Below are 71,687 nucleotides of genomic sequence, written 5' to 3'. Positions count from 1 at the left end.
CCTAGAACCTACCCAACTAAACTATAACTCTAAAATGTCCCAAAAGCCTTTGCTCAACTCTACCGGTGAGCCGTGCAGAGGAGCGCAGGGTCGGTCAGACGCCCATGATTCATGAATCCTTATTCCCCATTCTCAGAGTCTCGGAACAGGAATCGTTCCGTCAACCTTCATCGATCAACGCTTTTTTCCCCAAAGCTTTCAGACGCACAGTCGTTGATGATTCTAGACTTGACCGACAGACTAAATTACAAATTTAACTAAAATGTGAAAAGCTACCCGACTGATTGGGTCCACCCCTCCGTAGAACAGTGCCGTCGGGGCAGTATTCTCCCACTTTCCACCCCACACTCACCCATCAATTTTGTTAACTAATTACTACCACACTGTTCACACTTACAAACAAGGTTCCTTTAATTATTTCCTGGACAGTTGTTCTTTATATCAGCCCTTCAACTGGAATACAATGATCAATCCAGACTAACAAACAGTCCTATTATTAAAACCACTTATAACTATAATTCATATCAACAATCCATAAATGGATCCTTTGCACGCGATGTTATCTCGGCAGGGTCTAACCGGGCCCTCCGCACGCGGGGCCTTTCAATCAAAAAATAGATCCTCTGCACGCGGTGTTATCTGGGCAGAATCTAACAAGATCCTCCGCACGCGATGTTATCTGGGCGGGATCTTTCAAGGTCCTCTGCACGCGATGTTATCTGGGCGAGGCCTTACTCTGCCAAGGACCTCCAGTACGCGATGTTATCTGGGCGAGGCCTTACTCTGCCAAGGACCTCCAGTACGCGATGTTATCTGGGCGGAGTCTTGGACTTAATACACCGTGAGAAGGTCTAGAATCTAACATCCAACCACTACTGCTACCTGCTAGTAGGGCGGATACAATCACGGGACCCCCACACCTCCATTATTGGCGACAGGGAATTTAACACTCATAGCCCCTTCTAAGTTTCCCTGCCCCTAGCAAGGTTGTGGTCACTCATGATAGGCATACATGGGCACCATCGATCTCCGTTGCCTAAGAAAAACCGACAGCTCATCCACTCATCTAGTGGGAAAGGAACACACCGACAGCGTATGGGTTTCAACTCCGGGGTTCAAATACTAGCCCGTATTAGCAACCAATTCCTTTGGGCTTTAATAACTGGCCCTTGTTCTTGGGCTCCTCAAAAACTGCGCCTCAATAGGCATCCAAGATCGTCAGTCCGCGACCGACGGTCCGCGAACGATCAACGCCCCTCTGGACGATTCCAATATCCAGTTCTTCTTGTGTGAACATATCTTAATAAAAGATAGTATATACTTTGCCAAACAAATATGAAATCCATGAGAGGCTATAGTAGCTCCCTCCTGCATGTGTAGATCAAAGAATGAGATCATAAGTGCAATCTTAGAGTTCTTAGAGCGGGGTGACGGGTCCAAAAAGGGTATCCAAGGTGATCCATGCTTGAGAAGCAGACTGTATGTCGGAGATGTGATGAATGTAATCATCTCCAAGACCGAGCAAGATGATAGCATAGGCTTTGTCATTCTTGGCAGTGGGAACATAGGTGACAACTTGCTCAATGTCGGAATCTTCGGGAGTAGCATGGTGAACAACGTCCCAAAGACCTTCTTTCATAAGATGGCACTTGATTTTGATTTGCTAAGTATGAAAGTTGGACCCATTGAATTTGTCGATAGACATGAGAGATTGAGTAGAAGAACCCATGTGGGAAGGTCTTACTCTTGCTAAGATGCAAGGGCAGTGTCTATTCCCTTACAAGTTTGCAGAAATGAATGAAGGAAGAGATCCAAGCCGGCAAACTGAAGGAGACAATGCACAGTACCTTGTAGAATCTTCAAGAGGAAGCGAAGGTAGCCTGAAGCAGGGTAGCACCAACACGGGCAGGAGCTGAGTGGCACAAATATGATTGCTGCAACAGTTGTCGCTGAAGGAGACTGAAGTGGCGCAGCTATGGTACCACTGGCTGTAGATAAAGAGGGTGGCAGCAGCTGATGCTAAGCGGCCTGCTAAGTAGGGCTACCCGAGCTGTGGGGCAGAGGCAGATAAGAGCGGGCAGTTCTGAACAGGAACGGCAGAAAATGGCAGGCAGTTCTGTTGGAGGAGGTGAGCGCAGAAATGGCGGGCAGTAACTTGGAGCGGTCTCCTCTTCAAGATGTCGTTTCTCCACGTAGGTAGTAGAGGTCCTCAAGAGGAGAGAGAGCATACTCTCTTGCACTTAGAGAAAGAGAGAGAGGGCATGGCTTCTCTTTCTGGCCTCCCTCTCCTCAATCTCTAGGAGCAAAGGGCAGTGGCTCTGATACCATGTAGAAATATGGAAGCAAGAGCTAGAAACTAGAAAACTTGAAATGAGATAATAACAAGATTGAAAGACAAAGGGTTACCTTGAGATGAGTGTAGACAAGACACAAGCTAGATGTTTTGCAATGATGTGACCCTTGAATAAATAGGGCCAAGTACAAGACCATGAGCAAGAGTGCTTATGGGATAAATGTAGAAGTGCCACATGGCACACACTCAAGACTCAAGACAAAAACTAAGACTAGACAAAATGTAGACTAGAGAAATAGTACACCTAGTGTGCACTTATTTCCAACAGCTTGTTGTTGGTGTCGCCATGGTGCTGTGTGTGCAGAAAGATTTGAAGTGGGAGAAGAGGATGACCAAAGAAAAAAGAACGTGCTTAATTATTGAAAGTGTGTGTACAGCTATTGAAGGGTGTGTGGGCCCATAACCTATGATGGAAGAAAAAAACGCAGAGACTCAAAAAATGCCTACACAGAGATGAAGATGGCGACTACAGCATGCAGGAAGACATGACGCGTGGAGGCTCTCAATATGACACATATATTAGTCGTTTGTCAATTGTCTTTAAATAGACAATTGTGTTTACATCAAGAAAAGTGTCTAATGTAAAGAACCGCTTTTCTAGGACTTTTCTGGTATTGCTCGTTATTCTAACTGACTGCCAGCTTAGTGCCACACATGGCTGGACGCTGACGTGTCAGAAACAGCTTCCTCCCAAAAGCCTTTGCTAAGGTCTGCCACGAGAAGCATGGCACGGGCAGCCTCAACCAGGGTTCTATTTTTATGTTTGATTGATATGCCCGAATGGGCATATATGTACAGATGCGCGCCCTTGGTCATGTCTTTTTGAGTTTTCATATTTCAGACTTCTAATGTCCGGCCTAATGTATTGTGTGTACATTAATTAAAGTTGACTTTGTTCAACCTTTAAACACCTTTGGGAATTTCGTGGGGAGGAGGGGGAGGAGGAGCGCCGACTAAGATTGCATGGTCGCTGTTGTCATCTAGTAGCCTTTATTTGCATGTTGTTTCCGCTTTTATCAATGGCTTGCAAGGTTGCCATTTCAGGCCTCAAGGGTTTTTTGAAGCAAGAGCTTGTGAATGTGAGATGTGCAGTTGCAGAGCAGGCTCACCTCTACAGTGGCCAGCTATGGAGCCTCCTGCATTGTTGCCTTCCGAAGGCAATTGTGCCTGTTTCTAATCATGCCTGTGTCTACATCTGACCCATTCTGGTCGGATTTCCATTGTTCTTGGATACTGTTATGTGCCATGGTACCCTCCAGGGAAATCTGGTGTCCACTCTCTTTGATGGAGGTAGCTCCCTCCTTGATCTTCTTCCTTTTCTTTTTTTCATGTTGCACATGCCATGCCTACTCTATATCTCTTAATGCATGAACCCTAGTAGTTTGTTTGGATGCATCCTTCTACTATTGCCCCTTGAGATGTCTCTACTAGATCAACTCTATTTATCAAGAGTTACAATGTGGATTACTTTACTCTTTTTTAAAAGTTGATATTAAGTTTGCTAATAGCTTCTCTTCTAAAATGCAATTAAATATTAAGAAGACGTAAGATTTATAACAAAAATTATCCTTACTAACACTTGGATTTTGTTGGGATCATTACAACACGGCACCCCAGCTTAGCAAGTAGAGGTCCAATAGCATTGCTATAGTTCAAAAGTTACCTATTTGTAAACCCCCTTTGGCTTTGCAAGATGAAGTGCTAGCCCATAAAATGAACAACCTCGGGCTTTCTCACTTCATGAACTTATGGGATGGTCCTACTTTGGGATGTAGAGATTGCGACCAACTAATGGTCATGTACAAGATCCCAAGGTCATGCAAGACTTTCTTGGAGGAGGTCATGGCTTAGGTACAATAGATGTAGGTGTCAATGGCTTGTAACAAGTGCTAAAGGATTGGGTTTGGGTGGACTCCACACCATTACTATCACCGAGTACTAAAGGCATCTATGCACACTTGGTGGAATCCCAGATCAACATCACTCATGTTAATAAAGTATGGGTGGTGGAATCCCAGATCAACATCACTCATGTTAATAAAGTATGGAAGCTGCAGTGGGCTGCCAAAACTTGGCAGTCAAGATGACAAGACTTATGGAACCTAAAGGTTCCTCCTAAACAAAAGACCTTTCTTTGGAAGGCTATGATGAATGCCCTTCCTACTGGAAGGAATTTAAATACCAAAAATATTGCTTCAGATAAGTGCCCCAGACGTAAAACTTGCCTGTGGGAGGTCTGGTCATTCGAGAATTCTCGCCTTTTTGGTGACACTAACACTCAAAGTATAGATATTACTCACGCCAAGGCAAAGTGTAAAACTAATTATCAACTTTTGGTTGATGTTAATTGTACTCGAGGTGGAGGGGTATCGCGGCCCCTGTTTGTGGATGCCTTTTGGACCTGCTTCTTCAAGCCTTCGGAGATGGCACCTCATTCTACTAATGCCTTGCTACTTGATCTGTGTGAGTTTGATATTCTCACCTGTGATGCTATTCTAGATTTTTGAGGTCAGGGTGGGGATCTTTAGATGACTGGTTAGCTTGACAGTTGGTTATATATTGAGAATATGTATATGTTTGCTTTTTTGTTGTTCTCTTGGTAGTGGGATCAGGCGGACAGTTCAGTTGTATTTTGGGTTCTCTTGCCGTGTGTTGGAGCACGGGCGCCAGGTCACCAAAGATTGCATATATTGTGGACTACTTATTAATTAATATATAAAAATTTCACGAGAGAAATGAAATGAAATGAAATGTTATATTAACGTCTTCAAAAGGCCATAATGACCTATGAGAGAGATAGAGAGAGAGAGAGAAATGATGAAATGAAATGAAATGATATATTAACGTCTTCAAAAGGCCAAAATGACCTATGAGACCAAAAAGGTTACAATAATTGGTGGATCTGATACAATGTCTGTGTAAGGAAAGCTAAAAACAACTAAACAACTAACTGAAACTGAAATTGAAACAACTATGAGGAAAAGTACGGTACCAGGAACTCCTAATGGATAACATCTACGAGGAAAACTCCAGCAACAAAGGTAAGCATCATACACATCACTATCCAAAGATGTCTCTCATCGGTCGATGCCCGACCCTTCTCGGATCGCCCGACCCTTCTCGGATCGCCCGACCTTTCTTGGATCGCCCGATCCTTGACGGATCGTCCGTTCTTTCACAGGGTGCCAGGCAGGGATCGACGGCTAGGATTTCAGTTTTCCGATAGTGTGGAAAGCTTGTGTGGTTCTTTTGGATTGTCTGAATGGGGGTAGTGGATGGGTACTAGTCTGGTGGCAAGAATGTATATATGTTCATATATATTTGAAATGCAATCCAACTTTTAAAAAAAAAAAAAGAGAGAGAGAGAGAGAGGGGTGTGTGTGTGTGTGATGCCTAACATAACTACGGCTGGAATATTTTCAGAACCCGTATCACTTAACTTTGTCATTGAAACTTTAAAACTACAAAAAGGACTAGAATGTCCTGAACACTTGTAGTAGCAAAGTACGTTTATTATGAATTGTATAACAAGTGTCATAAAATGTGTAAACAACTAGTTAGCGGCATGTATAGAAGGAGGTAGTGTGTTCCCATCTACCCTTTCTAACCCTTCAAGATACCACATATAAACACCCTGCTAAAATAATATCAGTGCAAACTTGCAAAGGAGTGGTGACTCAGAGCTCCATAACGTCCCATACCAGACAGTCAGAATAGGCAACTGACTTGTATGCATATTCACAATAGAGAAACGACCGCCAAAATAGGCTATTGCATTATCGGAATAGTTGCAACAGAGAAATGGCCGCCAGACCGGATGGGGGGAATACGTGTGAGCCATGTGGACTCGTCATGGGAGTACTTCCACTCCTATTCATAATGAAAGCGCATTAAAGAGCTTGTAGCCACATAGTCAAATAAGAGGTTAAATCTTGTCAAGATTTAGATTCTTTTTTTTTTCCAAAAAGAGATCTTTTATTAGTTATAAAGAAAAAACCCAGCCATGAGGTTGTATACAACGCCGCAAAGAGCGGTCAAAACTGTAGATCAAACAAGAGGGATCTCCCTCTGTGGGCTGGCCGCTCTATCGGAGGGAGACTACATGGGGGGCAGGGGTGGAAAAAGCCACACTGGGGGCCTATAATGCCATACAACCCTGCCATTCTCTCTGGATAGGAAGGGTCCGGGGGTCCAGGCACGGTAGAAGGTCGCACGTCGCTCCCGCATGCGCTCCGACTCGCCTGCCAAGTGCTCCAAGCGACCCCGGAGAGTGTGAATGAGATCCACCCAGATGGTGTGAATGGTCTCAGCTGGGGGGTGAGAAGGCCATCAATGGCCTCACTACATCGGGCACACCAAATGTGCCAGGCTGCCAAGCTGCTGATGATCTCCCATCTCTGGCTGGAGTGCATCTCTGGGGACTAGGGCTTGATGGGAGCGTCCGCCGCCGTCGAGTGCGAGATGTGCAAGTGGGAGAGGCTAAGAGCAATGCCTCATCCATCATCCTCGCACAAGAGATCCTCGCCGCACTCAGCCCCCCAGGTGACTTTGCGGGCAGTACTCGGCTCCGAAGTGGAGAGTCGCAGGATGCGCTGCCAGACTTGCTGCGCCTTGGGGCAATCCCAAAGGCAATGTCGATGGCTCTCCTCGAGGTAGTCGCACCTGCATCATCGTGCGGGTCGGCCCCAACCAAGAGCCAACGGCCAAGCTCCCCAGCCATAAGAAATATGAGATCTTCTTGGGTCGGAAGCTGCTCCACAAGCGCTGCCAGAAGGTGGCGAGACCCCTTGAATCTGCCAGTGCTACTGAGCGACTGGAGTGCCATCGATGCCCTGCAGCAGGATCCATCAACCCAGTCGCACCATGTACTCAAAAAAGGGGATGTCCTCCACCGGGTTAGGAGGCTGCGGGGCCCTGGGGTCTAGCCACCGCCACTCGCTGGGGTCCCACTCCATGTGTGCCAATGGATGGTTCTCCCAAAGCCAGAGGCACCAGGATGCGACACCTCGGACGTTGAGAGGGGGCGGATCAATGGTCCACTTCCGACCCCTGTGGCCCACCACTCGGACCTGCTGGGGGGGGAGGGGAGGGCATCGCGGATCTGCCACTCGGATGTAACCAGGAGTCCGTCAGGCCCCACCTCAAAAACATAGACGAGGTGGCCCCTAGAGTAGCCGAAGATCACTAGCGGAACGCCAATGCGGGTGAAAATTGCCATCCAAGGTGCGTCAGGGGGCTTGGGACGAGGAAAATGCCAGCCTGGGGGAATGGTTGCATTGATGTCAGTGACCATGGTCCGAGCTCCCCTCAGCGAGTGGAGGCGGGCTTGCTGCATCTGCTCTGATCCTCCTCCAAGTACCAAGCGTCTGTGCGGGGCCCTCACAGAGGCAGCTCCAGGAGTAGTGGGCCAGAGGGTAGGCGAAAGTGTGGGTTCCAGACTAGAGGCTGCCTCTCTTGCTGTGCCGGGCTGCTCGGGTGTATATGTATGAGTGAAGGGCGGAGGCTCTGCCAGGTGTGGAAGAGGCTTGCAGCAAACCGGTCCTTGAAGCTAGTACCAAAATCTCGAAGGGCAGCCTCCGTGAAGATCCACCTGACCCCGGAGTCCAGTGACCGCCGTGAGTGGGGAGTCGGGAGGAGATGTGGCTAATCAAAAAGTCCTTCCAGGGCTCACTCCCTGGCTGAAGTCCCCAAACAATCAACTTGCCCAGGAGGGCTCTACTCTGAATCATGGGGTCTATCAAGTCAAGTCCCCCCTGGTCTTGTGGCTGAATCAAGACCCCCCAAGCCACCTTCGCATCCATATTCTTACAAGTAGAATAGATTCTCCCATTGTACCTGTAGGCATCTGTTGGAATTAAGGGGGGAATGAGAATGAGCCATTCATGGTGAAAAGCACTTGATTGCATTAATATAGAAATGGTGAAACTACATGAGCTTATATAGCCCTTCAAGGTACATCCATTGTGACTCGATACATTTGGCATTTACATCATTGCTTATGTCACTGATTCATACCAACCCTAAGAGGGGATTCACACACACAAGGTACACAAGGAGGGCTTATTTCTAACACCCCCCTTAAGCCAAACTTGTGGACATTGACTTAAGCTACCAACAACAACTATACCCGACAACTAGGCTTGACCTAACAAGAGGGTATGCACACATGGTAGAGCCACATTTTTGACAAAGCTCTCCAGACAACAAGTGCTTCTCGACAACAAGGTTTGGGCCAACAAGGGTGGACAAGGTAGACAAAATTTAGGGACAATGGGTAGGTCTTACCTACGGGATAGTAATTCCAGGGCAGTGTCAAAAAGAAATATCACTCACACAAATAGGTTTTTCCTAAATATAATCCTCCTTGAAACAATGAGATAGAGCCCCCCCTTAACCATATCAAAAGGGTGTGTGTACTCTTCTCATACAACATCAAGGTATGGATCGACAAAGTGGGTATGCACAACAAATGGTTGGACCACATTTTTGACGAGGTCCACCAAACAACAAGTGTTCCCACACAAAGAAGGCTATAACCTAAAACAAAGAGTGAACAACAGTTTTTAGAGTAAATGAAAATCATTTTTAAAATGACTCAGATCTTTGCTGGTCTTTGAGTCGATGTAGAACTTGATTTTCTTCATTTTGTTGGTGTAGATCTGCTCTTGAAGCTTCTTTGCATTATACTTGTTGAAGCCTTTGGTGACTTTGGTAACAGAGATGATGGAGAGAGAGATACTCATAATAACCAGGATTATGAAGAACATTGATGAAAATACTCCAACTGAAGAGATTGTTACCATTGCAGCTTGATGTAGCCTTTGAACTGATTTGTTGAAGTCCTTGAAATGTTGATGAAGTCCTTGAAGTGTTGATGAAGTCCTTGAAAACTGATGGAGCCTTTGATGGAATCTCCTTTGTGAAATATTGAGCGAAAACGGGGTAGATTAAGTGAAAAAATCACTTTTTAAAAGCTTGGAAGCTCTTGGCTATGGAGAAGGCTTTTAGGGTTTTTTTAATGAAGAGAAATGATGAACAAACTGATGAAAAACTCAGAAAAAGAACAAATGCATAAGAAATTCACCAACTTATGATTTAATTAGTGAAATTAATCACCAATTAAGCCTTTTTGAAGCTTTTGGATATGGCTTGAGAAGCAGGGCTTGGTCTTTTGCTTGGTGCAGGAGCTATGATGGACCATTTGCAAATCCCTTTGGTAGGCAGCTGTAGCACATAGGGGCGCTTCTTCACGTAAGAGGATGGAGGTCAATTTTGCTCCGGCGTGGCGTGCGGGCTGTACGACCAGAGTGCTGTGCTGAATACAGTCGAAAAGGGGGAGATGACAATGGCGCGCCGCGTGGGAGATGAATCAGACAATTGATGGTGCAGGGATCTTAGCCCTGAGTTGCTCTATGCTTCTCTAGAAGAAATCACGACTTGATTTGGCATAGAACTCGTGATTGAAGCCCTCCAATGGAGGCGGGTAGAGAAAAAAACTCAGATCCACTAGGCTTGATTTTTGGCTTTTTCTAAAAATTCAAAATGGCTAGGATTCCTACTTGCTCTTGATACCATGTTGGAATTAAGGGGGGAATGAGAATGAGCCATTCATGGTGAAAAGCACTTAATTTGGCATTTACATCATTGCTTATGTCACTGATTCACACCAACCCTAAGAGGGGATTCACACACACAAGGTACACAAGGAGGGCCTATATCTAACAACATCACATAAAATCTACCTTCCATGAGATTATTTCCAATAGTTGCAATCAAATTAAAGGATTCGAGACTTATCATTTTAGTTCCTGCTATAGATTTTACATGTGCTTGCATGGCATGCAAGTGTGGTTGCTCAAGTGTTGTCTAAGTTTCCCATGATACGAGATTATGGTTGACTCCTGTGTATATTAGTGCCTTGATTAGTTCTTGCATGGGAAGAAATTGATCTTTCTTATGTAGTTCAAGTCATACTCTTACTTACAATGATAGGTTCATCGTAAGTAAGTCTTCTTCTTCAGAGCTTGCGTGGCATATAAGTGTGGCTCCCGACCAAAGAAAGTTCCGGATCAAACGCTCGACCTGCCCAAGGCAGGTCCAACGTGGCTCCCAACCAAAGAAAGTTCCGGATCAGACGCTGGACCTACCCAATGCAGGTCCAATGAAACGCCCAGCATGGGTTGATGTACCACATGGTGGCAAGAAGAACCTGGTTAGCCACCACCGCACGGCCAGCGAGGGAAAGCCGTGCAGAACTCCAGTGAAGAAGCCTCCTCCGAATGCTCAGGAGGAGAGGGGCAATCTGCTGTTCAACGGAAATGTCGATGCCCATCTGGCATCCAAGGTAACGGACGGGTGTGCCATGGGGGATCCACTGGAACTTCTCAATTGGTCACCAAGTCAGGCTGGGAGTGCTGCTAACCCAAAAGCCACACGACTTGTGCCAGTTGATCCGCGCCCCTGCTGCCAGGCAGAACTCCTCTACCACGGCCGCAAATTGGTGAAGGTTTCCTTCCGAGGAGGAAAGATATGCAGCGATATCATCAGCGAACTCTGCATCCAAGAGCTCCTCCATGGTGCGAATGGGGAGCCGCAAGCCCTGAAGGCCCGTGTCCTGAGCCCGAAGGAATGAGCTCATGGCCTCCGCCACAAACAAGAAGAGGAAGGAGGCAGCCGTGGCGCACGGATCTCGAGATGGCAAAACGATCCCCTCGCCCTCCTTGGAGAAGGACTTGGCTGTGGGCTCCAGTGTAAAGGGCAGCAACTCCGCGAATCCACATGGGGGAAAATCCAAGGCGCAGCATCGTGCCTTCCAAGAAGGTCGAATCCACCCTGTCATACGCCTTCTCAAAGTCGAGAAGTAGAACTGCCAGGTCCTCCCCCTGAGCGTGGCGGTAGCTGTCGCTTCCGAGAAGGTGAAGATGTTATCCAGGATGCTGCGGTCCTGGATGAAGCCGGGGTCTGAGTAGTGTGGATCAAGTCAGGAAGATCCGGCTGGAGGCGCAGACCGATGGCCTTGGCTAGTATCTTATATGCAGTCCTAAGAGGGTGATCGGCCTCCATTGGTGGATCTCAAGGCGATCGGTGCCCTCCTTCAGGATAAGACATATAAGGCCCTCGGGAAGGGAACCTGTCTTCATGATCTCATTGAAGGCGGCCGAGAATCCATCTCCCATGAGGTCCCAAAAGCGGAGGAAGAGGGAGACCGGAAGACCATCCTCCCTCGGGCACTTCCGTTGAGGGAGGGCATGAAGTGCTACTGCGAGCTCCATATCCGAGAAAGGGGAGTCCAGGTGAACCCTGAGGGGCTCTGAAACGCGGGGCTGAACATAACTCCAAACTCGATGGCGAGCCGCCTCTCGCTCAGGGGAATCTAGATCAACGGTGAGTAGGGAGCTGTAGAAAGAGGAAGCTACCTCCCGGACCTGGAGGCGACGGATCCATCGGGTCGGCGAAGGGCTTTGATTCCCTCACGTCAAAAGCGAGGTCCTCAGGCTACAAAGAACTCCCGAGAAACTTTGTCCCCCGCCTGGGTCCAGAAGGAGGCTCGAGCGTGGTATCTGTGCTCAATCCGCTGCTCCTCGATGCTCTCAAGGGAAGTGCGGGCCGCCTCAAGGGCTCTCTGGGGTCTGCTCCTGAAGCCACTGGAGGGAGGCAAGGCTGCGTCAGAGGCTCCTCCCCTGCTCTCTGAATGCCCTCACATGCTCCTATGCAGAGGTCTGAAGAAAGGTGCTGGTCTCGTGGGGGGCGAGTGGTACAGCACCACACACACTCGCAAGGGTGTCCGAGTCTCCTCAAACTCAGCAGCCGTCTCCTTCGGAAGACGTCGAAAGAGGGCATAGTCGACCGGGTAGCCCAGCACGAAAGGAGGGCCACCAGGGGAGGACGCCGGAAACTCTGTCACTGGCGAGGATAACATCCGGCTTCAAGAAGCTTTGGAAAGACCACCATCTGGTGGAGTGGCTCGGGGTAGCCGACCCTCAAGGCGGAGAGCTAGGGGGACTGGGAGAGGGATGTGGGGCGGAAGAGGGAGGTGGGGGTGGAAGAGAAGTAGGAGAAGAGGACTCTCTTGGGGGGGGGGGCGCCTGCCTCGAGGGGGGGTCCATCGGAGGTGGGGCCTCTGGGGGTGCCGCAGGAGGTGGAGGGGAAGAGGGGTCCGCAGAGGGTCTACTAGGTGGATGGTCCTGTCGCCACCTCTGAAAGTAAAGTCTCATAACGGTTCCTAGTGGGGACCATTACCTCGAAAGCCAGGCCGCCAACTGGGGGAGGGGGCTGGGGGGAGGCCCCCCCAGCCCCCTCCCCCAGTGGGGACCATCACCTCAAAAGTCGAGCGCCAGCTGGGGGAGGGGGCTGGGGGGAGGCCCCCCCTCCTCTCGTGGGGTGGGCGACACCTGTGGCTTCTCCCTCTCTTGCTCGTGCCGAGGGTTATGGCGACTCAACCGCTCACACCGAGGGGAATTGGAGGGCAGTGCCGGGTCCTCCTCCATGGGCTATGGAGTGGAGCCATCGGGGGGCTTGCGTCTCCTCTGCCACTGGGGTGGGGGAGGGGGGGCAGGGTGTTGAGAGGGGGGCAAGCTCAGGGGGGATCTCGCGTCAGGAGCCGTGGTCCCCTGTGGAGGAGGTGCCCGTGAGGCCGTGCCCCACCGGCCTCACATCAAGAGCCGTGGTCCTCTATGGAGGAGGTGCCCGTGTTTGCCCACCGGCGCGGGCCAGGTGTCCCATCTGTTGGCAGATGTAGCACTAGCTAGGGAGATCAGAGTACTCTACCCAGTGAACGAAGGAGGACTGGTCCATCAAAGGGATGTCGATCGCCGAAGGGAGCGTGTCCGGTGCTGTCACAATGATGCAAAGCGTCGGAATGCCGGCTGCGCGAGTGACTGCTGTAGCTGCTGTAGGGGGGTCTCTACGACCTGTCTAAGGAGCCTGCCAATCTGTGGAAGTACAGACAAGTACTCCTTGGGGAGCTCGGGGAAACAAACCGAAATCAGAAAACCTACCGCCTGGGCCACAGGGTCTGACTCGGGTGAAAATCCATGGTGCCAACTTGCCAAAAAGAGCTGTGCCTCCCAAACTCGTAACGGGCTCCGCTCTAGGATGCTCGCGGCAAGGGTCGACGAGTGGAACTCAATCCTAAGATAACGCTTGCCCATGAACTGTATGTCAGTATTCTGGCCCTGGTTGCCGACCAAGGCTGCCTGAAGGAGGTCCCTGACCTGCGGGCCGAGCGACTGCCGAGACGAGGGTCGAGGCCTCCAGGGTGGCAATGGATGATGCCAAGATTTGAAAATCTTCTTCTAAGAAAGTACATCTGCGCGGAATGTTGGCCGGGGTAGATGGAGCGGCTACCATGGAGTCCTCCAAAGTAAACACTCGTAAGCACATGAAGAGGGAGTAGGACTGCGCGGGGGGCTCAAGGGGAAAGGATGGAGGGGGGCGGGGAGGCAGGGAGAAGAAAACCGAAAGAAAGGTGGGGGGAATAGAAAAGAGGCACGGGGGGAGAGGAAGGGGGGGAAAGCGGAAAGGCAACAAAGGGGGGGGGGACGGATGGAGGAGAGGCAAAAAGGGGGGGGGGGGGGGCAGTGCGATGAAGGGGGAGAGGGCAACGGGCAAGAGGGATAGCAGAGAGGCGAGAGGGGGAGGACGGGGGGCGATGGCGAACAAAGAACGCGAAGCAGGGGGGGCATCACATGCACGCTGCGATAAATATTGCTTCAGAGCTCCGATTTAGATTTACACCTTAGGGTATTACATTGCACCTTGGGTTTAGAAAAGTCCCATACTTCCATGTAAAATTTCAGTATGGTTGATAAAGCACACTCTAAGCACAATGTGTAGAAGATATTCATATGCTAAAGAAGTCAATTTTCATTGCATGATTACCAATTCAGAGTATCAAGGAATAGAGACTGTTCATGCATCTAGGTGTCTACCAAGAGTCCTCCATAAAGGATGCACCACCACACTAGTATGTATGTGTGTGTGCCCACCCGTTCTGAGATGTACCGAAATTTTTGACGGGAAAATTTTTAATCAAGTATTTTAATTTTCAAGGCAAGCGGAATTTTAATTTCATTCAATAGTCTCTGTATTATTGAAGAGCTTGTTCCGAGCTTTCTCCCGTATTTTTTCCCGCTCAATTTGAGTACCGGACACGTTTTTAGGGTAAAATCTCGTTATTTTAACGTCCCGGGGATATTAAAGTACCAATTATTTGATGTGAATTGAAGGCCGGACGTGAAAAGCACACCAGTTGGAGCGGGCAAGCACTGTTCAGACCATTTTTGGGGCACCCATCTTGAAATAGAGCCGGGGGATGCTTTTTTTGGGGTTGAGGAGGTTAGAAGGTGCTAGAAACAGCTAAAAAAGCATGAATTTGGCGCCTCCTTGCTTTCTCTCTCCCTGCTTTTTTTGCTTTTCTCTCTCCTATCCCCCACCTATAAAAGAAGGGCCTTGGGTGCTCCTCAACTCATTATTCCTATCTCGTGCAAGGACCAAGGGCTGATATAACATCGTGTGCAGAGGATCTTTTTATGGATTATTGATGTGATTTATTGTTATTTAAAAGTGGTTTTAATAACAGGAATGTTTGTAGCCCTGATTGAGCAATGTATTCCAGTTGAAGGGCTGATATAACGAACCGAACAACTGTTCATGGAATAATTAAAGGAACCTTGTTTGTATATGTGAACACTGTGGTAGTAATTGGATAACAAAATCGACGTGTGAGTGCGGGGTGGAAAGTGGGAGAATATTGCCCCCCGACGGCACTGTTCTACGGACAGGTGGACCCGATCAGTCGGGTAACTTTCAAACATTTTAGTTAAAGTGTAATGTAGTCTGTCGGTCAAGTCCAGATTCATCAACGGATGTGCCTCTGGATGTGCCTCTGGAAGCTAAGGTGAAAAAAGCATTGATTGATGAAGGATGACGGAACGATTCATGTCACCAAGCCTCTGAAAGCTAGGGGGAATAAGGATTCATGAATCATGGGCGTCTAACCGACCCTGCGCTCCTCTACATGGCTCGCCTGTAGAGTTGAGCAAAGGCTTTGGGACATTTTAGAGTTATGGTTTAGATGGTAGGTTCTAGGCTAGGCGCCGACGGCTTGTATTCCTATGCTTCAGGCGAGAGTGGGATGTCGTCCGTTGTATTACCAGTATTAGCTAGCTATCTACCGATGGGCGATTTGACTAGAGGGTCGCGTTGTCCGGTGTCGAACAGTCCCAGAGGGGAGGTCTGTCACACAGGTGGTATCAGAGCGCAGTTGATTTTGGATTGGACAGCGTGTTTGGATTGATTGGACTTATGTGATTGAAATGGTTGAATTATTCTGACGGACAAACTGGATCAACAGTTTGGAGGATTGTTTTGGATTGATTGTCTTTTGATGGTATGAAACCTCTGTTGTAGGAATACAACAAGTTTCTCATGTTTCGGATTATGTACACTACAGCTTGTGAGTCCTCCAGCTTCCTATTCCGTTTGAAAGTGATGAAGATCCTGGAAAGAATGTGTGAGCCCCACAGGTCCAGAGTTTGGCGTGGATGGCTATGGTCGGGAATGCACTTTCGCATTGATGCCCAGAAGACCGGAAATTTATATATGGATCTCAGAAGGATCAAATGGTATGAGGAATTGAGGCTTGCAAGACTTTATGTATTTGACCCAACGAGGCGGTTGGATTCTACAGTTACGGTTGATGGTCAAGTGATGACCCAGAATCAGTGGATTTATCGTGAGGTCAGGAAAGTTCTTCCTGCTGACCGGATTGTAGTATGGGATTGTTTCAACAGTCGATTGAATAATACGCCTTTTGGACTGCCGGCTTTGCCAGATTACTATAGAATTCTAGAGAATCGTGAGAAACCTCCAAGGTTCAGAGTTGTATTGGCTTCTGATCTTCATAAAGGATCATATATTGATGATGATTTTTGATGGATATATATTTTCTCTTGGACCTTTGTGAGTATTTTCTTTGAGTATGAGTATGACTTGTCTCGAATGACTTGACTCAGATATCCCGTGCGGATCCATACGTGAGATGCCTTGTGTTCAGGATGATTTTTGATACGGCTTGCAAGTCTGAGAACTTTTGAGTTCCGATCGATTATGCAGGATGTTATTGAGAAGTTGTTTAACCCCGTTCTTAATATTGGATGCCACGGAAAGAAAAGCCATGATCACTGGGTGATGTTACCAGCTCGAAATGTAATTAATGCTGACTTATTGGGATATTTTGAGATAAATCTTAAGAGGATCAGATTACTTGAGAGATTACGCGCGGTCAGGCTGTTTTCATTCTCAGGGACAGTAGATCGCAAGGCCTATGTGACCGTTGACGGCGAAAGAGTTCTGTAAAGCAGATGGGTATATGAGCAGGCGATTCAGGCTATCCCAGTCGATAGACTTTTCATCCATAGTATGTATAGAGAAGGACTTCCTGCTATACCGGAAGATTTTTGTTTGCTAGAAACTTTGGTGGATCCACCATATTTTAAGAGTTATAATACTCATTTGTGTCTTCCTGAGGGTCGCCATTTTTGTAAAAATTGAATGACGAATATATGAATTGAGTTTTGCATCTACTCTTCTCTCCTGAGTATTTAAAGTTGATTAAAATTATGTAAGTGAGTGACGCTAGAGAAGTGAGTCTAACTCCCTGAGGGGAAAACTTCTCTTGATCAGAAATTGCCAATGGGAAATCTTTATACGGAAGTTCAAGAAAGGAAGTTACTGTCGAAGCAAGTACAGCCTCCAACTTTCAGAGGAGAAGGCACGAATATAGAGAGAAGTGCGGCGGAGGTATGGATTGAGCAGATGGATGACTACTTTACTGCAGCAGCCGGAACGTCATCAGCAAATCAAGCAATGCTCGCAATGTTCAGATTCAGAGGCGATGCGAAGCTTTGGTGGAAGCAACATTGCAGAGACAGTGGAGTCGAAGAGAACTCCTAGACTTGGAAACAGATAAAGCAAGCTGTTAAAGAAAGATATTTGCCACCAGCACATGAAGCTATTAAGTTGAATGAGTTTTTTGGTCTGAGACAGTTCGCCCTTACTCTCAAAGAATACTACTCTAAGTTTGTAACCTTGCAAAGATATGCACTGAGGATGCCAAGTGAGTAGCAGGTTGCTAGATTCTGCCAAGGGTTGAATAGTCCCTTGAGTACTCGGCTTGAAGCAATGAGGCCGACTTTGATTCAAGATGCTCTAATTCAAGCCAGACCATTGACGAAAGAGACAAGACAAGGAAAGCACCTAAAGAGGAAAGATCAAGGATACCCAAGGTGGAAGGAAGGACAGTACAAGAAGAATTTTCAACCTTCCGAATTTCAGTCAAGACCGAAGGTATATGCAGCCAGCTCAGCAGAGAGGTACTTAGCAAACATCGGATGTTTTGAATGTAATGAGACGGGTCACTACCGTTCTCAGTGTCCCAGACTTGGAAATCGAGTCGTAGCGACTGTTGGTGGAAGTCCCCAAGGAAATTTCTACCTTGAGAGGCAGCAACGTTTCCAGAGCAGAGGCAGAGGACGCGGAAGAACCGCTCATGCCAGAGGACGCGGTGGAAGAGCGTATGCTACCTGGAGTGAGCCGACACTCGGTGATGAAGCTTGTGAAAGAGCGACACTTCATGTGGCAGTTGACGAGGCAGGAACTTTGAAGCAATATGCAGTTAATCAGACACCTGCAACCCGTCAAGGTGTGACTTTTAACTTGCTCATTGATTGTGTCAGTACGCATTCATTTCTTTCACCGAAGTGTCTGAGAAAGTTAGAGTTGAGCTAGTATCCGACTAGTGCAATGATTATTGAAGTGGCCAACGGACGAGAAGTAATATCTCGTCATGCAGTGGGTACCCTAGATTTTGAAATAGGGGGAAAACCTACGCTAGCATTTTACAGGACTTTACCTGTAGGGGGTTATGATGGAAGTTTAGGAATGGATTGGCTAATAGCGAATCAGGCCAGCATCCATTGTGCTCAAGGCACGTTTTCGTTCAAGGATGGCAAAGGTCAGGATGTGTTTGTGCATGGTACAAATGGTAGACCGAAGGCACAGTTGTCTAAGGCAAAGCGACTGCAGAAGGGACTTCGTTCAGGACAGCGTATATTCGTGGTCAAGCTGAATAAAGTAGGAGACCCAGGGAACTCTTCAGAACCTCGATGGCTTTGAGATTTCTCAGATGTATTCCCAGAAGATCTCACTGATCTTCCTCTGTCTAAAGAGATAGACCATGAGCCGGAAGTGAGTCTATGTCTAAGGCACCCTATAAGATGTCACTTCTCGAAGCGATTGAATTGAAGGAGCAACTCAGGCAGTTACTGGAGGAAGGCTTTATTCATCCCAGTAATTCACCGCGGGGAGCACCTGTATTATTTCAGAAGAAAGATGGAACTTTATGTTTGTGCAATTACTACCGAGGATTGAATCAGGTCACTGTCAAGAATAAGTACCCTATTCCCCGAATTGATGAACTGTTAGACAGATTGCATGGAGCAAAGGTCTTTACAAAGATCGATTTATGATCAAGGTATTATCAGATTAGGGTCAAGGATTCAGATATTCTGAAGACAGCTTTTAATACTCGGTATGGTCATTACGAATTCACGGTAATGTCTTTTGGATTGACTAATGCACCAACAACCTTTAATCGGCTGATGCAAGATATTTTTAGACCTTACTTAGATGACTTCGTTCTTGTTTTCTTTGATGACATCCTAGTCTATTCTAAGAGTGAGGAGGAACATGAGAATCAGGTACGGCTAGTTCTTCAACTCCTGCGGAAGAACAAGCTGTATGCGAAGAAGAGTAAGTGCAAGTTCTTTGCACCGCAGATTTAATATCTTGGGTTTATTGTATCATCTGAAGGAATTTCAGTGGACCCGTTGTTGAGTGGCCGGAACCCATGACAGTTAGTGAAGTGCGTGGTTTCTTGGGAATCACAGGTTGGTACCGGATTTTTATCCAAGGATATGCCAATATTGCAGCACCACTCACTAAGCTTTTGAAGAAGGGAGTAAAGATTGATTGGACGCCAGACGTACAGAAGAGTTTTGATGAACTGAAGAGGATTGTTACTTCAGCGCTGTGTCTTAAGTTTCCAAATTTCTCAGCAGAGTTTGAAGTTGTGATCGATGCAAGCGGTCTAGCAATTGGAGGTGTTTTAGTTCAAGAAGGAAGGCCAGTAGCATTTACATCACGAAAGTTGAAGCCTTATGAGGCCAACTATGCTACACATGACTTGGAATTGTTGGCCGTTGTTCACGCATTGAAGGTTTGGAGACACTATCTTCTCGGTTGGAGATTCAAGCTGATTACCAATCATAAGAGTTTGAAATGGATTTTCACTCAGGCGAATCTCAAAATGCGGCAACGCAGATGGATGGAGTTACTACAAGAATATGATTTTGATATTGTCTATCGCCCAGGGAAGGAGATTGTTGTAGCTGACGCCCTGAGCAGGAAAGTATTTCTTGGAGCAGTTTCAGTGCCAGATAATCCTATCATTAAGAGAGTCAAAGCAATCAGATTAATGTTTAAATCAAGAAAAATAGTCTTAGTGTAAAAGACTTGCTTTTCTAAACTGAGTTTCTTAACTCTTGTGCTTTCAATGCTAGTAATATCTAGTGGATATAGCTCAGATAGATGTTCTTCAAAATATGAGTTGTTAATAGAGAGAAGGGGGATGTTATTTGGCGAGCAATTTCTCATGAGCACTTTTTGGAAATCCGATGAGTGGATTCCAAAAAGATTCCTTTTTGCGGGCATGAAGTTGAGGGTCACAACTATTGTATGCTCTCTCTCTCTCTCTCTCTCTCTCTCTCTCTCTCTCTCTCTCTCTCTCTCTTTTTCCTTCATGTGCACCTTCCTCCTCCTATTATTCCTCATCTCTAACCCCCATCTCCATTGTTTCTTTTTTCTTCCTATGCAGCTCTTCATCCGCACCTTCCTCCTCCTATTATTCATGATCTCTCTATATTTCTTTTTCAAACAAGTCACCATCTTTGTTTTTTCAATGTCCTCATCTCCATCGTCTCTTTTTTCTTCCCGCATATCTTGTTTCTTCTATGACTAATAATATCTCTATTTTTGTTTTCAACAGCCTACTTTTACATGGTGATTCATGAAAACAAGAATGAAAAAGAAGATGGCACTTTGTTTGGTTGAAAATATTGGAAATAAGAATAGCAATGAACACACCAATTCACTAACCCTCTATGTGCAATGTGCATTCACTTTGTGGTAGCTAGCCAAATTAGGTACATTCTAGAATGTAGATTTTATAATGAATTATAAATCATGGTAGATATGATAGTAGCTTATAGAAACTAGAATTGAGAAATTAGAATCTTAACTTACAAGTGAATTGAGAGATTAGAATCTCAACTTACAAGATCCGACTACCCACTTACAAGTTACAATGTACAAAGTTACAACCTACATCCTACATCTTACACACACATATACACACATTTCCAAATTCTCATAGAAGGAAAAATTTATGTATGACCCTTCTTTTGAAAAATTTATGTATGACCCTTCTTTTGAAAATTTGAAAAACTCCTTACCCTTCAAAGTTGAAGGGTAATCTTATCTTTGATGTTTCTTTTGAAGGCCACTTGTGAAAAAACCCTTCATGTGAAGGGTAAAACCCCTTTGGAAGGGTACTGCAACCTTCAGATTCTAGCCCTGTGGGTAGGTGTCTAAATAGAAGGGACACGTGTTGAATGGTGTCTTTTCTTTTTCATGTGCCTAAGATGTGAAACGTAAAGGTTTAAACCTAAATGAAATGACAGCCTGGATTTACATATCTTATCGAAATTGAAACTTTAATATAACCAAATGGACGGTCGAGATTGGGGAAGGAGATGGATCGACGGTGCAGAGGCAGCCGCAAAAGGGGAGACAAAGCGAACGGTTCAGAAACGGTTTGTTGTAAGCAGCGAAGGCTTAAAAGGGAGGGTTAAGAGAGGCGGAGATCTTTTTGCGAACTGTTTATGCGAGGGTGGAAGGTGGCCGGCTTTCTGTTGACAAGGTGAGCCTTCGGGCTTAGTCTCCTCTGTTCATTTTTGGAGGCGAGAGACAGAAGGCTCTGCTCTCAGAGTCTCTGTGCGCTCTCGCAGATCGGCTAGGGTTTCGTCTTCTCTCACCAGATCATTGCCGTTCCGATATGTAAAGGAGAGCGCCTTGCACACTTTGCCTTTCTCCTTTACATATATTATTATTAGGGAGAGATAATGCAGGTTGTAAATCCTCGGCGCCGGAAATTAGCTTCTCTGTAGTGCATACCGTGTTCCGATTGAAGAATGCATCCAACGAACAAAAACAATTGTTCAGCGGTGGCGCCAATTTGATCCAGCTTTTTACAACCACAATAAGTTTCGCGATAATTGTCGCTACGATGGCTTTTTGTTTAGTCTCTGCGGTGCTTCACAGTATCCGTTTCTGCTACACGAAATAGAAAAAAATGGCAGCTGCTTCAAGGTGGGTAATAGATGTGCTTGCAACAAGAACGTTACAGAGGAGGAGCAAAATCCTTTGCCTTCAATAAAAGCAGGCAAAAACAAGAAGGTTGCTGAGCGATTGCGGAGATAGAGAATAGGATCGAAGCATTGAGGATCAATTCGACATTTGGGACGTCGGTAGTGAATCTCGATCTCCTCGTGGAGCTCCGCGATTATGCGATCTCGCACAGGATGTAACAACCTCTCCACGGTGGCCGTGATTAGCATGTTCTCAACGTCCAGCATAACTTGGGATGTGGGTGACGAGCCGTTGTCCTTGCTCGTGGAGTCTTTGTTTCCCTCGTTCTCGCCTCACTAACTTAGAATAACGACCTTCTCTGCGGCAATTGCACCCAATACCAACCACCAGAACTAATCACTTCATTGCAAAGTGCCGAAATCGCCAAGAAACCTTCCGCGCATGATTTTTACTAACCCTTTCTTGTGTCTCTTCATCGTATAAATCATGCAATATCTGAAAAAAATGATCCAGCAACAAAGCATCGTATTCTATAAGCTTGTCATCTTCGGACACTTTGCCAGGCGCAAGTTTTCTCATTTGTTCGTCCATGGATGTCACAATTCGCAGCAATGGACATTTCCCACCATTGTCGACCCTGTGTCCATTGCCCGTCCATGCCAGCGGCCCAACACCTCTATACTGCACACTTCCGATGTGAAAAAGAAATAGCTACGGATGATATAGACGCAGCTCTTCGATCAATTTGATGGTAAACACTTCCTTAATAAACTGGGGAAACGCAGCCGCCGACGATCTCGATGGAGCCGGGTGAAGCCACACAGAAAATCTCTTGATTGCAAAGCTCGGTCTCTCTCTTGCGACTCCTCGGATGCACAACCGTCCAAATCCGTTGACGCTAAATTCTCAGCTCTGCTTGCAGATCGATATGCACATCGAGATACACATGCAAGCTGACAATGCTTCCTCAAATTCCCAGAACGTGATCAAGGCGGCGGGCCTCGCCCGCCGCGACGGCGTGTGCGTCTTGTATCGATACGGAAGGTCCCGAACCCGTGTGCCTTAGACGGTGAGCCGAGCCGCCGGTGTACGGGCTATGCCCCCGTCGGTGCGAGCAAGGCGCGTTGTGCCCCCGACGAGGCTTTGCTCGGTGCGAGACGTAGCAGCCGCCGGCGGACGACGGCGGCCTCCGTTTCTCCACCCGGCCCGACCCCGGGATGTTACATGTGAGACGACGAGGACGGTGCCGGAATCGTCACGGCCTTGCCGACCCGTGTTACAGGCAAGCAAGGGCGCATCCGCGGGAGGTGAGCCGACCGGCAGTCGCCGCGTAATGGCCCATCCTGCTGGTGCCCGGCCCTTCTGCATTTTGGTGAGTAGCCGTGCGATCGCATAACGTGGATGACGCGAGTGCCTCATGCCTGACCTGGCGGCGACCCCGTTTCGATGGCCCCGCGACGGCCGTTTGGTCGGCTCGGGCCGCTCGCATCCGCGTCGTGAAGTGCATGGAATGAATCGGAAGCACCCGGCTCCGGTGATTCGGGCCGCTCGTGTGACCGAGGATAGCTACATGGTTGATCCTACCAGTAGTCATATGCTTGTCTCAAAGATTAAGCCATGCATGTGTAAGTATAAACTCTTTTGTACTGTGAAACTGCGAATGGCTCATTAAATCAGGTATAGTTTCTTTGATGGTACCTGCTACTTGGATAACTGTAGTAATTCTAGAGCTAATACGTGCACCAAATTTCGACTTCTGGAAGCGACGCATTTATTAGATAAAAGGCTGATGCGGGCTTGCCCGGTTATGCGGTGAATCATGATAACTTCCCGAATTGCACAGCCTTGGTGCCGGCGATGCTTCATTCAAATTTCTGCCCTATCAACTTTCGATGGTAGGATAGAGGCCTACCATGGTGGGGACGGGTGACGGAGAATTAGGGTTCGATTCCGGAGAGGGAGCCTGAGAAACGGCTACCACATCCAAGGAAGGTAGCAAGCATGCAAATTAACCAATCTCGACACGGGGAGGTAGTGACAATAAATAACAATAGTGGGCTTTTTCAAGTCTGGTAATTGGAATGAGTACAATCTAAATCCCTTAACGAGGATCCATTGGAGGGCAAGTCTGGTGCCAGCAGCCGTGGTAATTCCAGCTCCAATAGCGTATGTTTAAGTTGTTGCAGTTAAAAAGCTTGTAGTTGGATCTCGAGGCGGGGCAAGGCGAGCGGTCCGCCTCTTTTGGTGTGCACTGGTCGCTCGGCCCTTTCTGTCGGGGACGCGCTCCTCACCTTAATTGGCTGGGACGCGGATTCGGCGATGTTACTTTGAAAAAATTAGAGTGCTCAAAGCAAGCCTATGCTCTGAATACATTAGCATGGAATAATGCGATAGGACTCTGGTCCTATTGTGCTTCAAGACCGGAGTAATGATTATGGTTGGGGGCATTCGTATTTCATTGTCAGAGGTGAAATTCTTGGATTTATGAAAGAGGAACTACTGTGAAAGCATTTGCCAAGGATGTTTTCATTAATCAAGAACGAAAGTTGGGGGCTCGAGGACGATCAGATACCGTCCTAGTCTCAACCATAAACGATGCCGACTAGGGATTGGCGGATGTTACTTTGATGACTCCGCCAGCGCCTTATGAGAAATCAAAGTTTTTGGGTTCCGGGGGGAGTATGGTCGTGTTAACCCGCTTCGCACCTCCGGTTAGCAGGATCGTCCGCTCGCCTTTTCACACTAACACCCTAACGCGCGGATGCGCTTGTAATATAACCTTTTTGTGAAAACCGCGCTAAGCGCTGGATATTTTGTAAATGCGGGCCGAGCCTACAACATGTGTAGAGCCGGCTGTACTCATGAAAGCCAGTAGCTTAGGGATTTTGAAGAAGACGGCCGCCGGACATCTCATGGGCGGCTGGGCACTCTAACTTATGGGAGAGGTATATAAGTCAGTTTTGCTAATGAGAAAGGGCCAATCCCATTATTCACTTTTGAAGTCTTGAGTTTTCTAGCTCTTGCCTTTTGTGCTATGGTGAAGCATGCATGTTTCTTTCTTCTTGCTATTGCATGCTTTTGGATTGGTATGTGTGTGTGTTTAGTGTTGTTGCTAGATTGCTAATCTCTCTCTCTCCTCTTCTCTTCTCTTCTCCGATCCACCGCAAGCCAAAAGCTGTAAGTCCTCAAGCCCACAAGAGAGTCCACAAGTCCACAAATCTTGTGGGTGTGTGGGCTTGTGGACTTGCGGGCAAGCCGCAAGCTACAAGTCTATAAGCTGCAAGCCACAAAGCCGCTACCAACAAGTCTCAATTCTACAAACCAACAAGTCTCAAGTCTCAAGTCTCAACAAAAAGAGACTTGAGACAACAAGTTTCAAGTCTCAAGTCTCTCGTCTGCTACCAACAAGTCTCAAGTCTCAAAAAGAGAGCAAGGGTCAAAGAGATGACCTACAACATGTTGAAAGGAGGCCAGATCTTTGGGCACGCACAAGGCCTAATGGCAAGTTGCTACTACCAAAAGCACCTTGGGTGTTGAGCAAGACAGAACAACAACAGGTAAAAAGATCCATTTATGGATTTTGCACTCCAACAAGATTCATGCATTCTTTGAAGGGGGCATTTACAAAAGATGATGAGCTATGTGGCCTCAAGTCGCATGATTGGCACAAATTCTTGCAATTTGTGCTACCCATAGCAATAAAAGATTGTCTCACCGAGGAGTTACGAGCCACCATCTACAAAATTAGCTCCTTGGTGCGCTGGATCTCTGCGAAAGAAATACGGAGAGATACACTAGAGGTAGCTCGCCTAAACGCCATTGAGGCAGTTTGCATGGTTGAGAAATTAATGCCAACAAGAAAATACAAGTTTCGTGAATTTCTTAGAAGGCCCTCCGAATGAGCTCAAAATTCTCCTAATGTGCACCATACAATTTGGTCATAGAATTATGACCAAATGGGATGAACAAGATAAAGAAAGAAAGAACTACATTATTGAAGCAATCAAAAGTGAGTATAGGCCAGCTGATCCAAGGGAAAGAAAGAACTACAAGATAAAGAAAGAAAGAACTACATTATTGAAGCAATCAAAAGTGAGTATAGGCCAGCTGATCCAAGGGAAACAGTAAGCAATTATTGGATCAAAGAGGTTTGCAAGCAGTGCATGTCCCATCGTAGGTCAGAGGCGAGGGACGCTTTCCGAGATGGTAGACCCAAGCCAACTTGGCTTGATGCAGAGGAGTGGGAGATCATAGCACACGAGCCCAGGGATACGCCAAACAAATTCAGGCAGCAGAGAGAGGCCGCAGCCACACGACTGGAGAGTGTGGGTTCATCGCATCTTGGGAGCGGTGGATACGAGTCGATGCGCCCAGTCTTTGTAAGTATTTTCATAATTGTTGTTTGTGATTTTTTCATACACATGAGACTTAATTTAAGTGATTTGTACATATAGGAGCGCTGTGTGGGTCGTGAGCCAACGGCTGAGGAGGAAAGATATGCATACAAACATGGGACGCTGGATTTGTTAGAAGAAATTGCAACGAGTGAGACAGTTGATTGGTCCAAGTTCACATATTGACCTGGCAAGTATTCTAAACTTAGTGCATTTTTATTTCTAGCATCATAACACGTACAACACTTTCTAATTTTTCTTTGCATTTTCGTGTTTGCTTGTTTGTGCAGGTTATATGTCACTTTTTGGGTTTTGAGTAGTGCATATTTATTGCTTTTTATGATGTATCATGGACATTTAGGCCAATTTTTGGATTTCAAGAACATTTTTTAGATCCTTATGATGTAATCACTTGAGCTAATTTTCTTTAGCATTTCATGATGTATTTTCAAATTGATGTCAATTTTTGGATTTAGAGAAGATTTGTTTAGCTCTCATTATGATGTAATCAATTCTATCCTGCACATATTTATTGACCTCTTGTTGGTCTTTTTATCGTTATGGTTATGGTTCTTCGTTATGGTTATGGTTATTGGCCTATTGTTGGTCTTTTAACGTTATGGTTATTGGTCTCTTGTTGTTATTTTTAACGTTATCGTTATTGGCCTCTTTCTGGTCTTCTTAATTTTATCTTAATGTACAATAAAGAGTACAACTGATATGGTACTGAAGGAAGTATATACATTTGGTTTCTATTTGGAGCCATTCCGTCTAAAAACATTTACTGCTCAAAACGACGGTATATGCGTTGGTATTTGCACTGGAATGCTGTTATGAGACCGCCGTTGTTTCTGAGGTGCATACCAATGACGGGGCTATTTTAAGCCCAGTCTTACGACGTCGGTATAGGCCTTGGTGTTTGGCCATCTTCTTATAGTGGTGGCCAGCTCTTTTTCAAACTATGATTGTTCGTGCTTGATGCCCAATCTGTGCCTATGCTCTCATGCAATTTTTGTGCTATTTAGATTTGTTTTGAGCTGTCATGCAATGTGTTGTGTGTGCGGTTCTGTGCAGAACCGTTTCTCACCGTTCCTAGCTCATGCTTTAGTGTTTTTGTGCAAGGCATGCATACACATCAACTTTAAGGTATACTTGAACTATACCTCTTATGGATCGGTGTGGGTGTGCGTGTGTAGCTCGTACGAAGCGCTGGAAGGTCACCCGCTCTAGGTGCTCTAGCTCTCTCACACAAAAAATACAAATGAACTCTAAAAAGGGTCTAAGTGCTTATACCTACGATGTGCCCGACTAATCCCTAGCGTTTTATTGCATCGTTGTGCTCAGTAACCTCATACTAATGCTACGGGTCAAACCATGCCTCGATTCGAGCTTCCTGAGCTCAAATTAGCCCGTTTTTGCCAATTTGCGTCATGGCGGATAAGTGAATTTTTGAAGTTGCTCCGAATTGTACCTATATATATATATATATATATATATATGACAAATGTGCTTAGGCTCAAGTATGAAAATGAGCTCTAAAAACTCCATAGAGAGGCGTCTCTTCCATGGTTGATCCTCATAGACAATATCCAATGTGGAAACGTGTCGAACATTGAAGGAACTGGTATGTCCATAGCTAGACTTGCCCTCCTCATTGCCAAGCATTAAAATTCCGCCTCTAGTGAATCAAGTCAGCTTGGCTTTGGAAACATAAGGTGGACAAGGCTTGTGCCATTGTCATATCAATAAGGGGCCACTATGTCGAAAATTAAGGTCTATTAATTAGTTGTAATAAGGTTTTTTTCATTTTTTGCTAGGTCCTTACAAAAAATAACTCCATATTAACACGCAGCGATCCATCATGCATGCTATGCTTGAAATTAGCAATAAAGCCGCACGGATGCCACTCGTCGTGCTCGTCCTTGCCTTTGCATGCACGCACGCGTTGTCGTGCTGTGGCACGTCTATGCAGTGAAAGCATGTTCATGGAACAACTTATGTGGAATCTGGGCCCTGAGCAGCAAGGACAGATATGGAAGGTATCCACTCAGATACAGTGGCATGTGTTGGAGCAGTTAATATGTGTAGTCACCAAGGTCTACTAGCAAAAGACCAAGCACTCCCTATGAATATGAGCTCAATTGTGGGCGTGGTGTGATGACCCGAAGCACAAGGAGAAGGAGAGGCTATTGTAAGTGGTGGCCATTATTTTGAAGTAATAAATAAATAAAAAAATATGATGCACATGGCCAATTTGTAGGAGGCCACATGGAAGGCCTTATGGGCTGCCAACTCGCCATCTAGAAGCGGGTGGAGAAGCGAGAAGGCGTGAAGGAAAAGGAGACCGGGCCACCCTGGGAAAAGCAGGAAAAAAGGAAGGTCTGGAGAGGGCCTAGTGCGGGGGCTCTGATTGAACTGCAGGGAAAGAGGCGTGTAAAGAGCGCAGCAGCTGTTGACAGAAGGGTGATCCACTTCCACTTCCATTTCCACTTCCGCGTCCGCATCTTTCTTTACCGGGTTCGAGCTCTCGGAGGTGCCTGCGGAGAGAAGCTCATGGTTTCTGGGTCTTTTCCAACACATTTTGCAGGTTGTCTTTGTGAGGGGTTAAAGAGAGCTCCCAGACAGGTTTGAAGGGAAGGGGAAGCGCTGAGGGGGCACTAGTGAACTGCCTGCGTCAACCTGTTGGCCGCCTTGTACGTGAATGGCTAGGAGTTTGTTAGAGAGCAGAGGGATGGGAAGGGGTTCTTGTTGAGTACACGAGGCGCAGCTGGTGTGGGAAGAACCGGGCTAGGGATTCTGTGTGTGTGGGGGGGGAACCGCACTAGGAAAGGGCTGCTAGGAAACCAGAGGCGCAAGGCTGGTAAAAGGAAAGGGCCGCTTGGTACGTGAAGGGACCGGGGTCCAGAAGGGAGGAATGGCCCTACTGAGGAATGACCGGGGTCCAGAAGGGAGGAATGGCCCTACTGAGGCGCGACAGGTAACCAGAGAGGAGGAAGGGCTGTGAAGGGATGATCTCAGCTGGAAGCTTAAAGTTTTTTTTGTAAATCTCTCGTGTCATTTGTGCATGTAAACGAGCTTAGCTAGCTCGGGCTGTACTGTGGAAGAGAAAGGTTGGTAGTGGAGCATCACTGGTTTGTCTATGTTGTTACTAGTGATGGCAGCAAAACATGAACCCCTAGGGCCTTGTTATGAATCCAAGAAACGCAGTAGGCAAGCCATCTCAGTGGGCTTTGGGCTGTACTATGGAAGAGAAGGGGTCATGAGCATTTCTATGGTGTGATTCTGCTGACGATAACGAGGAGAGATTTGTGAGCCATTTGAGGCTGTCTTTTCTGTGGATTTGTGGATCAAAAGAGTGGGTTATAATGTTATCAACCATGGATTTTGGTTTGAGCCATGATGCCTATGATGGTTTTTGGTGTAACTCATATGTCTTGCTGAGTATGTAAATATGATGGTTCCAGCCTCTGCTGGTGATTTCCCTTCAAGAGTTATATGTTTTGTTTCCTTGCTGGGATTTGAAAGCTACTCTCACAGCCAGAAGTCTCGCACTTTCCCAGCGATACCGCCCACGTTACGACAGCTTTGGTGAACCCGACGTGAAACCGCTGGTGTGAGAGTACGTAGAGATGGCTAGCAAAATGGAGCATTTATATGCAGAGATGAAAGAGCTTGAAGAGCATTTCAGGAAGATTGAAGAAGAAAAGCGAATTCAGGAAGCGGTGGAAATTGCGGTGCAATTGGTATATGATAGGGTCAATATATTTGATGGTTTCGATCTAGAAAGCTATCTAAGGTGTTACGAGACAGAGATGAAGAATCAAGGGGTTCCAGAAAACATGATGATTGTATCTTTTGCACACCTTATAAGTCCTGATTTAAAAGATAAAGTGCTGGAACTAGCAGAGTATCACTCCAAACGATGGAGTGATTTTGCAGATGCACTTATTTATGCGAGTTCCATGAACCTAAAGCAGGAGCAACTTACTTGGGAAAAGAAAAAGCAAAAGGGTGATGAAATGAGGTATAATGTGAGCTGTGATAGTGTTCCAGCAACAATCCGGTCCAATTTAGAAGCAGTCGTGGAATTATGTCATATGGAGGATAATCAATTGCTATTCAAGACTGATGCAGAGATCATTGAGGCTGTCTATGCTAAATTGGAACTGCAAGTAGCCGTTAGTGAACAGCAAGACATTCACAGTGCTAAAAGGGATGCTTTGCTGCAACCTAGAAAGAATACAGTGAGTGAACTCTCATGTAAGCTTTCTAAACTCGAGGATTCTCATGACAAAAGCACCCATTCAAAGGGTATTCCTCAGGTGACATATCGTATGTGCGAAGAGCTACAAGAACCAATGTTTTTTGCTGAAAGCATGATTGCAGAGTTTGAAGATCTAGGACAAGAAGAAGATGCTATCATTACTGCATTCTTATCTGGTTATGATGCTTATAAGCAGGATGATGTGAGTGGCTTTTGTGATGAAGGTTTGGATCAAGATTTTGAACTTGAAGACGAGGGACCAACTACTTTGCTAATTGAAGAGCAGGTTTTAATAGAGGGTATACATGAATATGCATGTGAGGAGAATAAAATCCGGGCAAGGTAGATTTGGATGGGATGTTACCAAGTGTGTGTTCCATGCTGTTAATGCAGTTGTTACTTGGTGTGGCCATACAATATGTGGTGCAAAGGCTTCAAACATGGCCTGAGGAAAATTTTGAAGGAAATTATTTTGAAGAGCATCCCACTTTGAATGATGAGGGTAATTATGCATATGCAGGGAATCTAAGTGAGGATAGGGCTTCATATGAGCAAAGGATATGGCACATATGCCAAAAGCGGTTGGTATTTGATCCAGGTGGGAAAGCAGAACCATTCAGATGTGATTGCTAAGATATAAATATCTTGCAGGCTAGGGGGGTAGGTTAAGATGTCATGCTATGTTTCAACAAAGGATAACCCCTTGTGAGTGGCACTATGTATATTCTTCTACTGTTTCATGTTTACTAGGGTGATACCAACTGGGTCAGGTTTGACAGGGTTTAAGACGCCTAGTTGGATGCTTGTACATATACCAATGTTGGTGTGCAAATAATGCATGGATACTGAATTCCAGGACCTGTGTGGCACATACCGGAGGATGTGCAGGTTTAGAGGGGGTGGATGTCGTGCTGTGGCACGTCTATGCAGTGAAAGCATGTTCATGGAACAACTTATGTGGAATCTGGGCCCTGAGCAGCAAGGACAGATATGGAAGGTATCCACTCAGATACAGTGGCATGTGTTGGAGCAGTTAATATGTGTAGTCACCAAGGTCTACTAGCAAAAGACCAAGCACTCCCTATGAATATGAGCTCAATTGTGGGCGTGGTGTGATGACCCGAAGCACAAGGAGAAGGAGAGGCTATTGTAAGTGGTGGCCATTATTTTGAAGTAATAAATAAATAAAAAAATATGATGCACATGGCCAATTTGTAGGAGGCCACATGGAAGGCCTTATGGGCTGCCAACTCGCCATCTAGAAGCGGGTGGAGAAGCGAGAAGGCGTGAAGGAAAAGGAGACCGGGCCACCCTGGGAAAAGCAGGAAAAAAGGAAGGTCTGGAGAGGGCCTAGTGGGGGGGCTCTGATTGAACTGCAGGGAAAGAGGCGTGTAAAGAGCGCAGCAGCTGCTGACAGAAGGGTGATCCACTTCCACTTCCATTTCCACTTCCGCGTCCACATCTTTCTTTACCGGGTTCGAGCTCTCGGAGGTGCCTGCGGAGAGAAGCTCATGGTTTCTGGGTCTTTTCCAACACATTTTGCAGGTTGTCTTTGTGAGGGGTTAAAGAGAGCTCCCAGACAGGTTTGAAGGGAAGGGGAAGCGCTGAGGGGGCACTAGTGAACTGCCTGCGTCAGCCTGTTGGCCGCCTTGTACGTGAATGGCTGGGAGTTTGTTAGAGAGCAGAGGGATGGGAAGGGGTTCTTGTTGAGTACACGAGGCGCAGCTGGTGTGGGAAGAACCGGGCTAGGGATTCTGTGTGTGTGGGGGGGGAACCGCACTGGGAAAGGGCTGCTGGGAAACCAGAGGCGCAAGGCTGGTAAAAGGAAAGGGCCGCTTGGTACGTGAAGGGGCCGGGGTCCAGAAGGGAGAAATGGCCCTACTGAGGCGCGACAGGTAACCAGAGAGGAGGAAGGGCTGTGAAGGGATGATCTCAGCTGGAAGTCTAAAGTTTTTTTTGTAAATCTCTCGTGTCATTTGTGCATGTAAACGAGCTCAGCTAGCTCGGGCTGTACTGTGGAAGAGAAAGGTTGGTAGTGGAGCATCATTGGTTTCTCTCTGTTGTTACTAGTGATGGCAGCAAAACATGAACCCCTAGGGCCTTGTTATGAATCCAAGAAATGCAATAGGCAAGCCATCTCAGTGGGCTTTGGGCTGTACTGTGGAAGAGAAGGGGTGATGAGCATTTCTATGGTGTGATTTTGCTGACGATAACGAGGAGAGATTTGTGAGCCATTTGAGGCTGTCTTTTCTATGGATTTGTGGATCAAAAGAGTGGGTTATAATGTTATCAACCATGGATTTTGGTTTGAGCCATGATGCCTATGATGGTTTTTGGTGTAACTCATATGTCTTGCTGAGATTAGTATGTAAATATGATGGTTCCAGCCTCTGCTGGTGATTTCCCTTGAAGAGTTATATGTTTTGTTTCCTTGCTGGGATTTGAAAGCTACTCTCACAGCCAGAAGTCTCGCACTTTCCCAGCGATACCGCCCACGTCACGACAACGTGAGCATATGATTTCTCCTCCACTTTGTACGCATCGTCGTCCCCGCCTGCCACTCGTCGTGCTCATCCTCTATGCCGCCGTCTGTTGCATGCAAACCTGCGGGAGCTCCGTGTGCCTCTTTCCCTTGCAAAACCCAGTAAATTCCGCCAGGTAAGATGTCCTCCACTATTTCCGCTTGTTAATCTATATCTTTCCGTCCTGCATGGCGCCGGCCTTTGCATGCAATCCTGCGTTATCTCCCGGCTCGTCTTTCTCTTGCAAGACACTTGAAATTCTGGCAGGTAAGTTATCTTCCACTATTTCCGCTTTTGAATCGTCATCTTTGCGTCCCGCATGCCCTAGACGTTGTTGTGTCGTTTGCCCCGCAACCCTGGTCCTCGTCCTCCTCGTGCAAAATCTGCAGGTGCTGGATTGCTTTTGCACATGGCCTTCGATCCGCAAACGTCGTCCCCGCTCGTCATACAAAGGTTTGCTCTATTTCCCCTTTTTTGTTTTTTACTGTTGTCCTTGTTGAATCACTGAGCGTCGCCCAACATGGCAACTCACCATGGCTGGTCTTACCTTCACGTGCTTCCGCATGGTTCACCACATGGAGGTAAGCTCGTTCCCTGTTATAAAAAACCTGCTCGCAGTCTTCTTTATGTCTGTGTTGCTCCGCCTGGTTCTGCTTGCATGCCTCCTAGAAGGAAGCCCTTGAAAGACAAGACCAACCGTACTTCCGTTGGTCTCCCGGACTCTCCCGATCTCGTCTGCCGCTCTGAGTCTGCTCCTTTGGATTCCTCTCCTTCCACTTTGCCACTCCAGAAGCTTGCATGCAACGCCATTGCAAAGCGGAGCAAGACTCCACGTGTGTTGACACCTCCTGGCACCCAAGCGCTGGTACCCAATCTTAAATCCGTCAAGAGAAACGCGAGATCATCTGGTGATTTCTTTTTTCGCGTTTCTAGAAAGATTGTCCTTCATATTTTGTTTTCGCAGATCAAGAAAAAAATATAGGTCTGTCTTTTATTGAAATCTGTCCTCTTTTTCTGATTTCTGCAGAAAATAAGAAATTGAATAACAGTGCATATTTTATACTTCTTTGCAGAACGCTACACGCTGTCTGTTTCTGTGCGCTCTCTCATTTGTTCCCAGAATATTATTGGCATAAAAAATCTGAATTCCGTCTTTCTTTTTTTTCCCCTTGCGGGTTCTTCGGATGCAGGGCGCTCTGTCTTGGCCTCTTCGGTGAAGAGCACCCCTTCTGTCAGCAAGTGTCTATCTTTTCCAAAAGAGAAGAGGCAAAGGATGTTCGAGGTTTCTGTGACCGTAGACGTGGGCAATGGCGATGTGGACCTTGCTTTCTGGGAACCATTGGAGGAGTTTGTCCGTCTGGAGTGTGTGAAGGGTTTGTTCTCCTTGGAGAAGGGGGGGACGGTCCATCATTTGCACTTCCAGATGGTTGTCATGCTGATGTCTACATCTTTGATTGCTATAGGGAAAACAATTAAGAAGTTTCTTGCATGGGATGTCTGCAAGCCGATGGGTGGCATCGTAATGTGTCGCGCTTTGCGACAAATGAAAATGCACACCTTTGAAGGTATGGTGGGCTACTGTATGAAAGATCTGCATAGAACTCATTTCCTCTTTTTCTCTCATAATGTAACCGCAGAAGAAATGACAAGAGGTAGGCAGCTTTACGCTCTTTACGGTCAAGTCGACCTAGAGAACAAGGTCTGTCTCTCATCGAGTAACCTTTTCGAGAGAGCGTATGTTTATATGGAGAATTACTCTTGGGGTAAAAGGCCAATGGCCAGCCGCCCAGTGTGAACGCCCACTAACACTAACATACACTACATAAGTGTATAGCCATTCTATTGTGGATGATGCAGAATAAGCTACATGAGGTAGCACCATATCCTGTGTCCCTCTTCCTCTCTCCCTCTCTCCTTGTGTGTGTGCTCCGTCGATCCCCACAACTGGTATCAGAGCTTGGATTCGAGCTTGGCTATGGCGAGCTTCGCAGCTTTGCGAGCGTGTGTGTGTGAGAGAGGTGAGCAGATCAAAGCTTGGAGTGCTACGTTTTGAGCTCATTGTGGAGCTCAAGGTACTTGTTTTTTGCTGCATAGTGATTGCCCCTTGTGTGCTCCCTTTGTGGTGGAGCAGTGTGGGCATCTTGGTAGTAGATCTGCAGCAAAACAGGCAGAAGCGGTCCGAATAGGTGGACGCGTCAAAGCGGAAATCTGGCTTGGGAACAAAGAGCCATTATACCGCATGGATTGGGGGAGCGCAGCCTCATCTTCAAGTTCAACGCCTCCTGCTCAACGGGGTCTCGATGTCAAAGTTTGTGGTTACGTCAAGATTCAGTCGAGATCCCCGACTCCCCCGTGTGTGTCTTACCCCTTGGGCATACCGGTCGAATTCATTGAACTGGATGTGCCCAGCAGCTTCACCATCGACGACCTCATCGATGGTTCTACGCAGGTTGTGCAGGATCGCGAGAAACTGTGCACGCTGTTGATGCCCATCTTTGGTGCCGGCTTGATCCGACGATCCAAGCGCCAAAAGCGGCTGTCGTTCGGGGAAGTCATCGCCATCAAGTCGATGCTTGCGACATTTTTCGAAACGGGGGGTAAGCACTTCCGCGCCGAGACAGTCGCATCGTCTCGTGATGAAGAAAGGGTCCCTTGCCTCGACAACGACAAATTTTCAGTGAGGATCCTTAGCGAAGCCGTGATGCAAGATGCGGCTACTCGGGCTTGTCGGCTCAACGCACCAATCTTGCCGAAGCTCGATGTGAACGTGTGGAAACGGCCGCCTCCGTCCATCAAGGGACATTGCGGTGCTTGCGCATGGGACCTACTCATGCGCACGAAACGGTTCTTGGCGGACGCCTTGAATCAGGATTCAGGAAGCTGTGCGACAAAGACGCTACCTGGCCATCCAAGGGCTGAAAAGCGTGATGATCGTGCGGGCCCAGGAACTTGATCGGGCTCGCAGGGCACTTCACGAAGGAGCCGCAACGTCAACCTTATCGGCTCAAAGTTTCATCGACGGTCATGTCATTGGGGCCGCCAATTCATTGTAAATTTATGTGATTGTGTGTTTGCCGTGAAGTGTACAGCTGAGCGGGTTAGACACTGCCTGCATTAATAGCGACGCATGGTAAGACCTCCCGAACGTGCGTTATTTTTCAAGTGTTTTTTTACAGGTAGCGGGCAGACACTGGCTCGGTTCATAGGCACCGAGCTAAGACCCCCGAGAGTGCGTGTGTTGTAAATTCTTCGTTGGTCGACCGTTGATCGGGAGATCAACATTTTTAGGGACGGGGGGAGTGTTACGTTTTTTCGCCAATGGCGGCTCCATACTCGTGCGCCCTGGTGGCGCCACAGCGCCTCGCATCCTAATGCTGCATGAAGTTACTTTGGGGAGTGAGCAGCTAAGCTAGTCACTCTCCCCCTATCTTGCCTCGTTGAAGCGAGCTTGGTTCTCTTGTACATCCTCCTTCACACCTAAGCGCCCGTTGCTTCTTGGCGCACCCTTTTGGAGTGAGGCAATCAGGGGTTCTCCTGTGCCGGAGCCTCCGGGGTACGCCTTGGTGAACGGACTGTACATAGGTCGGGACGGTCGATCGGAAAGCCCTGGGTTCGGGCTGTAGATATTGAGACCGGGTGCGTTGTGTGGTGGACCCGGGGATGTGTTGGTGCTGCCAGCAAGGGGAAGCTGAGCGAGCGGGCTGCGATCAAGCAGCAGGTCGAGTAAGCTAAGTCGGGGCGCGAGGCACAGGTTGGATGGGAGGACGTCAACGGGGCGAGCCCGTGGCGTGACGGGGCGCATAGGCCCAAGAGGCGGCCAAGTCCCGGGTCGAGTTGCGGTCGGGGCACGGAGGTCCCCGGAGTGGGCCAAGTCCCAAGAGTGACCGTCGTGAGTCGAGTCGGGGCACGGAGGTCCTCGGGGTGGGCCGAGTCCCTTGGTTGACTCGTCATGTGCGTGGGTTGGAACGCACGGGGCCCGTAGGCACGGGAGCCGAGTCCCGGGGCGTGTCCGGTGGGTTGTGAGGCGAAGGCCTCTTCTTGTTTGGTGCCGCGATGTCGGGTGGTGGATCAGGGCCACGGGGCCGAAAGCTGTTGGATCTCAGGGAAGAAGTCGAGCGCGGGGGCAGGGCAGGATGCCCACCCGACTCGGAGTCGGTTCGTGCCACGAAAGGTCCACAGATCCTAGAAGGCATACGACGGGCTCGGCCCCTCGAGAGGGCGAGCATGGGGGCGGCATGGTCCGCAATGGAGCCGCGCCCATGCCCACCCGACTCGGAGTCGGTTCGTGCCACGAAAGGTCCACAGATCCTGGAAGGCATACGACGGGCTCGGCCCCTCGAGAGGGCGAGCATGGGGGCGGCATGGTCCGCGATGGAGCCACGCCCATGCCGGCGGTTTCCCCGGCTGGTTTTGCCGGCCCGTCACACGTACCCGGGTCTGTGTAAAAAACGGCGAATTCGGACGTTTTGGCTATCAAAATAGCGTTTTAAAATTTTCTGCTCTGCGAGAAGCCTGTTTTGCAGATCTACAAGGTATTTGCAGGTGGTTTAAGGCATAGGGTCTTGTGTAGCATGCTCCATTGATGTATGTGATTGTGGTTGAGTACCATGGCTCTTTTGTGAGTGGATTCGAGCACCATTCTCGTGCCACAGGTCACACATGCATTTCACAAGTTGCAGGTATATCCATAGGTACACTTGGTTTGGCCATTAGATCTACGGGTTTTGCAGATGTGGTGAGCGTGGTTTGCTCAATTGTTGGCTGTGCATGTATTGCATATGAGACAGGTGTACTTCGGTGTATGAGACTGTCTTGCTTACCTCCATGGTGTTTGGAGAATGTTTAGTCATTTCGACTTGATGTATGACATTTGCACATGATTTGCCCACGCTTCGAGCATGTTTCAGAGCTTCCACAGGTGGTGTTCAGCCAGCTTTGGGCTGAATTTAGAGCTATTTTTTGTGCAATTTTGTGAGCTTGCTGCCCTCCAAGTTGTGCACACATATTGCTCAATAGTTGGGGCAATAGTTTTCAGCTCATACAGGTATCACTTGGCAGCCCATAGAGCCCACATACAGGTGCAAAACATTACTACAAGTGCTCAGGTGCGCATGTTGTGAGCAGGTTTATGCGAGTACAATGTGTACTTGCAGGTGGCATTGTGACAATGATTGCAGGTGTTTGACTCGGTGGTTTGCCTTGAGGTCTTTTGTTGCAGTCACAGGTGTTGAGCATATTTCGCTCACGTGGGAGAGTATTATGCTGTGAGCTCATATGGTTTTGAGCTAGTTGCCGTGAGAGAGCACTGGATACACAGGTGTGACAGTAACAGGCATTGTGGCATGTGTATGGGCTGATTTTGTAGCCATTGTGGATGCGATTGTGATGCACGATTTGTGCATAGTTTGATGCTCTATTATGGTGCCATGTGGATACACTAGTAGCGTGTTTTTCGGACAGGGATTCCGTGTGACATGATGGGCTGATTTCAGCGTGTATTGAGCATCATTTGCGCCCTACGATTGCTCTCGAGTAAGAGAGTTTTGGCATCTCGAGCATTTGTTGCTCTTGACAGGACTTGCATACTCTTTTGACATACTTGTTATCATCTTTTGTTGTGCGGTTTTGCTCTTATGGTTATGTATGCAAGTTGAGGCTATCTTGCCGGATTTGTTGCCAGGTTTATGCGTATTGTGACATGCGTTAGAGAGGTGCTTGAGCTTTGCTTTGGCTCATGTTTACAGATGGTCTTGATGTATGGTCTCTGCGGATACGAGACATGTGGTCTCTGTACTTGTGCATAGCTATTTGACAGGTTACAGGTTCATGTATGGCTCACTCGGCTAGTTGACATTTGCAGGAGGTGAGCGAACAGTGTGTGCTTTGCATACAGAAGACTGTCAGGGCTATTTGTTAGCGGATTTTTTGCAGGTTTGAGGGCTGTTTTGTGGGTTGAAAATTCAGCCATCTTTCCCTCCTTGCAGGTGCCTATGTTCGGCTCAGTTGTGGGCTGATTTGTGGCACATTTGTTGGCTGATTTTGTAGCTATTTGAGGGCTGAAACTTCAGCTATTTTTTCCTCTTTGCAGGTGGTCATTTATGCACGGTTTGAGTGCTGAATTTGGTTGGTGATGTGATTCATCGATATCGCATATCATTTGGACACGGATTTGTGTTCTTGTATCCACTCTCGCAGGAGTGAGATTGTTTGTATGCTCGTAGTGGTGGCTATGGGTTATACATAGTCACAAGTTATAGGTTCTACAGGTTTACAGGTATAGGTTACGCAGTTGTTAGATTTTGCAACACTATTTGTGGGATGCGTTTTGAGCATTGTGTTTGTTCACTACTTGCGCATATGGTTATGCGCTTTACGCTCGGTTGAGAGCTGTTATCCCCGTGTTGAGTCGTTGCCATTTTCTGCTTGGCTTAGCAGAGGTCAGACACTGCCTTTCTGTTATCTTTGATAGAGCTATACTTGAGATACAGTTTGCATATGCGAGCATCAGGTTGATGCAGTTTTATGCTTGATTAGCATAGTGGTTGAGTGGTCTCCCACTTTGATGCATATACAGTTTTGACATCCAGCTAGCAGATATGTGTGATGATTCTAAGTCTACGATGATGACTCGTGAGAGACGGCGGTCTTGTTCTTGTCGACAGTTCAGATGTTGGCATTGTGGTCACACAGGACACATTGGACGACGTTGCTTCAGACGTATGAGGCAACAACGACGATGTATGCATGATGCATGTGTGGTATTGACACAGACTAGAGAGGTGGCAGAGTAAGCTAGTGATGGTGATGTCACGTTTACCTCTAGTGTTCCTCTTGTTTACATGTCTGGTACAGGTGGCACTTCTTCGCGTTGCTTGCTAGATGATTGTGCAGAGTTCCACATATCCTCGCGTCGTGAGTGGTTTAGCACTTTCTCTAGTGCGAGACTTGGCCATGTTCATCTTGCTGATGGTTCAGCGTATGACATAGAGGGTGCATGAGATGTATGCTTGTCTTTACCCAGTGGTGCATCTTATGTGCTACGGCATGTGCGATATGTTCCTGGGATTGCACAGAGTTTGATCTCAATGAGACACCTAGCAGACAGTGGATGTCGTGTACTGCTTGGAGAGCAGTCATTTCGCATGCAATTGGGTCGCCTAGTCATTGTGCGAGGAGCTAGGTCCTACATTGTTTACCCATTGTTTGCAGGTTTCTGAGATACGAGACGGCATAGTCTCAATTACGACACTGACGTGTGATGAGCGAGAGACGAGACATGTCTCATTCGCAGGTGAGCTTTAGTGTGCTCAGGAGCCAGAAATGGATGCATTGTTCTTTGATGCATCCGATTCTCTTGAGGATACAGCTGTGCATGATATGTCTGCAGTTGAGTTAGCGATTGCAGAGGTAGAGCGGCTTTGCTCTATTGAGTCACAGCAGGGCGAGCCATCGGGTATGATGGCGGAGATGACTGATTTGGATGCTGCGGATGCAGCGATTATGCAGTCATTTCTTGATATGCTTATGCCAGATGGTGACATGGTTATGCCAGGACACTGGGATCCAATCTCTATGGATGCGGGGAAGATGACGAGTACCCCGGGATCGACACATTCATACTCGACTTGTCTTAATGATGATGCAGTAGATGCATATTGCACTGGGATGACTGATATGGTCAAGTTATCCGAGATTGTGCAGGTTTCGTTAGCGTTCGGGATTCTCATATACGACCTTCTAGTGTCGAGACCCGACATAGCAGCTACAGTGGGAGCATTTGCAATGGGAGTTGTTAGTCATATGGTGACTGACACTGGCATGGAGCATGGTGGAGCTACGCAGGTCATTACAAGATACCTGCAGGTTGTGTGTGCATGCTCTAGCAGGGATACACATGTATGGTTATTGCTAGAGCGGATACAGATGCATGCATGCAGCTCGAGAGAGAGCGTGGGCGTTGGTTGAGAGTCAGTCATATCTCTCATCCATTGTACATACACTAGTTGTAGGCTAGTAGGCTCACTTATTAGCACATTGGCTTTTAAGTGGGAGGTTGTTGGCGTAAAAGGCCATTGGCCAGCCGCCCAGTGTGAACGCCCACTAACACTAACATACACTACATAAGTGTATAGCCATTCGAGAATAAGCTACATGAGGTAGCACCATATCCTGTGTCCCTCTTCCTCTCTCCCTCTCTCCTTGTGTGTGTGCTCCGTCGATCCCCACAAATTACGTGTCTAACAAAAGCTCAGGGTAACTTTGAGCTGGACACTTTTAAGAATGCTAAAAATCGAGAAGTACTATCCAGCTGCATCTTGGGTAATTCCAAAGGCCGGGAATGGTATGGATAGTAAGAGAGCCTCCTTTGTTTGGAAGATTATGAAGATGCCACAAGAGAGCCAGTGTGTTGACATAGAGAATATCTTCTTTATGGAATCTCGTTCTTTCAGGTACTTTGGAGAACGGAAAGAAGAAGGGATCGTCGATGAAGAGGACGACCCGGAGTTCGAGGACGTTTGTACCGGATGAAGATGAGGAGGCTGCGCAGGCGATATGGGCCATCCGCTCGCACGAGAACCCCATCGATATTCTACACAACGAGGACTGCCGCAGCCTGTGTACTATGAAAAGTTCACCTCCGTTTGGGAGAGGCCTACCACTGTGGATGGTCGTGCCAGCTTTCTCAAAGGAATACCTGAAGGCGAGGACTTTGTCTCGTTGGGGGACAAGAGCCCTCAAAATGATGCTTGCTTCATATCTTGACTTTCAGTTTGTAGTCTCAGAGCTAATGTAAAAAAACACTTATGCATTAGTTTGAATTATGCAGTTTTTAGTGTTGGTTCTTGTTTTGCGCTTTGCTCCCTTGTGAAGCGGCCTTGTAAAAAGTTGTGGGATCCCCAATATGAATAAAGGTTGTGCTTTTACACATGTCTCTCGCTTTTCAAAGTTTTGTTTGTGAATATGTCGGGCGCGTCGCAATCAACGTTGTAAACGCTCTGCCTCTATTTTTTTCGAATTGTTAAAACAATAGCTAACGCTCTACTTATCTTCGTTTAAAAAATATTAAAATCGAAGTATTCAAATTTTAAACCTTAGGTGCTCTAAACTAAGGTTTCATTTCTTTTTTGTACCTTAGTATAACCTAAGGTATTAATTAATGCCCCGCGCGACAGCGGGGCATTAGTTAATGTACCTATCAAATCAAAAAGTTGTGAATATGTACCTATCAAATATTGTTCATCACATGCCATGAGGTGAGTGTTCAAGAACAATGTCATAAAGGGGGACGTACCCTCGAGCTCCGAAACGAGGATTTGTAGAGGCAATTCCTCTCATTCGCCTCAAAAAGTTAAGACCACACATAGAGGGACACAGCAAAAAGTCCTTATAAATCAGAATATTATTGTGGTTGCATGGCCATTTTGCTCACAATGAGGCTGACTTGGCTTCCAGGATTTCTCGTTCACAAGAAATCTACGATTCAAGGGTTTAGGGTCTAGGGTCTAAAAACTGGGATACTGCAAGACAACTACGACCAAGTGCGGCAACGCAAGTGGAGAAAAAAAATGCAAAAAGCCGATTTTGGGGGGCCGGCTTCATGCTAGCAAAGTGATGCACCGGTAAAAAGAGTCGAGCAGGGCTACTTTTGAGATTTCTCGTTCACAAGATCGCACTGTGACGCGAGTGAAGAGGATACGTCTCGAAAGTAGAAGGGAGCCAAGAGATTTCTCATTCACAGGATCGCACTGAGGCGCAAGTGAAGAGGATACGTCTCAAGACAAAGAGGTGGCTAACCTTCCTACCTCAGCGGGAAGTGATGAGTAGGCAGAAAAAGGTGCTAAAACATATTACATTCATGGCTCTAGCAAAGCTCAAACTCCAAGCAGTCACAAAAGGACCTTCCAGAATTCCGTTGTCAATATCACAGTTTAATGCTGCTCATAATTTATCCAATCACACGACAAAGTTTAATGCTGCTCATAATTTATCCAATCACACGACAATACCACTTTCAAATATCAAACTGAAAGGGAATTTGAACAACAGCGGTCGCAATATCCAAGTGCAGAGCTTCGCACACTAGACATCAAGTCGATGCCCATGGTGTTTATTATGGTGAGCAGAGCTCAGCACCTCAGCAACCGACCGGGCAGCGGCAGTCGGACCGAGACCCCAGACTGTTGCAGCACCTGGCGAAATTGCTGAGCCTCTCGCTGATCTGGTTGGCGGGGCAGTCGGTGCCGGAAGCGGCTCCTCCGACGCTCTTGCAGCAGGCAACGGTGGCGGCAACGTTGCCACCGCACTTGCAAGCCTCTGTGGCAGTGCACAGAGCGATGATGGTAACGATAGCGACAATGATCTTCATCATGGCGATAGGACACCTAGACAAAGAAGAAAGGATACCTACCCAGATACTTATAAGTTATAAGACGTTGCCAATGCACAGAGCGATGATGGTGACGATAGCGAAAATGATCTTCATGATGGCGGTTGGACCGCACCAACTTGGCTCTGTGGCAATGCACAGAGCGATGATGGTGACGATAGCGAAAATGATCTTCATGATGGCGGTTGAAGTCATTAGTGTGAAGGTGCGGTCCAGCCCAGCGCCAGTGGCAATGCGCAGAGCGATGATGGTGACGATAGCGAAAATGATCTTCATGATGGCGGTCGGACCGCACCAACTTGGCTCTGTGGCAATGCACAGAGCGATGATGGTGACGATAGCGAAAATGATCTTCATGATGGCGGTTGAAGTCATTAGTGTGAGGGTGCGGTCCAGCCCAGCGCCAGTGGCAATGCGCAGAGCGATGATGGTGACGATAGCGAAAATGATCTTCATGATGGCGGTCGGACCGCACCAACTTGGCTCTGTGGCAATGCACAGAGCGATGATGGTGACGATAGCGAAAATGATCTTCATGATGGTGGTCGGACCGCACCAACTATAAATGAATTATAAATCTAGAATTATAGGTACATTCTAGAATGTAGATTTTATAATGAATTATAAATCATGGTAGATATGATAGTAGCTTATAGAAACTAGAATTGAGAAATTAGAATCTTAACTTACAAGTGAATTGAGAGATTAGAATCTCAACTTACAAGATCCGACTACCCACTTACAAGTTACAATGTACAAAGTTACAACCTACATCCTACATCTTACACACACATATACACACATTTCCAAATTCTCATAGAAGGAAAAATTTATGTATGACCCTTCTTTTGAAAATTTGAAGAACTCCTTACCCTTCAAAGTTGAAGGGTAATCTTATCTTTGATGTTTCTTTTGAAGGCCACTTGTGAAAAAACCCTTCATGTGAAGGGTAAAACCCCTTTGGAAGGGTACTGCAACCTTCAACTTCTAGCCCTGTGGCTGGGTAGGTGTCTAAATAGAAGGGACACGTGTTGAATGGTGTCTTTTCTTTTTCATGTGCCTAACATGTGAAACGTAAAGGTTTAAACCTAAATGAAATGACAGCCTGGATTTACATATCTTATCGAAATTGAAACTTTAATATAGCCAAATGGACGGTCGAGATTGAGGAAGGAGATGGATCGACGGTACAGAGGCAGCCGCAAAAGGGGAGACAAAGCGAACGGTTCAGAAACGGTTTGCTGTAAGCATCGAAGGCTTAAAAGGGAGGGTTAAGAGAGGCGGAGATCTTTTTGCGAACTGTTTATGCGAGGGTCGAAGGTGGCCGGCTTTCTTTTGACAAGGTGAGCCTTCGGGCTTAGTCTCCTCTGTTCATTTTTGGAGGCAAGAGACAGAAGGCTCTGCTCTCAGAGTCTCTGTGCGCTCTCGCAGACTGGCTAGGGTTTCGTCTTCTCTCACCAGATCATTGCTGTTTCGATATGTAAAGGAGAGCGCCTTGCACACTTTGCCTTTCTCCTTTACATATATTATTATTAGGGAGAGATAATGCAGGTTGCAAATCCTCGGCGCCGGAAATTAGCTTCTCTGTGGTGCATACCGTGTTCCGATTGAAGAATGCATCCAACGAACAAAAACAATTGTTCAGCGGTGGCGCCAATTTGATCCAGCTTTTTACAGCCACAATAAGTTTCGCGATAATTGTCGCGGTAATTCCAACTCCAATAGCGTATGTTTAAGTTGTTGCAGTTAAAAAGCTCGTAGTTGGATCTCGGGGCAGGGCGGGGCGAGCGGCCCGCCTCTTTTGGTGTGCACTGGTCGCTCCGCCCTTTCTATCGGGGACGCGCTCCTCACCTTAATTGGCTGGGACGCGGATTCGGCGATGTTACTTTGAAAAAATTAGAGTGCTCAAAGCAAGCCTATGCTCTGAATACATTAGCATGGAATAACGTGATAGGACTCTGGTCCTATTGTGTTGGTCTTCGAGACCGGAGTAATGATTATGGTTGGGGGCATTCGTATTTCATTGTCAGAGGTGAAATTCTTGGATTTATGAAAGAGAAACTACTGCGAAAGCATTTGCCAAGGATGTTTTCATTAATCAAGAACGTAAGCTGGGGGCTCGAGGACGATCAGATACCGTCCTAGTCTCAACCATAAATGATGCCGACCGGGGATTGGCGGATGTTACTTTGATGACTCCGCCAGCACCTTATGAGAAATCAAAGTTTTTTGGGTTCCGGGGGGAGTATGGTCGTGTTAACCCGCTCAGCACCTCGGGTTTAGAGGACCGTCCGCTCGCCTTTTCACACTAACACCCTAATGCGCGGATGCGCTTGTAATATAACCTTTTTGTGAAAACCGCGCTAAGCGCTGGATATTTTGTAAATGCGGGCCGAGCCTACAACATGTGTAGAGCCGGCCGTACTCATGAAAGCCAGTAGCTTAGGGATTTTGAAGAAGACGGCCACCGGACATCTCATGGGCGGCTGGAACTCTAACTTATGGGAGAGGTATATAAGTCAGTTTTGCTAATGAGAAAGGGCCAATCCCATTATTCACTTTTGAAGTCATGAGTTTTCTAGCTCTTGCCTTTTGTGCTATGGTGAAGCATGCATGTTTCTTTCTTCTTGCTATTACATGCTTTTGGATTGGTATGTGTGTGTGTTTAGTGTTGTTGCTAGATTGCTAATCTCTCTCTCTCCTCTTCTCTTCTCTTCTCCGATCCACCGCCGCAAGCCAAAAGCTGTAAGTCCTCAAGCCCACAAGAGAGTCCGCAAGTCCACAAATCTTGTGGGTGTGTGGGCTTGTGGACTTGCGAGCAAGCCGCAAGCTACAAGTCTATAAGCTGCAAGCCACAAAGCCGCTACCAACAAGTCTCAATTCTGCAAACCAACAAGTCTCAAGTCTCAAGTCTCAACAAAAAGAGACTTGAGACAACAAGTTTCAAGTCTCAAGTCTCAAGTCTGCTACCAACAAGTCTCAAGTCTGCTACCAACAAGTCTCAAGTCTCAAAAAGAGAGCAAGGGTCAAAGAGATGACCTACAACATGTTGAAAGGAGGCCAGATCTATGGGCACGCACAAGGCCTAATGGCAAGTTGCTACTACCAAAAGCACCTTGGGTGTTGAGCAAGACAGAACAACAACAGGTAAAAAGATCCATTTATGGATTTCGCACTCCAACAAGATGCATGCATTCTTTGAAGGGGGCATTTACAAAAGATGATGAGCTATGTGGCCTCAAGTTTTATGATTGGCACAAATTCTTGCAATTTGTGCTACCCATAGCAATAAAAGATTGTCTCACCGAGGAGTTACGAGCCACCATCTACAAAATTAGCTCCTTGGTGCGCTGGACCTCTGCAAAAGAAATACGGAGAGATACACTAGAGGCAGCTCGCCTAAACACCATTGAGGCAGTTTGCATGGTTGAGAAATTAATGCCAACAAGAAAATACAAGTTTCGTGAATTTCTTAGAAGGCCCTCCAAATGAGCTCAAAATTCTCCTAATGTGCACCATACAATTTGGTCATAGAATTATGACCAAATGGGATGAACAAGATAAAGAAAGAAAGAACTACATTATTGAAGCAATCAAAAGTGAGTATAGGCCAGCTGATCCAAGGGAAACAGTAAGCAATTATTGGATCAAAGAGGTTTGCAAGCAGTGCATGTCCCATCGTAGGTCAGAGGCGAGGGACGCTTTCCGAGATGGTAGACCCAAGCCAACTTGGCTTGATGCAGAGGAGTGGGAGATCATAGCACACGAGCCCAGGGATACGCCAAACAAATTTAGGCAATAGAGAGAGGCCGCAGCCACACGACTGGAGAGTGTGGGTTCATCGCATCTTGGGAGCGGTGGATACGAGTCGATGCGCCCAGTCTTTTAAGTATTTTCATAATTGTTGTTTGTGATTTTTTCATACACATGAGACTTAATTTAAGTGATTTGTACATATAGGAGCGCTGTGTGGGTCGTGAGCCAACGACTGAGGAGGAAAGATATGCATACAAACATGGAACGCTGGATTTGTTAGAAGAAATTGCAACGAGTGAGACAGTTGATTGGTCCAAGTTCACATATTGACATGGCAAGTATTCTAAACTTAGTGCATTTTTATTTCTAGCATCATAACAAGTACAACACTTTCTAATTTTTCTTTGCATTTTCGTGTTTGCTTGTTTGTGCAGGTTATATGTCACTTTTTGGGTTTTGAGTAGCGCATATTTATTGCTTTTTATGATGTATCATGGACATTTAGGACAATTTTTGGATTTCAAGAACATTTTTTAGATCCTTATGATGTAATCACTTGAGCTAATTTTCTTTAGCATTTCATGATGTATTTTCAACATTGATGTCAATTTTTTGATTTAGAGAAGATTTGTTTAGCTCTCATTATGATGTAATCAATTCTATCCTGCACATATTTATCGACCTCTTGTTGGTCTTTTTATCGTTATGGTTATGGTTATTGGCCTATTGTTGGTCTTTTTAACGTTATGGTTATTGGTCTCATGTTGTTATTTTTAACGTTATCGTTATTGGCCTCTTTCTGGTCTTCTTAATTTTATCTGAATGTACAATAAAGAGTACAACTGCTATGGTACTGAAGGAAGTATATACATTTGGTTTCTATTTGGAGCCATTCCGTCTAAAAACATTTACTGCTCAAAACGACGGTATATGCATTGGTATTTGCACTGGAATGCTCCTTTGAATGTACCTCGATATGTGCATTGGTATACTAGTTGGTATGTGCGTTGGTATACTAGTTGGTATGTGCATTGGTATGTGCGTGGGTATGTGCGTGGGTATGTATCTATTCCGACGTTATGAGACCGCCGTTGTTTCTGAGGTGCATACCAATGACGGGGCTATTTTAAGCCCAATCTTACGACGTCGGTATAGGCCTTGGTGTTTGGCCATCTTCTTATAGTGGTGGCCAGCTCTTTTTCAAACTATGATTGTTCGTGCTTGATGCCCAATCTGTGCCTATGCTCTGATGTAATTTTTGTGCTATTTAGATTTGTTTTGAGCTGTCATGCAATGTGTTGTGTGTGCGGTTCTGTGCAGAACCGTTTCTCACCGTTCCTAGCTCATGCTTTAGTGTTTTTGTGCAAGGCATGCATACACATCAACTTTAAGGTATACTTGAACTATACCTCTCATGGATCGGTGTGGGTGTGCATGTGTAGCTTGTACGAAGCGCTGGAAGGTCACCCGCTCTAGGTGCTCTAGCTCTCTCACACAAAAAATACAAATGAACTCTAAAAAGGGTCTAAGTGCTTATACCTCCGATGTGCCCGATTAATCCCTAGCGTTTTATTGCACCGTTGTGCTCAGTAGACCTCATACTAATGCTACGAGTCAAACCATGCCTCGATTCGAGCTTCCTGAGCTCAAGTTAGCCCGTTTTTGCCAATTTGCGTCATGGCGGATAAGTGAATTTTTGAAGTTGCTCCGAATTGTACCTATATATATATATATATATATATATATGACAAATGTGCTTAGGCTCAAGTATGAAAATGAGCTCTAAAAACTCCATAGAGAGGCGTCTCTTCCATGGTTGATCCTCATAGACAATATCCAATGTGGAAACGTGTCGACGAACTGGTATGTCCATAGCTAGACTTGCCCTCCTCATTGCCAAGCATTAAAATTCCGCCTCTAGTGAATCAAGTCAGCTTGGCTTTGGAAACATAAGGTGGACAAGGCTTGTGCCATTGTCATATCAATAAGGGGCCACTATGTCGAAAATTAAGGTCTATTAATTAGTTGTAATAAGGTTTTTTTCATTTTTTGCTAGGTCCTTACAAAAAATAACTCCATATTAACACGCGGCGATCCATAATGCATGCTATGCTTGAAATTAGCAATAAGCCGCACGGATGCCACTCGTCGTGCTCGTCCTTGCCTTTGCATGCACGCACGCGTGAGCATATGATTTCTCCTCCACTTTGTACGCATCATCGTCCCCGCCTGCCACTCGTCGTGCTCCTCCTCTATGCCGCTGTCCGTTGCATGCTAACATGCGGGAGCTCCATGTGCCTCTTTCCCTTGCAAAACCCTATAAATTCTGCCAGGTAAGATGTCCTCCACTATTTCCGCTTGTTAATCTTCATCTTTCCGTCCCGCATGGTGCCGGCCTTTGCATGCAATCCTGCGTTATCTCCCGGCTCGTCTTTCTCTTGCAAGACACTTGAAATTCCGGCAGGTAAGTTATCTTCCACTATTTCCGCTTTTGAATCGTCATCTTTGCATCCCGCATGCCCTGGACGTTGTTGTGTCGTTTGCCCCGCAACCCTTGTCCTCGTCCTCCTCGTGCAAAATCTGCAAGTGCTGGATTGCTTTTGCACATGGCCTTCGATCCGCAAACGTCGTCCCCGCTCGTCATACAAAGGTTTGCTCTGTTTTCCCTTTTTTATTTTTTACTGTTGTCCTTGTTGAATCACTGAGCGTCGCCCAACATGGCAACTCACCATGGTTGGTCTTACCTTCACGTGCTTCCGCATGGTTCACCACATGGAGGTAAGCTCGTTCCCTGTTATAAAAAACCTGCTCGCAGTCTTCTTTATGTCTGTGTTGCTCTGCCTGGTTCTGCCTGCATGCCTCCTAGAAGGAAGCCCTTGAAAGACAAGACCAACCGTGCTTCTGTTGGTCTCCCCGACTCTCCCGATCTCGTCTGCCGCTCTGAGTCTGCTCCTTTGGGTTCCTCTCCTTCCACTTTGCCACTCCAGAAGCTTGCATGCAACGCCATTGCAAAGCGGAGCAAGACTCCACGTGTGTTGACACCTCCTGGCACCCAGGCTCTGGTACCCAACCTTAAATCCGTCAAGAGAAACGCGAGATCATCTGGTGATTTCTTTTTTCGCGTTTCTAGAAAGATTGTCCTTCATATTTTGTTTTCGCAGATCAAGAAGAAAATATAGGTCTGTCTTTTATTCGAATCTGTCCTCTTTTTCTGATTTCTGCAGAAAATAAGAAATTGAATAAGAGTGCATATTTTATACTTCTTTGCAAAACGCTGCACGCTGTCTGTTTCTGTGCGCTCTCTTATTTGTTCCGAGAATATTATTGGCATAAAAAATCTGAATTCTGTCTTTCTTTTTTTTTCCCCTTGCGGGTTCTTCGGATGCAGGGCGCTCTGTCTCGGCCCATTCGGTGAAGAGCACCCCTTCTGTCAGCAAGTGTCTATCTTTTCCAAAAGAGAAGAGGCAAAGGATGTTCGAGGTTTCTGTGACCGTAGATGTGGGCAATGGCGATGTGGACCTTGCTTTCTGGGAGCCATTGGAGGAGTTTGTGTCCGTCTGGAGTGTGTGAAGGGTTTGTTCTCCTTGGAGAAGAGGGGGACGGTCCATCATTTGCACTTCCAGATGGTTGTCATGCTGATGTCTACGTCTTTGATTGCTATAGGGAAAACAATTAAGAAGTTTCTTGCATGGGATGTCTGCAAGCCGATGGGTGGCATCGTAATGTGTCGCGCTTTGCGACAAATGAAAATGCACACCTTTGAAGGTATGGTGGGCTACTATATGAAAGATCTGCATAAAACTCATTTCCTCTTTTTCTCTCATAATGTAACCGCAGAAGAAATGACAAGAGGTAGGCAGCTTTACGCTCTTTATGGTCAAGCCGACCTAAAGAACAAGGTCTGTCTCTCACCGAGTAACCTTTTCGAGAGAGCGTATGTTTATATGGAGAATTACTGTTGGGGTAAAAGGCCAATGGCCAGCCGCCCAGTGTGAACGCCCACTAACACTAACATACACTACATAAGTGTATAGCCATTCTATTGTGGATGATGCAGAATAAGCTACATGAGGTAGCACCATATCCTGTGTCCCTCTTCCTCTCTCCCTCTCTCCTTGTGTGTGTGCTCCGTCGATCCCCACAACTGGTATCAGAGCTTGGATTCGAGCTTGGCTATGGCTCGGTGGTTTGCCTTGAGGTCTTTTGTTGCAATCACAGGTGTTGAGCATATTTCGCTCACGTGGGAGAGTATTATGCTATGAGCTCATATGGTTTTGAGCTAGTTGCCGTGAGGGAGCACTGGATACACAGGTGTGACAGTGACAGGCATTGTGGCATGTGTATGGGCTGATTTTGCAGCCATTGTGGATGCTATTGTGATGCACGGTTTGTGCATAGTTTGATGCTTATTATGGTGCCATGTGAATACACTAGTAGCGTGTTTTTCGGACAGGGATTCCGTGTGACATGATGGGCTGATTTCAACGTGTATTGAGCATCATTTGCGCCCTACGATTGCTCTCGGGTAAGAGAGTTTTGGCATCTCGAGCATTCGTTGCTCTTGACAGGACTTGCATACTCTTTTGACATACTTGTTGTCATCTTTTGTTGTGCAGTTTTGCACTATGGTTATGTATGCAAGTTGAGGCTATCTTGCCAGATTTGTTGCCAGGTTTATGCCCATTGTGACATGCGTTAGAGAGGTGGCTCGCAGGAGTGAGATTGTTTGTATGCTCGTAGTGGCTACAGGTTATACATAGTCACAAGTTACAGGTTCTGCAGGTTTACAGGTACAAGTTACGCAGTTGTCAGATTTTGCAACACTACTTGTGGGATGCGTTTTGAGCATTGTGTTTGTTCACTACTTGCGCATATGGTTATGCGCTTTACACTCGGTTGAGAGCGGTTATCCCCGTGTTGAGTCGTTGCGATTTTCTGCTTGGCTTAGCAGAGGTCGGACACTGCCTTTCTGTTATCTTTGATAGAGCTATACTTGAGATACAGTTTGCATATGCGAGCATCAGGTTGATGCGGTTTTATGCTTGATTAGCATAGTGGTTGAGTGGTCTCCCACTTTGACGCATATACAGTTTTGACATCCAGCTAGCAATATGTGTGATGATTCTGATTCTACGATGATGACTCGTGAGAGACGGCGGTCTTGTTCTTGTCGACAGTTCAGATGTTGGCATTGTGGTCACACAGGACACATTAGACGACGTTGCTTCAGACGTATGAGGCAACAACGACAATGTATGCATGATGCATGTGTGGTATTGACACAGACTAGAGAGGTGGCAGAGTATGCTAGTGACGGTGATGTCACGTTTACCTCTAGTGTTCCTCTTGTTTACATGTCTGGTACAGGTGGCACTTCTTCGCGTTGGTTGCTAGATGACTGTGCAGAGTTCCACATATCCTCGCGTCGTGAGTGGTTTAGCACTTTCTCTAGTGCGAGACTTGGCCATGTTCATCTTGCTGATGGTTCAGCGTATGACATAGAGGGTGTAGGAGATGTATGCTTGTATTTACCCAGTGGTGCATCTTATGTGCTACGGCATGTGCGATATGTTCCTGGGATTGCGCAAAGTTTGACCTCAATGAGGCAGCTAGCAGACAGTGGATGTCGTGTACTGCTTGGAGAGCAGTCATTTCGCATGCAATTGGGTCGCCTAGTCATTGTGCGAGGAGCTAGGTCCTACATTGTTTACCCATTGCAGGTTTCTGAGATACGAGACGGTATAGTCTCAGTTATGACACTGACGTGTGATGAGCGAGAGACGAGACGTGTCTCATTCGTAGGTGAGCTTTAGTGTGCTCAGGAGCCAAAAATGGATGCATTGTTTTTTGATGCATCCGATTCTCTTGAGGATACAGCTGTGCATGATATGTCTGCAGTTGAGTTAGCGATTGCAGAGGTAGAGCGGCTTTGCTCTATTGAGTCACAGCAGGGCGAGCCATCGGGCGGAGATGACTGATTTGGATGCTGCGGATGCAGCGATTATGCAGTCATTTCTTGATATGCTTATGCCAGATGCTGACATGGTCATGCCAGGACACTGGGATCCAATCTCTATGGATGCGGGGAAGATGATGAGTACTCCGGGATCGACACATCCATACTCGACTTGTCCTAATGAGGATGCAGTAGATGCATATTGCACTGGGATCTGATATGGTCAGGTTATCCGAGATTGTGCAGGTTTCGTCAGCGTTCGAGATTCTCATGTACGACCTTCTAGTGTCGAGACCCGACATAGCAGCTGCAGTGGGAGCATTTGCAGTGGGAGTTGTTAGTCATATGGTGACTGACACTGGCATGGAGCATGGTGGAGCTACGCAGGTCATTACAAGATACCTGCAGGGTGTGCGTGCATGCTCTAGCAGGGATACACATGTATGGTTATTGCTGGAGCGGATACAGATGCATGCATGCAGCTCGAGAGAGAGCGTGGGCGTTGGTTGAGAGTCAGTCATATCTCTCATCCATTGTACATACACTAGTTGTAGGCTAGTAGGCTCTCACTTATCAGCACATTGGCTTTTAAGTTGGGGTAAAAGGCCATTGGCCAGCCGCCCAGTGTGAACGCCCACTAACACTAACATACACTACATAAGTGTATAGCCATTCGAGAATAAGCTACATGAGGTAGCACCATATCCTGTGTCCCTCTTCCTCTCTCCCTCTCTCCTTGTGTGTGTGCTCCGTCGATCCCCACAAATTACGTGTCTAACAAAAGCTCAGGGTAACTTTGAGCTGGACACTTTTAAGAATGCTAAAAATCGAGAAGTACTATCCAGCTGCATCTTGGGTAATTCCAAAGGCTGGGAATGGTATGGATAGTAAGAGAGCCTCCTTTGTTTGGAAGATTATGAAGATGCCACAAGAGAGCCAGTGTGTTGACATAGAGAATATCTTCTTTATGGAATCTCGTTCTTTCAGGTACTTTGGAGAACGGAAAGAAGAAGGGATCGTCGATGAAGAGGACGACCCGGAGTTCGAGGACGTTTGTACCGGATGAAGATGAGGAGGCTGCGCAGGCGATATGGGCCATCCGCTCGCACGAGAACCCCATCGATATTCTACACAACGAGGACTCCCCGCCGCAGCCTGTGTACTATGAAAAGTTCACCTCCGTTTGGGAGAGGCCTACCACTGTGGATGGTCGTGCCAGCTTTCTCAAAGGAATACCTGAAGGCGAGGACTTTGTCTCGTTGGGGGACAAGAGCCCTCAAAATGATGCTTGCTTCATATCTTGACTTTCAGTTTGTAGTCTCAGAGCTAATGTAAAAAAACACTTATGCATTAGTTTGAATTATGCAGTTTTTAGTGTTGGTTCTTGTTTTGCGCTTTGCTCCCTTGTGAAGCGGCCTTGTAAAAAGTTGTGGGATCCCCAATATGAATAAAGGTTGTGCTTTTACACATGTCTCTCGCTTTTCAAAGTTTTGTTTGTGAATATGTCGGGCGCGTCGCAATCAACGTTGTAAACGCTCTGCCTCTATTTTTTTCGAATTGTTAAAACAATAGCTAACGCTCTACTTATCTTCGTTTAAAAAATATTAAAATCGAAGTATTCAAATTTTAAACCTTAGGTGCTCTAAACTAAGGTTTCATTTCTTTTTTGTACCTTAGTATAACCTAAGGTATTAATTAATGCCCCGCGCGACAGCGGGGCATTAGTTAATGTACCTATCAAATCAAAAAGTTGTGAATATGTACCTATCAAATATTGTTCATCACATGCCATGAGGTGAGTGTTCAAGAACAATGTCATAAAGGGGGACGTACCCTCGAGCTCCGAAAGGAGGATTTGTAGAGGCAATTCCTCTCATTCGCCTCAAAAAGTTAAGACCACACATAGAGGGACACAGCAAAAAGTACTTATAAATCAGAATATTATTGTGGTTGCATGGCCATTTTGCTCACAATGAGGCTGACTTGGCTTCCAGGATTTCTCGTTCACAAGAAATCTACGATTCAAGGGTTTAGGGTCTAGGGTCTAAAAACTGGGATACTGCAAGACAACTACGACCAAGTGCGGCAACGCAAGTGGAGAAAAAAAATGCAAAAAGCCGATTTTGGGGGGCCGGCTTCATGCTAGCAAAGTGATGCACCGGTAAAAAGAGTCGAGCAGGGCTACTTTTGAGATTTCTCGTTCACAAGATCGCACTGTGACGCGAGTGAAGAGGATACGTCTCGAAAGTAGAAGGGAGCCAAGAGATTTCTCATTCACAGGATCGCACTGAGGCGCAAGTGAAGAGGATACGTCTCAAGACAAAGAGGTGGCTAACCTTCCTACCTCAGCGGGAAGTGATGAGTAGGCAGAAAAAGGTGCTAAAACATATTACATTCATGGCTCTAGCAAAGCTCAAACTCCAAGCAGTCACAAAAGGACCTTCCAGAATTCCGTTGTCAATATCACAGTTTAATGCTGCTCATAATTTATCCAATCACACGACAAAGTTTAATGCTGCTCATAATTTATCCAATCACACGACAATACCACTTTCAAATATCAAACTGAAACGGAATTTGAACAACAGCTGCTGATGGGTCGCAATATCCAGATACTTATAAGTTATAAGACGTTGCCAATGCACAGAGCGATGATGGTGACGATAGCGAAAATGATCTTCATGATGGCGGTCGGACCGCACCAACTTGGCTCTGTGGCAATGCACAGAGCGATGATGGTGACGATAGCGAAAATGATCTTCATGATGGCGGTTGAAGTCATTAGTGTGAAGGTGCGGTCCAGCCCAGCGCCAGTGGCAATGCGCAGAGCGATGATGGTGACGATAGCGAAAATGATCTTCATGATGGCGGTCGGACCGCACCAACTTGGCTCTGTGGCAATGCACAGAGCGATGATGGTGACGATAGCGAAAATGATCTTCATGATGGCGGTTGAAGTCATTAGTGTGAGGGTGCGGTCCAGCCCAGCGCCAGTGGCAATGCGCAGAGCGATGATGGTGACGATAGCGAAAATGATCTTCATGATGGCGGTCGGACCGCACCAACTTGGCTCTGTGGCAATGCACAGAGCGATGATGGTGACGATAGCGAAAATGATCTTCATGATGGTGGTCGGACCGCACCAACTATAAATGAATTATAAATCTAGAATTATAGGTACATTCTAGAATGTAGATTTTATAATGAATTATAAATCATGGTAGATATGATAGTAGCTTATAGAAACTAGAATTGAGAAATTAGAATCTTAACTTACAAGTGAATTGAGAGATTAGAATCTCAACTTACAAGATCCGACTACCCACTTACAAGTTACAATGAATTATAAATCTAGAATTATAGGTACATTCTAGAATGTAGATTTTATAATGAATTATAAATCATGGTAGATATGATAGTAGCTTATAGAAACTAGAATTGAGAAATTAGAATCTTAACTTACAAGTGAATTGAGAGATTAGAATCTCAACTTACAAGATCCGACTACCCACTTACAAGTTACAATGTACAAAGTTACAACCTACATCCTACATCTTACACACACATATACACACATTTCCAAATTCTCATAGAAGGAAAAATTTATGTATGACCCTTCTTTTGAAAATTTGAAGAACTCCTTACCCTTCAAAGTTGAAGGATAATCTTATCTTTGATGTTTCTTTTGAAGGCCACTTGTGAAAAAACCCTTCATGTGAAGGGTAAAACCCCTTTGGAAGGGTACTGCAACCTTCAACTTCTAGCCCTGTGGGTAGGTGTCTAAATAGAAGGGACACGTGTTGAATGGTGTCTTTTCTTTTTCATGTGCCTAACATGTGAAACGTAAAGGTTTAAACCTAAATGAAATGACAGCCTGGATTTACATATCTTATCGAAATTGAAACTTTAATATAGCCAAATGGACAGTCGAGATTGAGGAAGGAGATGGATCGACGGTACAGAGGCAGCCGCAAAAGGGGAGACAAAGTGAACGGTTCAGAAACGGTTTGCTGTAAGCATCGAAGGCTTAAAAGGGAGGGTTAAGAGAGGCGGAGATCTTTTTGCGAACTGTTTATGCGAGGGTCGAAGGTGGCCGGCTTTCTTTTGACAAGGTGAGCCTTCGGGCTTAGTCTCCTCTGTTCATTTTTGGAGGCGAGAGACAGAAGGCTCTGCTCTCAGAGTCTCTGTGCGCTCTCGCAGACCGGCTAGGGTTTCGTCTTCTCTCACCAGATCATTGCCGTTTCGATATGTAAAGGAGAGCGCCTTGCACGCTTTGCCTTTCTCCTTTACATATATTATTATTAGGGAGAGATAATGCAGGTTGCAAATCCTCGGCGCCGGAAATTAGCTTCTCTGTGGTGCATACCGTGTTCCGATTGAAGAATGCATCCAACGAACAAAAACAATTGTTCAGCGGTGGCGCCAATTTGATCCAGCTTTTTACAGCCACAATAAGTTTCGCGATAATTGTCGCGGTAATTCCAACTCCAATAGCGTATGTTTAAGTTGTTGCAGTTAAAAAGCTCGTAGTTGGATCTCGGGGCAGGGCGGGGCGAGCGGCCCGCCTCTTTTGGTGTGCACTGGTCGCTCCGCCCTTTCTATCGGGGACGCGCTCCTCACCTTAATTGGCTGGGACGCGGATTCGGCGATGTTACTTTGAAAAAATTAGAGTGCTCAAAGCAAGCCTATGCTCTGAATACATTAGCATGGAATAACGTGATAGGACTCTGGTCCTATTGTGTTGGTCTTCGAGACCGGAGTAATGATTATGGTTGGGGACATTCGTATTTCATTGTCAGAGGTGAAATTCTTGGATTTATGAAAGAGGAACTACTGCGAAAGCATTTGCCAAGGATGTTTTCATGAATCAAGAACGTAAGCTGGGGGCTCGAGGACGATCAGATACCGTCCTAGTCTCAACCATAAATGATGCCGACCGGGGATTGGCGGATGTTACTTTGATGACTCCGCCAGCACCTTATGAGAAATCAAAGTTTTTGGGTTCCGGGGGGAGTATGGTCGTGTTAACCCGCTCAACACCTCGGGTTAACAGGACCGTCCGCTCGCCTTTTCACACTAACACCCTAATGCGCGGATGCGCTTGTAATATAACCTTTTTGTGAAAACCGCGCTAAGCGCTGGATATTTTGTAAATGCGGGCCGAGCCTACAACATGTGTAGAGCCGGCCGTACTCATGAAAGCCAGTAGCTTAGGGATTTTGAAGAAGACGGCCACCGGACATCTCATGGGCGGCTGGGAACTCTAACTTATGGGAGAGGTATATAAGTCAGTTTTGCTAATGAGAAAGGGCCAATCCCATTATTCACTTTTGAAGTCATGAGTTTTCTAGCTCTTGCCTTTTGTGCTATGGTGAAGCATGCATGTTTCTTTCTTCTTGCTATTACATGCTTTTGGATTGGTATGTGTGTGTGTTTAGTGTTGTTGCTAGATTGCTAATCTCTCTCTCTCCTCTTCTCTTCTCTTCTCCGATCCACCGCCGCAAGCCAAAAGCTGTAAGTCCTCAAGCCCACAAGAGAGTCCGCAAGTCCACAAATCTTGTGGGTGTGTGGGCTTGTGGACTTGCGAGCAAGCCGCAAGCTACAAGTCTATAAGCTGCAAGCCACAAAGCCGCTACCAACAAGTCTCAATTCTGCAAACCAACAAGTCTCAAGTCTCAAGTCTCAACAAAAAGAGACTTGAGACAACAAGTTTCAAGTCTCAAGTCTCAAGTCTGCTACCAACAAGTCTCAAGTCTGCTACCAACAAGTCTCAAGTCTCAAAAAGAGAGCAAGGGTCAAAGAGATGACCTACAACATGTTGAAAGGAGGCCAGATCTATGGGCACGCACAAGGCCTAATGGCAAGTTGCTACTACCAAAAGCACCTTGGGTGTTGAGCAAGACAGAACAACAACAGGTAAAAAGATCCATTTATGGATTTCGCACTCCAACAAGATGCATGCATTCTTTGAAGGGGGCATTTACAAAAGATGATGAGCTATGTGGCCTCAAGTCTCATGATTGGCACAAATTCTTGCAATTTGTGCTACCCATAGCAATAAAAGATTGTCTCACCGAGGAGTTACGAGCCACCATCTACAAAATTAGCTCCTTGGTGCGCTGGACCTCTGCAAAAGAAATACGGAGAGATACACTAGAGGCAGCTCGCCTAAACACCATTGAGGCAGTTTGCATGGTTGAGAAATTAATGCCAACAAGAAAATACAAGTTTCGTGAATTTCTTAGAAGGCCCTCCAAATGAGCTCAAAATTCTCCTAATGTGCACCATACAATTTGGTCATAGAATTATGACCAAATGGGATGAACAAGATAAAGAAAGAAAGAACTACATTATTGAAGCAATCAAAAGTGAGTATAGGCCAGCTGATCCAAGGGAAACAGTAAGCAATTATTGGATCAAAGAGGTTTGCAAGCAGTGCATGTCCCATCGTAGGTCAGAGGCGAGGGACGCTTTCCGAGATGGTAGACCCAAGCCAACTTGGCTTGATGCAGAGGAGTGGGAGATCATAGCACACGAGCCCAGGGATACGCCAAACAAATTCAGGCAACAGAGAGAGGCCGCAGCCACACGACTGGAGAGTGTGGGTTCATCGCATCTTGGGAGCGATGGATACGAGTCGATGCGCCCAGTCTTTTAAGTATTTTCATAATTGTTGTTTGTGATTTTTTCATACACATGAGACTTAATTTAAGTGATTTGTACATATAGGAGCGCTGTGTGGGTCGTGAGCCAACGACTGAGGAGGAAAGATATGCATACAAACATGGAACGCTGGATTTGTTAGAAGAAATTGCAACGAGTGAGACAGTTGATTGGTCCAAGTTCACATATTGACATGGCAAGTATTCTAAACTTAGTGCATTTTTATTTCTAGCATCATAACAAGTACAACACTTTCTAATTTTTCTTTGCATTTTCGTGTTTGCTTGTTTGTGCAGGTTATATGTCACTTTTTGGGTTTTGAGTAGCGCATATTTATTGCTTTTTATGATGTATCATGGACATTTAGGACAATTTTTGGATTTCAAGAACATTTTTTAGATCCTTATGATGTAATCACTTGAGCTAATTTTCTTTAGCATTTCATGATGTATTTTCAACATTGATGTCAATTTTTTGATTTAGAGAAGATTTGTTTAGCTCTCATTATGATGTAATCAATTCTATCCTGCACATATTTATCGACCTCTTGTTGGTCTTTTTATCGTTATGGTTATGGTTATTGGCCTATTGTTGGTCTTTTTAACGTTATGGTTATTGGTCTCATGTTGTTATTTTTAACGTTATCGTTATTGGCCTCTTTCTGGTCTTCTTAATTTTATCTTAATGTACAATAAAGAGTACAACTGCTATGGTACTGAAGGAAGTATATACATTTGGTTTCTATTTGGAGCCATTCCGTCTAAAAACATTTACTGCTCAAAACGACGGTATATGCATTGGTATTTGCACTGGAATGCTCCTTTGAATGTACCTCGATATGTGCGTTGGTATACTAGTTGGTATGTGCGTTGGTATAGTACTAGTTGGTATGTGCATTGGCATGTGCGTGGGTATGTGCGTGGGTATGTATCTATTCCGACGTTATGAGACCGCCGTTGTTTCTGAGGTGCATACCAATGACGGGGCTATTTTAAGCCCAATCTTACGACGTCGGTATAGGCCTTGGTGTTTGGCCATCTTCTTATAGTGGTGGCCAGCTCTTTTTCAAACTATGATTGTTCGTGCTTGATGCCCAATCTGTGCCTATGCTCTGATGTAATTTTTGTGCTATTTAGATTTGTTTTGAGCTGTCATGCAATGTGTTGTGTGTGCGGTTCTGTGCAGAACCGTTTCTCACCGTTCCTAGCTCATGCTTTAGTGTTTTTGTGCAAGGCATGCATACACATCAACTTTAAGGTATACTTGAACTATACCTCTCATGGATCAGTGTGGGTGTGCATGTGTAGCTTGTACGAAGCGCTGGAAGGTCACCCGCTCTAGGTGCTCTAGCTCTCTCACACAAAAAATACAAATGAACTCTAAAAAGGGTCTAAGTGCTTATACCTCCGATGTGCTCGACTAATCCCTAGCGTTTTATTGCACCGTTGTGCTCAGTAGACCTCATACTAATGCTACGAGTCAAACCATGCCTCGATTCGAGCTTCCTGAGCTCAAGTTAGCCCGTTTTTGCCAATTTGCGTCATGGCGGATAAGTGAATTTTTGAAGTTGCTCCGAATTGTACCTATATATATATATATATATATATATGACAAATGTGCTTAGGCTCAAGTATGAAAATGAGCTCTAAAAACTCCATAGAGAGGCGTCTCTTCCATGGTTGATCCTCATAGACAATATCCAATGTGGAAACGTGTCGACGAACTGGTATGTCCATAGCTAGACTTGCCCTCCTCATTGCCAAGCATTAAAATTCCGCCTCTAGTGAATCAAGTCAGCTTGGCTTTGGAAACATAAGGTGGACAAGGCTTGTGCCATTGTCATATCAATAAGGGGCCACTATGTCGAAAATTAAGGTCTATTAATTAGTTGTAATAAGGTTTTTTTCATTTTTTGCTAGGTCCTTACAAAAAATAACTCCATAGTAACACGCGGCGATCCATAATGCATGCTATGCTTGAAATTAGCAATAAGCCGCACGGATGCCACTCGTCGTGCTCGTCCTTGCCTTTGCATGCACGCACGCGTGAGCATATGATTTCTCCTCCACTTTGTACGCATCATCGTCCCCGCCTGCCACTCGTCGTGCTCCTCCTCTATGCCGCTATCCGTTGCATGCTAACATGCGGGAGCTCCATGTGCCTCTTTCCCTTGCAAAACCCTATAAATTCCGCCAGGTAAGATGTCCTCCACTATTTCCGCTTGTTAATCTTCATCTTTCCGTCCCGCATGGTGCCGGCCTTTGCATGCAATCCTGCGTTATCTCCCGGCTCGTCTTTCTCTTGCAAGACACTTGAAATTCCGGCAGGTAAGTTATCTTCCACTATTTTCGCTTTTGAATCGTCATCTTTGCGTCCCGCATGCCCTGGACGTTGTTGTGTCGTTTGCCCCGCAACCCTTGTCCTCGTCCTCCTCGTGCAAAATCTGCAGGTGCTAGATTGCTTTTGCACATGGCCTTCGATCCGCAAACGTCGTCCCCGCTCGTCATACAAAGGTTTGCTCTGTTTTCCCTTTTTTATTTTTTACTGTTGTCCTTGTTGAATCACTGAGCGTCGCCCAACATGGCAACTCACCATGGTTGGTCTTACCTTCACGTGCTTCCGCATGGTTCACCACATGGAGGTAAGCTCGTTCCCTGTTATAAAAAACCTGCTCGCAGTCTTCTTTATGTCTGTGTTGCTCTGCCTGGTTCTGCCTGCATGCCTCCTAGAAGGAAGCCCTTGAAAGACAAGACCAACCGTGCTTCTATTGGTCTCCCCGACTCTCCCGATCTCGTCTGCCGCTCTGAGTCTGCTCCTTTGGGTTCCTCTCCTTCCACTTTGCCACTCCAGAAGCTTGCATGCAACGCCATTGCAAAGCGGAGCAAGACTCCACGTGTGTTGACACCTCCTGCACCCAGGCTCTGGTACCCAACCTTAAATCCGTCACGAGAAACACGAGATCATCTGGTGATTTCTTTTTTCGCGTTTCTAGAAAGATTGTCCTTCATATTTTGTTTTCGCAGATCAAGAAGAAAATATAGGTCTGTCTTTTATTCGAATCTGTCCTCTTTTTCTGATTTCTGTAGAAAATAAGAAATTGAATAAGAGTGCATATTTTATACTTCTTTGCAAAACGCTGCACGCTGTTTGTTTCTGTGCGCTCTCTTATTTGTTCCGAGAATATTATTGGCATAAAAAATCTGAATTCTGTCTTTCTTTTTTTTTCCCCTTGCGGGTTCTTCGGATGCAGGGCGCTCTGTCTCGGCCCATTCGGTGAAGAGCACCCCTTCTGTCAGCAATTGTCTATCTTTTCCAAAAGAGAAGAGGCAAAGGATGTTCGAGGTTTCTGTGACCGTAGATGTGGGCAATGGCGATGTGGACCTTGCTTTCTGGGAGCCATTGGAGGAGTTTGTGTCCGTCTGGAGTGTGTGAAGGGTTTGTTCTCCTTGGAGAAGAGGGGGACGGTCCATCATTTGCACTTCCAGATGGTTGTCATGCTGATGTCTACGTCTTTGATTGCTATAGGGAAAACAATTAAGAAGTTTCTTGCATGGGATGTCTGCAAGCCGATGGGTGGCATCGTAATGTGTCGCGCTTTGCGACAAATGAAAATGCACACCTTTGAAGGTATGGTGGGCTACTATATGAAAGATCTGCATAAAACTCATTTCCTCTTTTTCTCTCATAATGTAACCGCAGAAGAAATGACAAGAGGTAGGCAGCTTTACGCTCTTTATGGTCAAGCCGACCTAAAGAACAAGGTCTGTCTCTCACCGAGTAACCTTTTCGAGAGAGCGTATGTTTATATGGAGAATTACTGTTGGGGTAAAAGGCCAATGGCCAGCCGCCCAGTGTGAACGCCCACTAACACTAACATACACTACATAAGTGTATAGCCATTCTATTGTGGATGATGCAAAATAAGCTACATGAGGTAGCACCATATCCTGTGTCCCTCTTCCTCTCTCCCTCTCTCCTTGTGTGTGTGCTCCGTCGATCCCCACAACTGGTATCAGAGCTTGGATTCGAGCTTGGCTATGGCGAGCTTCGCAGCTTTGCGAGCGTGTGTGTGAGAGAGGTGAGCAGATCAGAGCTTGGAGTGCTTTGTTTTGAGCTCATTGTGGAGCTCAAGGTACTTGTTTTTTGCTGCATAGTGATTGCCCCTTGTGTGCTCCCTTTGTGGTGGAGCAGTGTGGGCATCTTGGTAGTAGATCTGCAACAAAACAGGCAGAAATCTTCCCAATCGTCAAAAATTTTTGATTGCACATCATACCCCCCCCAAATCGGCCGCTCTGAACAAGAGAAGGTACTTCGTACCTGGGTCTACGTAAAAAACGACAAATTCGGACGTTTTGGCTATCAAAACAGCATTTTAAAATTTCTTACTGCGAGAAGCTTGTTTTGCAGATCTGCAAGGTATTTGCAGGTGGTTTAAGGCATAGGGTCTTGTGTAGCATGCCCCATTGATGTATGTGATTGTGGTTGAGTACCATGGCTCTTTTGTGAGTGGATTCGAGCACCATTCTCGTGCCACAGGTCACACATGCATTTCACAAGTTGCAAGTATATCCACAGGTACAGGTCTTGGTTTGGCCATTAGATCTATGGGTTTTGCAGATGTGGTGAGCGTGGTTTGCTCAATTGTTGGCCGTGCATGTATTGCATATGAGACAGGTGTACTTCGGTGTATGAGACTGTCTTGCTTCCCTCCATGGTGTTTGGAGAATGTTTAGTCATTTCGACTTGATGTATGACATTTGCACATGATTTGCCCACGCTTCGAGCATGTTTCAGAGCTTCCACAGGTGGTGTTTTGCAGGTGGTGTCCAGCCAGCTTTGGGCTGAATTTAGAGCTATTTTTTGTGCAATTTTGTAACCTTTGCACAATCTCTGGGATCCAATTTGTGTTCCTGCAGAAATAAAATATCCAAAGGATCCCCAGAAACACCAACATGAAGCTGATTCTGAATCAGCTGCCTACGACGGCGGTGGGGAATACCGCCTAGGCCCTGAATGTTCCAACTAGCAACCCTCATCAATGGGATGAGGAAGCGTGGAACCCCTTACCCGACCTTGTGGCCGAAAACCCTCCTGAGGAGGACACAGGTTTCTTGTTGTAGACCTGTAAAAGAGTAGGATAATTTGGAGAGAGGGCCCCTACTTCCGAAGGACCCTGCCTATCAACTAGAAAGCCCAGAACTTCTCCAATAGAGGAGGGAATATACTCCTCACCCTCTAGTTCGGCCAAAGGTGAGAAAGAATTCCTAACCAACAAACCAGAAGCTGGCAGCATACGGAGCAACCCTGCCTGACTAGAGGGAGAAAAATGCAACTCTGCATCGACAAGTGGCCTTGCTGGCCCTGCATCCTGAAAAACAGCATCCGAAGTGAGAGCATCTGAAGCAATTGCCTAAAGAATGACACCTGCCACACCCAAAACAAGTGGGTTCCCTTGTCCGGAAGCAGAGACCACTGGGTGAACAGCCTGAGCCAAGGCATCCGTAACTCCAAGGTCCCCAAGTCCTGCGGGACTAATGGAAGAAGCCCCTCCTGATGAGCCTGTAGTGGAGGGACGCCCCTGATGGGAACCCATCTGCCTGCAGGCCTAGCGATAGGAGGTGCACCTGGCCTTACAGGTGCCTGGCCAGAGGCTTTAGGTCGCTTCTTCTTTGGGCAATCTCTGGCAAAGTGTCCAAAGCACCTACAAATCCTGCACTGGTCTTGCCGCCTTGAAACCTCAATTCTTTGCCTGAAGAAAGAGCCATCAGGCTGCTGAAACATGATATGATCGTCTGCAATGTCAGGGTCAGAAACAAGGACCCTGACCCTGGGAACCCCATCCAAAGAGATTGCCTCTACAACGGAGGAAGCAATGCATTCAGGCTTTTCTCACATGTGACCTATGATTCCTTCTTGATGGAAAACATAGCAGCTTTCAGGGCTGCACTTATACGAAGCCAAGATCTTGCTATTCAAATCAGTGTTAACAAAACCTATAATTCACCATCCTATGGCAAGTTGCAATACAAGCCATGTTTCATATCCTAACAAAGTTTCATGTCGATTTAGGACCATTTGATAGGATGGACTCATGAAATTTCCCATTTGTACACATGGGTGGTAGTGCATGAAGTTCGCATCTGTTGATGGTGATGGAATGATCAAGTGACAAATAGGCATGCAACTTTGTAGAGGTCTTACCCATCTATGAATACAACACCAAGGGTAGTGGGCAAGTTCCCATTGAGACAATGTGTCCATGGTTTCGAGGTACATGCAACTAGCTGAGTTCCCTATCGCCAACCACCCTTTGCACTACCTAGGCATGCCATTCACATTTCCTTCTTGCACCAAGTAGGAGAGATACCTTAAAGACAAAAAAAAAAACTAAATGTTGGGTCAATGGGCTCAAGAAGACAATGTAAAAAAGCAAGAACAACACATTGCATTACCTGAAGACCAAACGTTGTGCCGCTTGATCAAGATCTGTTGCCTTCCTTTGTGATCTCCTCTTCTCCCACTCTTAAGCTCAACATTTTCAAAAGGCAATGAAAAAGCCTTTTTCTTCCCCACATCACCCAATTTGGGATCAAGAATGTTGAGCACGTGAGATAAGTCAACATAAAGAAAAAGATAAGATAATTGAAATCAAAGAGCATCAAACCATTTAAGTAAAAGGCATTCCTATTTTATCCGCATACTTTCTATGGCTCTTTAGGCTCAGCCTTTGTCCTCCTCAATGAATGCAATTAAACATGACAAATTTGTCAATGAAATGAGATAAAAAATGAAAGCCCATTTTTTAGGCAAGTAACCTTCATAGTGAAAACCACTTTTCAAAGCTGACACATCAGACCTCAAACCACATACACGAGCATGTGGAATCATCTTGCACAATTGTGTTCGTGGACACTCATCTAAGCCAAGGAGTCTACACCTACCACATCACCTCCTCTGGCCATCTCCACCTCCATTTCTACAAGATATACAACACAATTGCTAAAATCACTCATGTGCTTCAACCAACAAAAACCAATGTCAATCCCATGCATCAATCACTTGGTTGAATGGGTAAAATAGCCAAAGATCACCTCTTTAGAGCAGCGTATTAATATGCCGTGTTTCATCCAACAAATTGCATGTTAAAACGTTGTCTCCAACACCTTGTTGAAAGGGCAAAATTTGCAACAAAGAGAATGTTTGGTGCAACGAATTAATACGCGGTTTTGTAGATAGCCAAATATGCAACATAGAGAGTGCTTGGAGCAAACAACAAAAACCACAGGCTCAAGATACGATTCAGCCAGGAAACTGGAAGGTGATGACGATGCAAGGAATGCAACGATTCAAGAACAACATCCAATAAGTTCGTATCTCCATGTTGAGATGCTACCTCCCACGCTTCGAATCTTCAACAAAGATAGGGTTTTAACAACTTATTAATATGCTATGTTCCAGCAACCCTAGACCATAGGAATCGCTCCCTCCAATGGTCGTTAAATTTCTGTCTCCTGCCCTCGGAAATCGTTGAACAAGCAGTGAAGTTCGGGAGGTTATATTCAAAGTTCCCAAAGGCACAACGTCTTGAATCTTCAAGAAACATAGCATTTAGAACAATGTATTAATACGTTGCCGAAAAAAACCACATGGATAGCTCTCGCCAATGGACATTAAATCACAAGATGAAGCCATTGAAGGAAGCGAAAGTAGAGTTGTTGTTTCGGCAGAAGGCTCGGCTGAAGGAGGTGGAACAACTGGTGAAGACGGCAGTGCCGCTGTGCAAGGGGATGTTTTTGGCTTCTCCTTTGCAACCCTGAAATTTGAAGGCTTCAACCCACGACCCACGATAGATTTAGAAAATCATAATTGCAAGGTAGCGTATCATAGGTAAGGAGGTGCAAAGAGATCCAAAATTTGGCTTGCAAATGAAACTCAAAGTTCAAAATTGGCCTTCATGTGTAGAATGCCACCCATCCATAGAATTTTGCAAAAGAAGGCCACCCTTAGAAAAAAGCCTTCAATATTTTTTAAGTACTATTTAAAGGTATCTGTCACCTTTGCCCGCATTTTCATGCAATCTAGGATGAGTGTGGGACCGACCGACTATCTATCTATCTACCTATAAATGAGGCTCAAGCCTAAAAGCTTTCAGCTTCTTTGTAACTTCCTTCCTGCCATCCTGAATAGGAGGACGGTGTGCGAGATCAAGAAACTCACAGGTATTGCCCTCTCTCTCTCTCTCTCTCAAAAACATTGTTTAGTCTTCTTTCTTACACGTACCATCTTGTCATTCCCACTCCAATCAATCCCAAAATCAATGACAAGCAATTCTGCCTGCCTGTGCACTTCTCCTACTCGTCCAATCGCTGGCAATCAAACTTCCATCAGACTGCCCACCCTCCCGCTTGAATACCCCACAAAACTACTCACGATTAAACCATCGGGTAAGGACTCATGTGCACTGTGTAGACTTGGGCATTCTGTGCATTGCGTAGACTTGGGCAGGCATTCTATGCAGTGCGTAGACCTGGGCAGGGTAGACATAGCTCGTTGCTCCTACATTTAGGTTGATGCCACTGTTGTTTATTGAACAACGCGTTTGTCTTTTGCCGTTGAGATTGTTTGGAAAGCTGAGGTGGGTAGCTCCAGAGAGATGCGCTTCTTTTTCGTTATGTTGCTTGAAGTAGAGTCATGTTGATTGCCATTTTTTTAATCAGCTTGGTGGCTTACAGTTACTAGTAACTACAAACAAGAATTTGCATCTTATCACTTGATCAAGCAAGCAGACCCTGCGCATTTCTCCAAAGCCTTGTACGTACGTTTGTAAAGACGAACTCCTGGGAAGTTTTCTTTAACCACTCTTACTAGCGCCGATTGTAAACATAATCATAATAAAGTATCGTGGACTTGATCTTGCTCGTGGTATCTGTAGCCTTGGATTCCCGCAAGCCTCCCGCGTCTGGAGCCCTCTTCGATCAAAGTTGGCATCTTTGTGACCATTAAAATCATTGTGCTTGGCATTTTTGGGCGTCAAGACTCACCCTTCGTGGTGCCTACAATGCTAGTGTTGTTTGCAGCAGCAACAATTCCATCAGCGATGATCAGGGAGTACAAGCAACTACCAACAACGGTTCCATCAGGGAGTGCAAGCAGCTATGTCGTCCATCAAGCTTGCTGACGTGGTGGTGGTCGTGACATTGGCTGGCCTGCTGATGTGGTTCATGTGAGCTCTGTTTGATAACTCCTCCGCCATGGTTTTTTTTACGATGCTCATTTTTTATCGTGTGCCTTTGAAGTGGGTGGGGGCCTACTGATTACATGCTTGTTGGGCACATGTCTCTCTTTTGATGATTCTTAAAACTTTGTATCTGATTACTTTGCTGTTGTTGACTTGCTTCTTTTCATTGATAGAATTTTTCAATGTCCTTTGTCTCACCCCTTGACCACCATCACATCACACACTCCTTGATAGATTGCTTGCTCTCTCTCATCCCATATCCATAGCTCTCCTTTAGGTTTGGTTGTCGCCATGGAAACATGCCTCGTGGTTTCAATGCGGACCTTAGAATGAATAGGTGACGAGGAGATTGGTTTGCTATCGACTTGAATCTATCACCGATCTAATATAAAAAATATGTTTTGTTTTCCAGATAGGGATACAAAAGTTGAATGTGTGAGGTCTTGCACAAGGATAAAGGAGGGTGGAGTTCAAAAGGCTCTTCTACTCAACGTGCAAGCTACAACATAGCTCAATCTAGGTAGGTCAAATCTTAACACTCTTTTTAACTGTCGGTAGGGTATCTTGTCTTAATAGTTGGTTGTTCATTTGTCTACTTACAAAGTATAGTGCACGTCAATGAATAGTTGAATGTCCAAGTGCAACAAGGCATCTATTAGGATTGAAGTAATTGATTGAATAATCATGGTTGTGTAAGCCCATAAGACAATGTGGATGTTGGTTTCTTTAATATGTTGGTTTCAAAGAGAGTTGGTTTCTTTAATATTTTGCCTATATACTATTTAGGGATCATGTCTCATGCAATTGAAGTCTTTGAGGGTATTATGATTCTAATGTTTTGAAAAGAGTATACCTTCCTTTTATACATATGTTCTAGCTATGGGCATAACTAGATGTCATTGATAGTGGTTTTATGGGTAGCATATATGTTATTAGGGTAACTTTTATGCCTTCATTGTATAATCTATCCGTGTGATGCTTTCAAATCTTTCACAAAGTAATGAGTATACACAACATTGGCTGATCATGCTTTCAAGTGTTGTGTGTTTCTTTTATCACTTTATTTTCCTACTCATAGGGTAATCACAATAGCTTTGGCAAGTAGGGATTTAGCCCTACTCTCATCTAGCCCTTCATGCAGATTGCAGGTTATAGGTTTTTCATGGAGAGATGAGCATGTCTATGCATTCATTGTGCTCCAAGAGATAAGATGTTTGAGCCTTGCACTTGCCCTTTGAATTTATCAAGGGCTCTATCTCTTGATGATGCCATTCGTCAAACGACAGGCACTAGATAAACATGCAAAATTAGAGTCGCATCTTTTAGCTAGTCAAAGATGGAAGATGAAGGAAAAGGTATCAGCATTGCCCATTGAAAAGCAGATACATTTATAGGATCATAAGTGTGATGCAGGTCATGTATAATGTTGCCATAAAGGACATGCCTCTAGAGTCATATAAGACTCAATGTGACTTTCTTAGGTTTATGAAAACTCCATACATGCCTATAAATGATGAATATTCAGCTTACACAAATCAAACTTCAGGAATGTTCTTAAAGGCAGCCAAAGAGGTCTATTGGGCTAAATTGAATGATGAAATTAGTAAAAGTCCTTTCTTCTCCATTTTGATTGATGACATTACAAATGCAACATTTGAGCAACATTTAATTGTGTACATGACATACTTGTCAGATGAAGGAAGAGGGCCTATTGTATGCAAGTTTGTAGCACTTCTACCTATCATGAATGGAAAGGCCGAAACCAAATTTGATGCACTAATGACCTTGTTAGAAAGAATTCAGCTACCCTTAGCACATTTATTTGGTTTTGCATCAGATGGAGCATCATCCATGATAGGAGCCATAACAGGTGTTTATACCAAAATTAAAGAAAAGGTCCCTTCTCCTATGGGTGTGCATTGTATAGCCCATAGAGAGGCATTGGTGGTCTAAGATGCTTGCGCACAATTGGAAGAGTTTTCATCTATTGATACTTTTGCAAATAAAATTCATGCATGGGTCGGCAGGTCTACAAAAAGACATGAAGATTTAGGCAGCTTAATGAAGGCATTCAAACTAACATCATTGGAAGTGCTTAGAATCCACGATGTTTGATGGTGTCTAGAGGACATGGAAAGGCTAGTTAAAATGATGCCTACTTTGCTTGAAAACTTTCGTGAAAATGGTGGTCCATTATTTACAATGGCAACAACATTTCAAGTTCAGTTCTTACTTCACCTTCTTGCTGATATCTTAGTGGAAATGAATGATTTAACCAAGCAGTTTCAGAAGGAAACAATTGACATAACATAGATCAGTACACACTTGGAAGTTGTCATAGGACTTTTGAGGAGACGATACCTTCGAGAACCCTTTGGTTTTGGCTCCGAGTATTTACGAGAGTTCTTGGCAAACTGCAAGGATGGGATAATGTGCTTCACAGATAAAGATGGTATCCCTCATCAATATGGTTTACATTTTTCTTGTGTTACATCGATAGGCAGTACAATTGGTGATTGCATTGCCTTGGGAAAAGCATTTGTACACAAAATCATTAAAGAATTGGGCACAAGGTTTATGGATTTGCCACTATTTAATGCAGCAAAGGTTTTTTGTCCCAAAAGTTATGATGAAGATGATAGAGACAAGCAGTTGAGGCTATTCTT

The 71,687-nt window shown here is 45.9% G+C and overlaps 1 protein-coding gene, 3 long non-coding RNA genes and 2 pseudogenes across 4 annotated transcripts; 5 read left to right on the top strand and 1 right to left on the bottom strand.

Moving 5' to 3' along the window:
• Positions 1 to 6,303: 6,303 nt before the first annotated feature.
• Positions 6,304 to 10,003, bottom strand: LOC147626850 (uncharacterized). The gene is made up of 2 exons (XR_015268424.1): positions 9,154 to 10,003; positions 6,304 to 8,198 (listed from the first exon to the last, which is right to left on the bottom strand). It is a non-coding gene; the product is annotated as an uncharacterized LOC147626850 (long non-coding RNA).
• Positions 10,004 to 23,411: 13,408 nt separating this feature from the next.
• LOC147626849 (18S ribosomal RNA) lies at positions 23,412 to 24,514 on the top strand (annotated as a pseudogene).
• A 1,383-nt stretch (positions 24,515 to 25,897) lies between these two features.
• Positions 25,898 to 26,715, top strand: LOC147626848 (uncharacterized). Its single transcript, XM_086816108.1, has 2 exons — positions 25,898 to 26,220; positions 26,296 to 26,715. The coding sequence occupies exons 1-2, from the start codon at positions 26,005 to 26,007 to the stop codon at positions 26,419 to 26,421; spliced, it is 342 nt and encodes a 113-aa protein (XP_086672234.1). The 5' UTR covers positions 25,898 to 26,004; the 3' UTR covers positions 26,422 to 26,715.
• Positions 26,716 to 37,074: 10,359 nt separating this feature from the next.
• Positions 37,075 to 40,323, top strand: LOC147626847 (uncharacterized; annotated as a pseudogene).
• Positions 40,324 to 47,214: 6,891 nt separating this feature from the next.
• On the top strand, positions 47,215 to 47,806 carry LOC147626846 (uncharacterized). Its single transcript, XR_015268501.1, has 2 exons — positions 47,215 to 47,498; positions 47,599 to 47,806. It is a non-coding gene; the product is annotated as an uncharacterized LOC147626846 (long non-coding RNA).
• Positions 47,807 to 59,778: 11,972 nt separating this feature from the next.
• Positions 59,779 to 60,287, top strand: LOC147626845 (uncharacterized). The gene is made up of 2 exons (XR_015268500.1): positions 59,779 to 59,979; positions 60,080 to 60,287. It is a non-coding gene; the product is annotated as an uncharacterized LOC147626845 (long non-coding RNA).
• The last annotated feature ends 11,400 nt before the right edge of the window (positions 60,288 to 71,687 follow it).

This window comes from Cibotium barometz, chromosome 21 (assembly GCF_041138505.1).
Source record: "Cibotium barometz isolate CiBa-2024 chromosome 21, ASM4113850v1, whole genome shotgun sequence".
In the NCBI taxonomy this organism is placed as follows: Eukaryota; Viridiplantae; Streptophyta; class Polypodiopsida; order Cyatheales; family Cibotiaceae; genus Cibotium; species Cibotium barometz.
The sequence above is the reverse complement of the archived record's forward strand: the minus strand, read 5'-3'. Positions and strand labels throughout refer to the sequence as shown.

Excerpts from the sequence above, each read along its gene's own strand:
- LOC147626848 (XM_086816108.1), top strand. The coding sequence starts at position 26,005 with ATGTCCCATCGTAGGTCAGAGGCGAGGGACGCTTTCCGAGATGGTAGA. Across the intron at positions 26,221-26,295 it reads AGTCGATGCGCCCAGTCTTT|GAGCGCTGTGTGGGTCGTGA; the intron begins GTAAGTATTTTC and ends TTGTACATATAG.